This window comes from Poromitra crassiceps (assembly GCF_964638095.1).
Source record: "Poromitra crassiceps genome assembly, chromosome: 9".
In the NCBI taxonomy this organism is placed as follows: Eukaryota; Metazoa; Chordata; class Actinopteri; order Beryciformes; family Melamphaidae; genus Poromitra; species Poromitra crassiceps.
Genome location: NC_139630.1, coordinates 31,273,966 through 31,346,054, shown reverse-complemented (window position 1 = coordinate 31,346,054; position 72,089 = coordinate 31,273,966). Strand labels below are relative to the sequence as shown.

Genomic DNA, 72,089 nt, shown 5'->3' with positions numbered 1-72,089 from the left:
ATTTTTGTTGCCTTTTTACTATCAGTCAGTGTTAAAGGATTTGACAGCCAGTGATTTTACAGTCTGCCTCTTGTCAGGACCCGCATACAGTCAAATAAAAAACACTAAATGCAATAAAAACAATATTTGAATAGTGTCATTTTGTATGGGTGTTGGCAGAGGGTTTTATCAGCCTTTGTTGGGAATGATACATGAACCTAAAGGCTTTAGGCAGCCAGAGCATCATTAGACAGAGCTCCATCTGGCACACAGAGCTGCAGACCTCGACCGACTTTATTGGATTTAGCCAAATGTTGCTAATACACGGTCAAAGTAATGGAAAACAAAAATATGTTTTACAAGCTGCAGAATGCATGATACAGTCAGTAGAGTACAGGGACAGCGGAATATACATTTGGATGCTTTTTGCTTCAACATGAAGGCCAGGGAATTAAGATATTTCCATCACACGCCATCGATCGGTTCTTTTGCCTCTTGTCCATCTTTTAATGTTTCGTCTGTCTTCAAGGAGACAAATTAAGTCTTAAGTCATTTTTTCCAAGTCACGTCTCAAGTCTTTGAGCTAGAGTCCAAGTCAAGTCTCGAGTCTTTGGTCACGAGTCCAAGTCAAGTCTCTTATGAGCGTTCTGATGGATGATTAAGGCCCAATCCCAATTACTATCTTAACCCTCAATCTTAGGGGACTGCCCCCTAGTCCGACACCTCACGAGACCGAATTTGGGTTAGGGTCTGGGGGAGGTTAGGTTTAGGCGTGGGGGTGGGAGAGGTTAGGTTTTGGGTTAGGGTCTGGGGGAGGTTAGGTTTAGGGTTAGTGAAAAACAGGGAATATAGAACCCGGGGAACATAGAACCCGGGGAACATAGACATGATCCCCTGTCCAATGCCTCTTTTTTCGGACTCATGAGGTGTCGGACTCGTGAGGTATCGGACTCGTGCCATGGCACCCAATCTTAACCCTCAGACTCAAAAATGCGCACTCCCGCGAAGTGCTAGTGCTGTCCCGATTCTCACTTTGTTAAGTTAAGGGTCGAGTTTGAGCGTGATACGGCCCTCAGTTTTAAGATTTTCCAGTACCACCCTTGGCGGTGAGTGCGATCCCAGAATCCCTTGCGTGTCATCAGCTAGATCCATTCAGATGGAAGATGGCGGCGAACGGAGGAAAAAAGTAGCCCGACAAAGTTAAGTATTTCCTTGTTAATAGCGATGTAAAAATTACGATAACCATTGTATTAGCTTAGTTTAATGTCATTTTATGGATTTCCGTTTTGGAATCCTAACAACAATGTTGTTGCTAACGAGTGGGTGCTAGAATGACCGTGCTTTCCGACGTGAGGGCTGGCTTGACTGCAGTGTTTAACTGCAGTCAAGCCAGCCCTCGGTCATTCTAGCCCCACTTGTTTTGTGGTGCGTTGCATTACACGTAGGCTGTATCTTGATAAAAACAACTCAACAACGACATTACCACCGAGAATTATGGCATTTCGTAACAACGTTAACAATGTTATAATATAATAATAATAATATGGCTTGACCAGCACGGCTAGTCGGCTACTGACTATCGATAGTTAGCAACAACAATTGTTGTTAGAATTCCAAAACGGAAATCCATAAAATGACATTAAACTAAGCTAATACAATGGTTATCGTAATTTCTACATCTATATTATCAAGGAAATATTTGTATGGATGCTTTTTTCCTCTCCTTTTGAATTGACAGACTGGACGAAGCTTTGGCATACTGCTGCCCCCCACAGTCTGAAGACGTATCTGCCTTTAAGGGCTGTCCCATTTTAAAGTCGCAAGATAGCCCTTAACACTTAGTTTTGAGGGCTACTAAGATTGAGGGTTAAGAAAAGAATTGGGATTGGGCCTAAGTTACCCGGCCATTTTTTATTTTATTTTTTTTACCGTTTCCCCCCGTTTTTATTAAATGTAACTGAACTGGGCCAACACACTGGCAGTGGACATTTCAAATTACATTAAAGAAACATTTGCAACACAATCAAACGTGAGATAGCGTTTTAAAAGGCAAAATAAAACTCTTCCTTTTGTGTTTTAAATGTTGTGTTTTAAAACACAACATGAAAATGTAATGGGCCACTGCAGTGATATGAAACCCGGCCATTTTTAAGTCAGCTTTCATTACCAAGTGACTGAACTATCCTGTTCTACTATTTCAGGTGCCTGATCAAATTGGATCCAGCATCCTTTATTTTGACCGCAGACATTGCATTTAACAATTCTGTGGTGTGAAGTTATTATAGCCAAAGGTTATGACAAATGCCACAGCAGCGGCAGGTGTGCTGCCATGGTGTGTTGCTGCAGCTTACAGCCATCTGTAGCTGCGCGCACCATATGCATAAGGTTACGCATGATAATGAGGGAGAGAATGACATTTAGCGCCTCAGATATTTTCTTAATGTTAATGCGACAAAAAATAAAGTCCCAAATCTCGAGTCCAAGTCAAGTCTCAAGTCTTTTGAGGACGAGTCTCAAATCAAGTCTCAAGTAACTGTGTGTGCGACTTACGGCTCGATCCCACCTGGCACGTCACGTACGCGTTCCGCGTCGGGGCCGCTCGCGGGCATTTTAATCAACGCGTGTGATCCCACCAGGCACGCAACGGCGCGTATCAGAAGCGGCTCGACGCGGCAGTTGTATTTTTCACGGATGCCGCCTGGAAGCTGCGTCAAGCTGCACAGAGTAATGTAATCTCAGAAAGGAGCCATACGATCCGGGCTCCCTTCAAAGAGCCGTAATTCCCATCACTAACACACACAGTGTAGATGCGAGGATGGAAGCTCTTTGAGGATGTTGTGGGTGGCCCTTAAAAGGACCTTTGTGGTATGGCCCTTAGGAGGGCCGTTGGTTGGTAGGCTGGTGATCAGTGATCACAGCCTGAACCTAGAGATGAACCCAGGCTGCTGATCAGTGATCACAGCCTGAACCTAGAGATGAAGCCACACGAACAATTACCGTTTGCATCCCGACACTTCCAAACGGTATCGACCGGCAGCGGGTTCTCCAGAAGCTGCCGGCGCCGTTCCAGGACCATGGTCTTGATTTTGACCGCTTGAATCAGCAGGTCAATCTCCAGCGCAAAACGTTGTTTGGCGTGGAGATGACCACCGAATGCAAGCTGCCGCTTCAGGACCAGAGGAGAAGATTTGCTCCTCTGTTCGTCAATCTTGACGGATCTTTGACTTTCTTCTGCAGCTCCTGGAAGAGTCTCCAGCTGTCCTCCCTCTCCTTTGGCTCCTGCGACGTTGTTGCCGGCGCCCCGTTCTCCCTGGGACCCTGAGGGACCAGAGGACCCTGGGACTCCTGCACCGCCTGGTGGTCCGCTCGCACCCTTCAGCCCGGCCGGTCCTCGTCTTCCATCTGGACCCAGATTTCCAACAGGTCCACTCACACCCGCCAGCCCGTCCTCTCCTGGATCACCCGGTAAGCCTGGGTTCCCGACGTCTCCTTTGGCTCCTGCGACGTTGTTGCCGGCGCCCCGTTCTCCCATGGTGATACGCGACAGCATCTTGGCTGCTGCGGTTCTCTTCGCGAGCCTCTTGGATGATCCACTTCCGGTTTCTACAAGTGCTTGCGCAAGCTTGAGAAGAAACTGAAAGCGCAGATCGATGCCTGGGAGAGTGAGCAGGGACGGGAGTTTCTTGTCTTGGGCATGAACTTTCTGCAGTATGTGGAGAAGCAGTGGGGGCTGCATCGCATGGAGAAGGAAGAGGAGAAACGAGTTAGGCGCGTCAAGAAGAGGAAACAGCTGGAGGAGGACATGCTGCATGGGACAACGGTACAGAGGCCCACCAAACGCAGATTCCTCGGCGCTCCCACGGCCAAGGCTCTGTGTGGCCCGCGATGGAATTGCAATTTTTTTTTTTTTTTTTTTACAGTGCACCTGATGCATGCATGCAAGATACCCGCTGAATAAGTGTCCAAATGTTCATGTCATTCTTGCCAATACTCCTGCCCAATACTTATAGCATTTCAGTCTGGAATATGGAATATCTTAGCTGCTAAATTGTCAAATACCGCCGTCTGCTCGCTACCCAGGCACTTATGTATGTACTTAACCTAACTAACTATCCGGTGTGCACAACATTGTCAGACTAAACTCCCGCTGACACCCAAAAAACCTACAATCCGCTACAGAAAAATGTATATTGATTGTTTATTAACTGGCCCCTGGCCTTCTATCAAGTGGCCCCCAGGCAAAGCAAGTTGAGTATCCCTGGTCTAATCAAATCTGATCCAAATCATACCATATCATTATATTAGTGATTTCTCAGAGAAACAGTAGTGCGCACCCCATTAAAAAAAAAAAAGGAACGAGGAGCCGCTATTTTGAACGGCTCTCAGAAAGGAACGGAGCCATAAGATCCGGCTCCCTTCAAAGAGCCGTAATTCCCATCACTAGATAAATGGTCAAAATAACATGACAGAGTGAGTCAAAGTGAGCTGCTTGCTGAAACCCATATCGACCTCCTCCATTGGCAAAGCAATCCCTGGAAAAATGGCGGTTGCACACTGCTGCTGAAGATGGCACACCGAGGTCGGGGGATAGGCCTAGTGCAACCAGCCACCGTTGCCTAGTCTCCGAGTCCACAGGGAAACTGTGCAGTCCACTGGTGTTTGCACACCAAGTCTCTTATGAGCGTTCTGATGGATGATTAAGTTACCCGGCCATTTTTTTTTTTTTTTACTGTTTTCCCCCCAGCTTTTATTAAATGTAACTGAACTGGGCCAACACACTGGCAGTGGACATTTCAAATTACATTAAAGAAACATTTGCAACACAATCAAACGTGAGATAACGTTTTAAAAGGCAAAATAAAACTTTTCCTGGGTTTTAAAACACAACATGAAAATGTAATGGGCCAGAGACGAAACCCGGCCATTTTTAAGTCAGCTTTCATTACCAAATGACTGAACTATCCTGTTCTACTATTTCAGGTGCCTGATCAAATTGGATCCAGCATCCTTTATTTTGACCGCAGACATTGCATTTAACAATTCTGTGGTGTGAAGTTATTATAGCCAAAGGTTATGACAAATGCCACAGCAGCGGCAGGTGTGCTGCCATGGTGTGTTGCTGCAGCTTACAGCCATCTGTAGCTGCGTGCACCATATGCATAAGGTTACGCATGATAATGAGGGAGAGAATGACATTTAGCTCCTCAGATCTCTTAATGTTTCTTAATGTTAATGCGACAAAAAATAAAGTCCCAAATCTCGAGTCCAAGTCAAGTCTCAAGTCTTTTGAGGACGAGTGCAACCAGCCACCGTTGCCTAGTCTCCGGGTCCACAGGGAAACTGTGCAGTCCAGTGGTGTTTGCACACCCGAGGAAATAGCACCAACGAACCATTCTGCTCGGCTAAGCTAACTAACTAGCTAAAACTATCCCTACTGCTAACCTATGCTAACAAAGAGCTAACGCTACCTAACTTTTTTTTTTTTTTTACATGAAATAACATTACTTTTTATTTAAAAAGACAAACCCTCATATCAAACATTAAAACAAAAGAACACCCCCCACCCTGAAATAACAATAACAACTTTAAAGCATACTGATAGAAAAAAATAAGTGCAATTGTCCGACTACAGGCGTACGAGCCAGGTAAAAAATATCAAATAAACAAGTCATTGGAAAAGGTGTAGACTTTCAAATAGCTATAAGCAACAATGATCAGGAACACACAGGAAAACAGTATTAGAAATAAACAGAAAATGTGTGTATATAAAAACCCTTATACAGTAAGGCACACCCCTGATTGTAGTTACCTGGGTGGTCTGGTAGTCGGAGGTATTGAAGCCTTTGACGGTGACCTCTCTGAAGACATGGGGCTGCAGAGGCTCTTTGGTCAGGTCGCAGTGGTAAATGATGGCTGGATGAGAGAAGAGGGAGAATCATCATCTTAGCGTCTGCATTTTTCCATGTGTGGGAAAGGATGTTTTCCTGATCTTAACTCTATTCTTTTGTTCCCACATAGGACAGAAAGACGACATAATGATCTGGGTTCGAGACACAGAGACGGATGGGAAAACTGTTGTATCGAGTTAAAGGGATTGTCTGAGCCTGTCAATATGTCTGGATTCTGTTCAAGACGCATGCAAACCAGAGAGTATACAAAAACCAGAGAGTAGTGAGCACGGTTGCATGCAGAATGTGAAAAACATGCCATATGGAAATTCTAGCATACTACTTCCACAACATATTGAAGTCCAACGTTAGTGTCACACTGTTGCCATTTTCTGTGATTAATTTGACCATCGTATAATGTTACACTATAATTGTCAGTAGTTGTTTTTATACAGCTAAATTTCACATTTTCTTCCCTACACAATTTAGAGTTGATTCACATTTGAATCATTTTCGAGAGCAGAATGTTATGGTCAGGTTTCAATGTGAAGTATGCCGATAGTGGTATATAACTGTAGATGGTCTACTAGACAAAACATGTAGCACAGACAGCACCCTGGGATTTCAGTACACATTGGACAAAACATGTAATGCTTAATTAATGATTTCAAATTCAATACTCAAACGCCTCACAAGCGCTGCACCCAGTTCTAGCCGAGTGACCGGTACCTGGTGAGAGGAAGTAGGTGAAGAGGTAGAAGATTTCTGAGTCCCTCTTGCGGCTGGTTACGCTGACCACGGAGCCCACCTGCAGGTTGAAGGTCGTTAACAAGCTTGAAAATGGCGTTCGAGAGGTCACAGTGACCTTTGACCTTTGACCACCAAAATCTAATAAAATCATCCTTGAGTCTAAGTCGATGTTTGAGGCAAATTTGATGAAATTACATCCAGGCGTTCCTCAGATATCGCGTTAACAAACATCGTACGGCCGGACGGACGGACGGACAACCCGGATCCATAATGCCTCCGGCCTGGCTATCGCCGGCGGAGGCATAAAAATGTCCTAGAGGAAACACTGGTTCACATTCTCATAAATTAGCATAAATCTTCTGTAGAACTCTTGGACTCTCTCATTGCACTACCACAAATTAAAGGGGGCTGGAGATATATAAAGGGACAGCTCATGCTAAAATCCAAAATACATATTTGTCCTCTCACTTGTAGTAAAAACATACATTCGAAAAACTCAACAGCAATGTCTCTTAATCATGACCCACTATACACCCACTAGCTGCTAGCTAATTCCTACATGAAACTGCAGCTAGCTAGAAGCTGTGGGGGAGTATAGTTTAGTTGAGAAGTCCCACCTCTTCCGCTGGGTGACAGGCGTTGGAACATGGCTTTTTGTCCCCTTTCTAGCCTCCAGTTTGCTCCTCAAAGCCACCTTCTTCTTGGCCTTCTCCTCTGCCAGGCACTCGACCTGAAGCACAGCTTGTTTCACATTTTGCTTGTCAGTTGGTTGACAGTTATCAGACAGCTGCTGGCTCTCACACTGGAACCTGTGCAGCTCCTGCCTGCTGGTGTTCAGCGCCTCCTGCAGGCGGCTGTTGTCCTGCCTTAGAGCCTCAACTTCCTTCCCTCTGCGCTCCAGCTCGGCCAGCGTCTGGGCCACTGTCTCCTGCAGCTTGTCGTTCTCCTCCTGCTTGTCTGTGTTAATGGGACTGGGCTCTGGGGGGTCCTGTCCGTCAAGAGCAGGGGGTCCCTCCTCGCTGTCGTTGGGCTGGCTGTTCTGCTCTGTCCCCTGCACAATACGGTGTGAACCCTGCGCTGGAATGTACACTGCTGTGGTATGCAAAAGCGACTTGCAGCAGGAAAGCGTCCCACTCCCCCTCGCTTGACAGCAACGTCTTCGCCAACTGATCGATAAGTGTCCGATTAAACCTTTCCACCATTCCGTCAGATTTTGGATTGTACGGCGTAGTGTGTGTTTTCTTCACCCCTAGCATCGCACACAGATGCCTCACCACATCCGATTCGAACTGCCGGCCCATGTCGGTGTGCAGCGTTTCCATCACCCCATGCTCCAGGATGTCATCCTTGAAAAGACACTTTCTGATCGGGGATGGCATACAGATTAACGAATTTGGTGAAATAGTCCTCAACGACCAGAACATACCGGTTACCCTGAGACGTGACTGGCAACTCGGCCGCAACTCACTGGAAAGGCCTCTCCGCCTGTGACGTTCTCATAGGGGCATGGTGTCTGGGCACTGGAGATTTCCTCCTCTGGCAGGCATAACATCCGTTACACCATGCTCGAATGTCCCTTTCCATAAAAGGCCAAAAACACACGCTCCTTGCGCGCGCCACGACCCGTTCATAACCCAGATGAGCTGACAGCGGGCCCCCATGCAGGTGTCTCAGTACCTCCGGGACCAAAACAGCGGGTATGACAATTTGTGTATACTGCCTTCCTCCACTCTCTGGCCGATAAGTATGGCACAACAGTCCATTCACAACTCTGAGCCGGGGAAACACCCCCCCCCCCATAGCTGCATCAGACCCCGAAACTCAGGCTTCACTCTCTTCTTCCAAGGTCTTCTCCCTTTTTCCAGCCAGGACAGAACTTCACAAATCACTGCATCTTTCTGTTGGAGCTCTGCCACATTGGAGCCATCGTGAAACAGGGTGTGGATGAATCCCTGTTCCGTAGTGCTTTGAGGCTCCGGTGGGGAACAGGGACTGGAGGTGAGCTCCGCAGTAGGGCTCGCGGTGGGCGTGTCTACTGTGCAGACACTCCCGCGCTCAGTGTCCATGACCGTTTGGGTACCTGCATCCATGACAGAGAGAGTGGTATTAGGGATCTCACAGTCCGATCGCACTGCATGGGGGTCAGGCCTGCGTGAAAGAGCATCTGCATTAGTGTGTTGGGCCCCACTCTTGTGCACAATCACCCAGTCATACGGGTCCAGCTCCAGGGTCCAGCTCCAGGGCCCAGCGGCTGCGACGCCCTGTTTTGTCATTGTCAATAGAGAGCCTCCGCAGACCCACCAACGGCCGGTGATCAGTTACAATAGTGATCAGGAGGAGGCCCAAGTAATGTCTGAAATGGCCAACCGCCCACACTATCGCCCACAACTCCCTGTCGTATGTGGACCAACGTCGTTCTGCCAGCTTGAGGGAGTAACTCGCGTAGGCCACCACCTTCTCCAGGCCGTCCACTTCCTGTGCCAACACCGCCCCCACAGCAACTTGCGACGCGTCGGTGTACAGTGTAAACCTTTGGGTGAAGTCTGATGTAGGTTTTCCTACATTGGAGCAGGAACAGAAACATACGGGCTCATGTCAAATTTTACAAAAGTTGCTTGTTCCTCTAGTCTTTTGGACCGGCCAAGCTGGCGTCACTCTGGCTGAGGGCGGTGCGCGTCACTGTGGACATGCCATCCACAAACTTTGTTTTGAAAATAACGTTTGCGTTGGTGAACATGCCGTCCTTGAGGGAAACCACCACAAACTGGGAGTGTCTAAAATGTGTGCGCAGCATCTCCCCGATCTGCGTACTACAAGTCAACTGCCTGTCGGGTCATCCGCAGAGTTTCCCTGGCACTGCAAACGCTGCCTTGCTATTCACGTTCGCCTCCCTACTGAACCAGAGGCTGCGGTGATGAAACAGCGTTTCCTTAAGGCCTCCGGCGTCCCAGGCATCGTGGGGTGTATTCAATCCAATCCAATCCACTTTATTTATAAAGCACGTTTAAAAACAACAAGGTTGAAAACAAAGTGCTGTACAAGTCAAAAACGAATAGCATAGGCCTACCACAATCATACAGTACAAAAACAACAAACAAAGAACAAAGTGTCACATAAAATGATTAACACACTCAGGCTGAAAAAGCCAATGAATAAAAATGAGTTTTGAGGCGTGCTTTGAACACTAGCAGAGTGGGGGCTTCCCTGACGTGCAAAGGCAGGTCGTTCCAAAGTTTCGGGGCCGCCACTGCGAAGGCCCGGTCACCCCTGAGCTTCAGCCTGGATTTGGGGACTGCCAGGAGAAGCTGATCGGAGGACCTGAGGGACCTTGAAGGAGCATAGGGTTCCAGCAGGTTGGAGAGGTAAATGGGGGCCAAGCCATTAAGGCACTTAAAAGCAATCAGCAACATTTTAAAATCAATCCTAAAACGCACAGGGAGCCAGTGGAGGGAGGCCAGTACTGGGCTAATGTGCTCCTGCTTACGGGTACCAGTCAGCAGACGAGCAGCGGCGTTCTGAACTAACTGCAGCCGAGAGATGGAGGCCTGGCTAACACCAACATACAAGGCATTGCAGTAGTCGAGGCGGGAGGTCATAAAAGCATGTATGACTGTTTCAAAGACAGGACGAGATAAAAACGATTTGACTTTGGACAGCCTCCTGAGCTGGAAAAAACTCTTCCCGACTACAGCATTAATCTGTTTGTCCATCTTGAGGTCAGAGTCAATTGATGGGACCCATGTCAAGATCCAGGCACCGTCTGAACATGAATATTTATTTGTCAACCGCAAAGGCTCATTCCATCAACGTTCAGATTGCTTGCGATGCCACCTATAGAATCTTTAATTTACTGTAAATCCGTTGACAGCTCTTCATTAACTCATTGAATGCCAATGACGACAGCTGTCGTCAATTCAAATACTGACGTAGAGTGCCAATGACGACGGTTGTCGTCAATTGCGTTTTTTGACGGTGGGACGTGGATCAATCCCTGATACATCTCTGGTACAACTATTGTAGCTATTGGAGGTCTATAACCTATTTTACAGAACCCTTAGGTGGCGACAGTGCTCTCCACATAACAGAAAGGCAAGGAAAAAACAAAGAAGAAGTCGTTATGGAAACGGAAATCGCATCGCATCCGTATGCATCGATATGCTGAAGCACGTTACTGCAGCTGTGCCTGCAGCAGCCAATCTGCTCCCACAATTGAGCCGCTCTGTGTCGGTTGCGACAGCACATCCGCACATCCACACCGTGGAGTTATTATTCTCAACTGGAAGCATCGTTGCCGGTGACAAACACACGCGGAACGCTGTAAAAAAGCTGCACCCTTCACTGTGCGCACAGCAAACTCAGCAGAGAGCCACCACAGACAGGAGGAGGAGTGTGCAGTTGAGGCGAGGCGAGGCGGGGCGGGGCGGGGCTGGGGCGGGGGGGGGGGGGGGGGGGGGGCACGCAGAGCAGCACGCAACACCCAGACAGACCCAGGCAGCAGGACAGGATTGACAAACGCAAGCCAGAATATCCGATGCCCACCAGCAGCAAATCAAGACCAGCAAGAAGCTGCAACCAGCAGCGCACGCAGGGGCCAGCGCTGCTGGTTGTAGCTAAAAATATTATTCTGCCAAACAAAATTCCCTGGCCTAAACTGTTTTATTGAAGGAAATTATTTTTGAGGTGTGACTACATTAGAAAAGATTAGCTTCAGAGTCAGTGTGTGCTTGAAATGTTTAATTTCACAAAAGGCCAATTATCTCAGCTTCTAGAAAAAAATTGCTCTTTTTGGATGAATCAAGCTATCTTCTCCGGCTCATAACTAAAGAACGGAAAATGGGATCAATAAACTTTTTTTTGCAGATGATAGAATAGAGTCTCATCGTTCTTTGTGCGTGTTCAGTGTTTACATAGTAATATCACACAATATTCTGTGGGCCTCGAGAAATCACTGAAAACGCTCTGAAACTCTGGCACTGGGAGCGTCCGTTCTCCAAAAGTGGCTGGCACTCAATGAGTTAAGTTCAAAAAGATCTCTCGTACATAATCGAAACCTCTTAATCAGCTCTTTGTCATTTGACCATTTTCAATGTATTGCTTCTTTCCCAAATGCATAATTCCCGTCTAAATGTCTGCTCGTTGTCTTGAAAACATTTTTTTTTTTTTTTTACTTGTTTACAAGTCAAAAATAAAAAATAAATGGGCAGCTATAGAAGATTAAATAAATATTGTATTGTTAACAGTACACTGATGTGGTCGATTCTTTCATTCTTAATAGTAGCCTATACTTTTCACCCATGCAGGCACCTATGTTTTGCCACATATGTTTGTATTTTTTAAATTGTGATTGAAAGAACAGAAGCTCGCACACTGGTGCCTTTTCTGGCGGATTTATTTGGACATTGAAATAAGTTAAGTCAACAAAATGTACAGCCAGCATACAGCTAAACTGACTGCAAAGCAGTCAAATGTAATTACTGACAACAAAAAGCAGTCTGTATGGGCAGAAATAACGGAGGCTGTTAATGTGTGCTCTGGACTCTGAAACAATTCGCAAAGAGGGTGATCGCAAAGAGGGTGATCTGAGCAAGAAATGGAAGGATTTGTTGGTGATATATGCTAATAATAATTGGCGATAATATGATAGAACAATATATATATAGCCTATACAACATAACGAACATAGAAATAAATAGAAAAATATAAATATAACAATATAGGTTACAACTAGGCTACAGCGGGTTCAGAGTGATGCTCTGCCCGTCCTCGTCAATGAGGGACACTGTCACTGGCCTAGCAAGCTGTTGCTGGAGCAGCAGAATTTGCAGCTTGATTTTCTCCTTCTCCAACTCCAACTTCTCCTGTTCCGTCTGGAGTTTTTTGGTCTCCATCTCAACTCTCAGGATTTCCTTCTCCAGCAGCACCTGTTGAAGTTCCTCCCTCTTCCTTTTCTTTTGAGGGGGTGGATGACTGCTGCCTGAAGGCTGCTGCTGCTGCTGCTGAGGAGTGGCATCGGGTGTATCTGAAATAAAATAACGAATTAGGCCTACATAATACATTTTAGACTTATTTACCATGTATTTGTTTTAAAACAAATTTGGAGTTTTATGTAAAATCCACACACCTTTCCAAACACCGCTGTCCTCACACACATGCTCTGGCTTGGCCTGGCTCTCCTCCGCCACGTCTTCCTCCTGGGGCCCGCCGCTCTCAGCACCCTCCAACCCAGTGAATACAGGGGAATGCTCCCCAAACATATCAACAATAATGTCACTATATATTGACACTTTCGGGGGAGGACCGCCACCAGTAGGATGGATCTTTCTGGCTGATGCGTCCTTCTTCGCCTTGGTCATCAAATCCTTCCATTTCTTATTCAAATCCTCCTCTGTGCGAATTATGCCCGAGTCTGAACACACATTAATCATCTCCGCTATTTCTGCCCATATAGTCTTCTTCCTCTTATTCGTAACTACATTAGACTGCTTTGCTGTCAGTATCTCCCTATGCTGGCTGTACATTTCGATACGTTTCCTTAATTCAATGTCCGTGAAATTACCTTTCCGTGTTCTCTTTTGTTCGGCCATTATTGCAATAAAAGCAAATGAAACAAAGCAAGTTATTTTCGCGGGGGTCAGTGAAATAGCAGGGCGCGAGGCACATTTGTGGGCCAATCAGAGGGCATTCGCCGGCAATTCACATGAACGCGCATTGCTACGACCAGCGTAGTTAAGACCAGGCGTAAGCCGTGTTGGTGCAACAGGCGTAAGTCCATGGTCTTAACTAAGACCGACGTAGGAGTTACGACCAGGCATAGTTAAGACCAGTTGGTGCAACCGGCCCCAGATGGTGTGAGTGAATTAAATAGGCTCAACCTAAAAGTCAGTGGTCAACCTATAGACCAGGTATCCGAGGTAAAATACCTCGGATTGAGGTTAGACACTCGCAGGCTCGCAAGCATTTTGGACTTCCGTGGGCACCACTCTCTCTTTAAATATCTCTCTCTCTCTTTTTTTTTTTTTTTTTTTTTTAATACTTTGTTTTTATTCAGTTTTTCCATTTGCAAGTGCAAAAGAACAGACATACAAGCACAGTACACATAACAGAATCAGACATTAGTGGAAGGAGCTATTACAAATACAAATAAAATAAAATAATAGCAGGTCTTGAAGGAGCACATCCATCTTCTTCGTATCTAGTTTACAGAATTGCTGTGGGCTGCATATGAGTCAACAATCACATCCCTTGGGGATTATCACATGGAGAGAATGGGAGAGGAAAAATAAAACAAAAACAAATCAAAAACACAGTGTACAGAGTGATGTATCAACTGTAGGTTACCCCTCACAGAGGTCCTTTAATCTACCCAGATACAGAGACCATCTCATCCAGTGGTTGACAAATTTGTCCATGCATAATCTCAAAGAAAAGGTCAGACTTTCCATGTTGTAAATTTCCTTTACAAGCCCTATCCACTCTGATCTTGTTGGAGGTTCTACATTCAACCACTTCCTCGTTATAGCTTTTTTACTGGCTGCGAGCAGTATGTGGAGAAGGTATCTATCATGTGAATTGAGCTTGTGTGGTATATTGCATAAGTAAATTGTACTAAAATCATGGTTAAGCCTTAGGCCCATTATTGTGTTTATCTCAGTTACTACTCCCAGCCAGTATGGTTGAATTACAGCGCAGTCCCAAAAAGTATGAAAGTGGTCGGCCATGGTGTTGTTACATTTCCTCCAGCAGTGACCATGATCTGTGTTGCCAATCTGTCTCTGTTTTATCTTTGGGGTGATAAAAAACCTGATCAAATTTTTCCATACAAATTCTCTCCATTGACCCGAACTTGACGTGTGTAGCTGTGTTTTACATATATCAAGCCACTCCTCCTCTGTAAGAGATATATTCGCTTCTTTCTCCCATTTTGATTTAACATACATTGTGGAGTGAGTCTTGGAAGATTGTAAACACGAGTAGATTCTGGCAACCAGTTTTTTCTGAGGGTTGGACTTATAAGCCTCAATGAGTACCTCAATCAAGTTCATTTCAGTTTCCTGGGTAATTCTAATATTTCTGTCAAAGTGGTGCCTGACCTGAAAGTATCTGTAAAGATCCTGTTTTTCTAAACCATACTTGTCTGAGAGCTGTTGGAAGCTGTCCAGTCCACTGCTGGAGGAAATGGAACAGTATGCCGTAATACCCCTAGTGGTCCATTGCCCAAACCTCCCATCCAACTGAGCAGGTTTAAAATCCCTATCATGAAGCACCCATCTGAGCATTCGTGCATTCCTATCTAATTTTAGTTTCCGGCATTCTTTAAACCGAGTATCCAGGGGAGTTTTTGTCCAATCGTTCAGATTCATCGAGTGAGTTAAATAAAGAGTTCTATCTCCTATCAGTGCTTGAATCGGTATAGGTAACTGACTCTGATCCAAGTCTTTCCACTTTGCGCTATAAAGTGGGTTGCACCAATTAATCAAATATCTCAGTTGAGCCGCCTTATAATAGTCTTCCAGACATGGGAGAGATAATCCCCCTTTTTCTTTGGACAACTGTAAGGTGTTAAATTTAATCCTGGGCTTTTGACCTCTCCATATGAAAGCCGAGATCATTCTCCTCCAGTTGTTAAACTGGTGAGGGGGTATTTCTATTGGCAGTGATTGGAAAAGGAAGAGCAGTCGTGGTAGAATGTTCATTTTGACTGTATCTATTCGATTATGCATGTCCAGGGGTAATAGGGCCCATCTTTTTAAATCATTGCAGATCTCCTTTGTAATAGGGGGGAAGTTAACTTTGTAGATGGTGGACAGGTCTTTTGGTATTACAACCCCTAAGTATTTAATGGTGTTGTTTTCCCATTTAAAATGACATAGTCTCTGTATTTCTATGTGTGGAGAGTAATTATATGTGAATGTTTGTGTTTTTTGCATGTTCAATTTGTACCCTGAGTATCGACCAAAATCTTTTAGACGGGACATTAGTTTAGGTAGACTTAAGTCTGGGTTGGTGAGGGTCAACAGAACATCGTCTGCATATAAGCATATTTTGTATTCCTTTCCTCCAACCAATATCCCTGTTATTTCCACATCTTCTCTAATTGCTTGTGCGAGGGGTTCGATAAATAGTGCGAAGAGGGCGGGGCTTAAGGGACACCCCTGGCGACACCCCCTTTCAAGCATGACAGTTCTGGCAAGACTGCCGTTTATTTTAACCCTGGCGGAGGGGGAGTGATATAGACACTTCAGACATCCAATTACATCACTGTTGAAGCCAAAACGTTGCAATACTAAATACAGGTAATCCCATCTGACTGAGTCAAACGCCTTTTCGGCATCAAGGCTGAGAACAATAGATTTTTCAATACCATTGCTCATATGTTCAACCAGGTGTAAAGTGCGTCTCACATTATCTTGTGTCTGTCTGTTTTTAACAAATCCAGTCTGGTCTTCATCAATTAGATTTGGAATTATGTTCTCAAGCCTTTTCATTAGTATTGAGGCATATAATCTATAATCTATATTTAGTATTGATATCGGCCTATAGGAGCTACATTCTGTCTTGTCTTTGCCAGTTTTAGGAATTACCGATATCATTGCTTGTTTCCAAGAGATGGGTATCTCTCTCCCCCCTTAAGCGTGTAGTTGAAGCACGTCAAGAGTGTAGGTGTTATTAAGTCACTAAATGTCTTATACCACTCCGCCGGATATCCGTCCATTCCTGCCATTTTGCTTGTTTTGAGTCTTGCAATGGCATTTTCTATCTCCATTTGTGTTATCATGCGTGTCATTGTTTCATTTCCTTCGATCCCGATTGATGGTAAATCAAGTGAATCAAGAAATTTAGTAATGGATGAGGGATTAGCGCCTTCGGGTTGTGTGTATAGGTCTCTATAATATTTTTCAAAAGATTGTTGAATTTCTTCTAATTTATAACACATCGTGCCAGTATGGGGATCCTTAACTTTGTAAATGGATCTCTCGGCCTGTTGTCTACGTATCCGCCATGCTAATAATTTCTTTGCTCTTGGACCGTTCTCGTAATACCTTTGTTTAATAAATTTCACCTTAATTTCCACCTGTTTGTCATATATTTTGTTTATTTTTTGTTTTGTTATAATTATTTGCCTCAGCAAGAGGGGGTCATTGAGTTCCATATGTCTGGTTTCTAAATTTTTTAGTTCCTCCAGTAAGTCCTTTAAATGTTTTTGTTTTTCCTTTTTCTTTATCGATGACCACATTATAATTTTTCCTCTGATTACTGCTTTAGCAGCATCCCATAAAGTACTAGGAGAAATTCCCTCAGTAGTGTTCTGATCCAAGTAGTTTTTAAATTCCACCTTAATGAACTCCTTGAACAGAGGGTCGTTAATGAGGCTAGTATTGAGTCTCCATGTCGTTTCTTTAGCTTTGTTGTCCAAATGTAGGGTTAAATATACACCTGCATGGTCCGATATGTCCTTAACTCCTATATCACAGTCTATGATTCTATGTCTCTCTGTGTTGAACATGAAAAAATAGTCCAGTCTTGAGTGGACAGCATGGGGGTGGGAGAAAAAAGTGTACTGCTTTTCCATTGGATGGAGTTCCCTCCATATGTCAATCATCCCGGCCTCTCTGAGTAGTTTTTTAACTGTCAATGTCTCAGTGTTTATCTTTTTCATCAAGTTGGTCGAATCAAGGGTGGGTTGTAGTTGGACATTCCAGTCCCCTCCACAGATCAGGACACCGCCGGACTCTGCAGTTATTATGTCAAATATTTTTTTAATAAACATTTTGTCATTTCCGGGAGGTCTGTAGACATTAAGGAGTGTTACTTGTTTGTGATCGAGGAATCCTTTTACCAGTACATACCGTCCCTCCATGTCCACAACCTGCGATGAGAGCTGGAAAGTCACTTTATTTGAGATTAATATTGCTACACCTCTGGCATGTCCCTTTCTGTAAGAAGAATAAAATGTGTTTTTAAATCCCAAGTTTTTCAGTTTCTCATGCTCTTTAGAAGAGAGGTGAGTCTCTTGTCAGAAAATAATATGTTGTTGTTCCCTCTTCATTTTAGTTATTAATTTACTTCTCTTGATGGGATTATGCAACCCATTAACGTCTAGAGTGATCACTCTATATTCCTGATGTGACATTTGTTCTTAGGAACCTTTTGTAAAACCATAATGAGCTCCCTCATAGACCACAACACAATAACGTCTGTCTGTGCAACAAAACAAAACATTAAATTGACAAATATAACAAGTAGCGACTTCCAAAAAAAGAAACAAATAGCTTCTAAGTAGAGAGGGGGAGCCTTCAGCTAGTGGAGGGCCCCTCTGGGTGCAAACTGATATAATCCTCTAATGAGTATATTCAGCACACACCAAATCGTGGGTTCTAGCCTACTGTAGCCTATTTGGACTCTCAGACAAAATGGCCCAGTCATTGAGATGAGTTAAACAGTATGTGAACTAAGGTTACTGAAGCTGTATTTTTCCCCACATTAGGAACATTGTAAAACAGTAAAAGAAATAGCTACTTTTCTGATTTGAGCAGTATCTATATTGAGAAAATGATGCTGTAGCTGTATCTTACCCCATGTTAGGAACCATAAACATTGTAAAGAAATTAAAATAGCTTCATTATAAATTGAACAGTATCTGTAACAAAAAGGTGATGCTCTAGTTATTATTTCCCATTGTTAATAATGCTCGATATGCCGTACAGCGTATCGACGCGAGTTACACTTCTTACTTCTATAGCTAGCCTATCCTTTGGTTATTTTCTTATGGACATCTGCTAAGGTATAGAATGCCTAGCTCATCTAGAAACCCGCGGGGTAGAGGGATTCATCCAACTGTTCACCACCTTCATTCTCAAGTCTGACCTGCTGTGGTCACCCGTCGGGGGCAGTGGCTCCTCATCCCCTAGGGGTGATCACTCGAGTTAACGGTGGCTCCCTCTAGCACTTTCTGTTGTTGTGTTTGTTGGAAAATGAATTTTAACTATGTGTTAATCTGCACTGGTTAAGGTCATGTTAAAAGTTTTTCCCTTGAGATGACAATTCTTGCTTAATCCTGGTGATGTTTTAATACACCTTCTCTGTCAGGTAGTCGTTTTAAGCTTGTCATCACAAAGGCCTCCAGAGTAACCTTAAAAGACGTGATACTTCAGGCTAAACCAAATTCTCCTAGTATTTTCACATCACGAGAAGAAGCTGCTATTAACTATTAGATGGACCTTCATACAAATAAGAGAGATGACTCAGGTGTTGGCGCAAATAAATTGCTTTTTAATTAGAGCATAGCGTAGCACAGCACAAATACAATCTCAATACAATTATTAAACATTCACATGGCATACATTTAAACACAACATGATAACACAAATCATCTTTCTTAACCTTAAATTGAATAAACCCTTTTTATTCAAGCTCAAATACTCCTGGTGTGGTGCTCCACTTTAATATTAATTAACCTGGTTGGAATCATAGCTACTGTAATCAGCTACTGTAACTTGTATCAGTATAAGTTGAATGACTACCTGTGGCCTTCTGCACCCATTCTAATAATAGCTCAGTCAGGCCACTGCTAACCTGTTGCTTCATGCAGTGAAAAGAGGAAGTGTTTTCTCTCCCCTATTCAAGTCTAAAACTCCTTGTTCAAAGTAACGCTTCCACAAGATCTTATTATCCACGACTTGAAATGATCCAGCTGAGATCAAAGTAAATAACTAACATGTATTTCCCTTAAATATAGCCTGCTTCCTATAGGCTCTGTTCCGTTATGATCCCCTCTCGGTGTGAAATGAGTGTCACACACCAGCCTGTTGCGGGCCTCAAACCGTCGGTTTCTTACTCTTCTAAAAATAGATCTACTCCAACTTCCCTAAACGGGTCCAAAACACAGATATATGTTACTGTACACTTCAGCGTGATAAACCACTTTACATTTGTTCCCAGACTAAAATGCTGCCTTATCCAATTCCCAGCTAGGTGAGTTCCAGTACAAGTGTTCCCAGAATAAAATGCTGCCTTGTAGAACTTCCATATGGAATGTTAATAAAAATGCTATATAACCCATCATGCATGTATTTACTTCAAATGTGAACCCAATCAGCTCTGAGTGCCAACTGCCCAGTTCAGGTGTATCTTTAATGAAATAATTTATTTCCACCATATGGGGAATAATCATCTGTATTTCCCGAGGGTTCGAACTCGCCTCCCATGTGAAGTGTTCTATATTATGTAAAACACTACATAACTTATACTCAGTCTCCCAGGTCCTGGACAGATCGTCAATGGTAATATTATCGGTCTGCGCCTTCTAATACACGGGGCACCGGCCATCGCCAATCTCTCACCATGAGCCCCCCAAACTTTATTGAATATCATTGCTTCTTCATACTAGACTAACATTTCCATTCAGACTGAAACAGCATATATTTCACATTTGAATTACATAACACTTCGTATTCATCAGATCCCTATGGCCCACTAAAATGCATATCTCAGAATATATCTTACTCCACGCATTGCATTTCAAACCACTCTCCAAACGTTGAATCCTTACAGTTGGTCGATATGTTACTGTCATCTCATTCAGTTGCTTCACTGGGGCTTCCTGTCATTACATTACGTCATTTGGCAATAGCTATCAGCTAGTGAAGAACGGGGAAGATCGCTTCACTGGTGGTTCTCTATTAATACTCCATAACTATCAACGGGTATTTTTGTCCAGGACTGGAAACGATCCTGCTATGTGAATTTCAGTATCACTGTTCCCAGAATAAAATGCTGCCTTGTCACATTCTTAGTTAGAACAGACATCGCATGTCCCTTTGAAAATATCAATGCTCCATTCTATAACAAGGAGTGTGGGTATGAAACAGAATTATTTCTAACCTTTTAACCAATACCATCTATTCTCCTATAATTGTGTATTATTTAAATGCCTTTAATTTAAAAGAGGAAATTTATTTAAACCCTTTTCCATAGATGACAGTGCATGACACATTAATCGTGCGGTGTGCAGTTGTGACACAGACTTATTTCAAAACCTTTTACAACTACAATCTATTCCTTTATAAATGTACTCTATATTAATGCATTTATTTTAAATGAGGAAATTCATTTAAACCATTTTTCATGAACGACAGTGCATGACACATTAAAAGTGCAGTGCGCCGGTATGAAACTGAACTATTTCAAAACCTTTTACAACTACAATCTATTCCTCTATGAATGTATATTACATAAATGCCTTTACTTTAAAAGAGGAAATTTATTTAAACCCTTTTCCATAGATGACAGTGCATGACCCATTAACCGTGCGGTGTGCAGTTGTGACACAGACTTATTTCAAAACCTTTTACAACTACAATCTATTCCTTTATAAATGTACTCTATATAAATGCATTTATTTTAAATGAGGAAATTCATTTAAACCATTTTTCATGAACGACAGTGCATGACACATTAAAAGTGCAGTGCGCCGGTATGAAACTGAACTATTTCAAAACCTTTTACAACTACAATCTATTCCTCTATGAATGCATATTACATAAATGCACTTGTTTTAAAAGAGGAAATCTATTTAAATGGTTTTCTCTGAATAGAATAATTTTCCCTAGGTTTTTACTCATAGAAAACCCACTCCTATAAATGCAGATTATGATTCTAATTACATATCTAATAATAAACCACCTCACCTTAGGCGATTTATTATACAATATTTGTTACAAATTGTAGTTTCCTAAATTAAATTATCTTCTTTCCCTGATATTATATATTTCCTGTTTTATGACAAAACGGCTTCGCTTAACCATAGCGCGCTCAACACCGCTAAACCACATTAAACTTCCTCTCAGCCGCTAACCAACAGGCAGATAATATCATTTAACAGTTAAAAACCCACTTCCTTTCCTGCGGCAGAGAGAAACATCGGCCCGAAACCCATCTGTACTGTACATCTGTGCTAACCACAGATGATTTCCAAATACGGACTACATCCTACACCTGGGTTAGAATTGTTTCCTACCCGTCAAAGTCAAACTGTGTCTCGGTCAGGGATGGCTCTTGCTCCGTGGCTCGCTGAGGCTGGCTGTTGTGGTCCGTGGATTGGTTTGTAGTTCAATCGGCCGTAGCATCTGCTCGCAAAGGTACGATAGACCCCGACTGAAAATCTCCCCTGTCTTTTATATTAGATTTTCGCCGAATCATTTCCCTTAATCATTATCTTGACTCCCCAGCACTTCCTATTTCCCCCGACTTGCTTCCAAACAGGACACAGAACTTACTTAATATCCACTTATTGACCAACACCGTGTCATGTATTGATCATGCAGGATGAATGCCGGATAGCTGACAGGATACGTGATAGACGCATGCCTATTGCCACACACCGCGTGTCTATCCCTAACTCAGTGCGTGTGCCCATAATGCAATACCCCCTAACTTCTCCTTTTCTTCATGCAATTCGGCTACTGCTTCTTTAAGCAACCCCAGAGTGTCTCAGATGACCTCATTCCTCCGCTGACTGTGCACGTTGCTTGTAGGGTATATGACCCAAAATCACTTCTGGGGTTCGAGGGGATGTGGGCGTACCGTACACATTTTCACACCCTCTCCACGGATTCGACCACTCGCCTCGAACCCACCTACTGACTCCTTTGAACACTCAATTGCTAAACGTGCCTGGATAGAGTCTCTGAATACTCCATGTTAAATATCATTGATTTAAAACTTTGCACACTCAAATTACTCTAAATTACTAATAAACCTTACATAGTATAACACTTTTAAACTTAAAATTCTTAGCGCCCTTATGCCTAAAATTGCTCGCCTGCAATGCTTCGCCAATTATCCTGCCTTCGCCCCCAGTCTACAATGCTTCATCCTCTCCTGGCCCCCTAATCAGATATCCAACCAACATCTTATACTCCTCAACCGTAAAACCTTCAAACATCTCCAGACCCCGTACCGGGCACACCTGTGAGGCAGAGCCAGAGCCCTGGCTCACTTCCTGTGCCGCCGTCCCCTCTGATGATGTAGATGTATCACTTCGCGTCCCCACTGGTGATGGTCTTGACGGAGAAGTCGGCACCAGAAGATCAAGGATATCTTCTGTAACCTGCACCCTGTAACCTGGCAATGAATCAGAGTCAGGCGTCGCGGGTGAAGACTCCATAGGAGGAGATGTAGGGGTGTAACTCCTAGATTCCTCCCTAGGACTCGAACAACACCACATTGATGTACGGTGTAGGGTGTAGACATCCATGCCATCGAACCACCCCAGAACGTCACAGCAACCGGGCAGTAGGTGCCATCACCAGAAATCCCCCGCCGGACTCGATACCCGCTCCAGCAGTGCAGTGTAGACGGAGTTGTAGATCAAGTAGACTTCGGATTCCAGCTGCATCAACAGCCCCCCTGCCGGAGGAATCAGTTGCATCATGCCCGGGAGCGCCAGCTTACCCAGGATGGATCCTCCATACCCTGTCAAATAAAGGTTAAAACACACTCCACACCACCGCTCCCAGAACCGATGATCCACAGTGTCCTAACCTCCCCAAGGGGGAGGCGACACTTACCGCACCCTGGGTCTCCTATGGCACAATCACAAACAATATTAATGACATCCTACAGCACAAGTGTTAATGCGCTGTATCAAAAAATAAAAGGAAAAGAAAAACCTATTTTTGGAATTTGCCCAGTTCCCTAACTACCTTTCACCCGCGCTATCTTACTCATGGCTAAACTATCTTCAGAGGGTCGTCGAACACACCAGCATCCTCCAGTCACTCCAACGCTCACCTCCAAAAATAATAAACCATCGCGACCCTCCCCTAATATATCGTCCTTACCAAACTGAGCAAACTCATCATCTAAAACCCTTAGCGCCCTAACAACTATCCCATATGCCCCATAAATGTTGTAAGCGATCCACTATAAGTAATAAGAAATAAGCAATAAGCAATAAGCAAATAAGCAATAAGCAATAAGCAATAAGCAAAGCTGTTCATCATCATCAAGGGCTTTACTCGCCCAAAATTGCTCCTACCTCTCCTCGTGATAACCAGACCTTGGATATTAGCTACTTTTATCCAGGCTGGTAAGTCCAAAATGCGTGTAGCCATCGATATCTCCGTCTCTGGTTTATCCTCTGGCCGTTGGTTGAAGTCGCTCCTCCCTCTGTATACCTGTGTCTCTAAGCCGCACCTCACTATAGTCTATACTTCGACTATCTTGTCTTGCTTGTCGCACTTCTTGGTAGACTACTACCCTCCTGGTCTGGTCCGATCCTGGATCCAGACGTCTAATCCCACGGAGAAAGGATAGCCTGAGTCAGGATTGAATAATGATTCGTCCTCCTTCCTCCCTGCCCCCGTGGTCACATACGGTCTCCCGTAAAACTCCTGTGCGGGAGACGGCCTACCTCCCCTGTTTCTGTATTTCAGAACGGCCCCGACGTCACCGCCATGGTGCTCTACTGACACCACCGGTCAACAACGACAGTCTCACACTGACTCCCGCTGTCCGTCTGGAGCTCTCCAGGGACTCCAAGAGCGCTACAGGCTTCACTACAAGTACCCGGATCTTGAATCTGTCAACCTCCCCAAGTACTGCTCTATCCTCCTCTAGCCTGTAATCCCCAGAAGTCCACCCATGTCCATACAGACAGACTCCCAAGGTATCGCTCTCAAATCTCTATAGGCCTTCCGTCCTGCGTCTTTTATGATCCGGGATCCCACTCCCCGCACACCATACTACCCTGCAGGACCTGTCTCACACGCTGTCCCGATATAAAGAGTTCCGACTCCACCAACTCACTAGTGTAGGTGTCCCCCCTGCGTGCTCAATGTCTTCATGAACTGCACGCGTGACCTCATCTACACACTCTCCTGGAACAACTGTTTTTCAGTCCGTTCCTGCTCACCAGACCCCACGATTGTCACACTCCATGCCTGGACAAAGCGGTCGACCCCCGCTTTGCCCTCCCAGTGCACCCCCTCTGCGCCGTATGCGCCTTCTGATGTACCACTCCTAACTCCATAATTATAAATAATTCAGTGATTTTACTCCTGTTCCTTTGAAGTGCCACCTGTTTCTCTCTTTGCCCCTTTAAACCTATTCCCAAACCAATTCCTTATAAACCCATCTTATTTCAGGGTGTAGATTTTTATTTCATTTTTTTCCCTACCTCCTTCTCCTCCGTCGTGAGTGCTTGATACTCCTCCTTACTAACCCAGACTCCCAGAGCTTTGCTTACCTCCGGTGCCCTGCTCCTGTCTTTCCCTGATGCTTCCTTTCAACAAGTCAAAATCCATCACCCTCTGTTGGATCACTTCCGGGGTGTGGTCACCCTGATGTAACACCTGGAGAATTGAACCCCCTGGAAGTCCATTCGTCACCTCTTTGAGGAAAATGAGCTTTTGTTGGGCCGTCCGGGTGGTGCTGCGCACCAAACTCTCCCAAAGGGACATTAACTTGGCCCCTCTCTGCAACTTGTCTCTCCACCGCTGTACTCGTCTACCCTCATCCTCACCCATGCTGAGTGAAATACCCTTGACGTATTGCTCTGCTGTAGTCTGAGAGGGGATATCCACCTGCATCAATTTTTCCACCCACTCTCTCCTCACCTCGTCCGAGTCAGTTGCTCCCTGCACCAGATCCCAGGTGTCACAGAGGTAGTCTCTCAGACTCTCACAGGGCCTCTGGGGCCTGATGACCCCCTTTAACATCATGAACTTCCCATACTTGCCCTCACCTCTGGCCCTAGCTCTCATCCCTGAGGGCGACGCTGAGTTGCCTCTGCTTCTCACCCTGTCCGGAGACGGACCCTCCGGGTCTTCCTCCATGACCACTCTTAGCCTTGAACCTTTGGCGCACAGGATGGGCTTACCCCTTTCACTCATAGCTACTGCAGCTCTGAGGCTCGCTCCATCCAAATCCAGATCACCTGCATTGTGTTCCGCCAGTATTTTTACCACGTCAGGCTTGACCTTCTGCAGCAAAAAACTATAAGCCACTTCTAAATAGCTCCTGCGGAACCTGTCAGACAGATTCCGCGCATCCGCCAGTCGATGATATGGCGGCATGTTGGCGATAGAACACAGCTCTCCATACGTGTATGAAGGCTGATAGCCATCAGCGGCTTGACCCAACCATGGTCTCCAAGAGAGTGGGGTTTTCACCACCGGCTGGCCGCAATCCGGAACGTAGACGCCCCTCTTATCACTTGTCTTAAGAGGGCCCCAGTCTGTATTCCGCGCAAGGCGTATCGAAACCTTCAGAGGGTCATAACTCTCAGGGGGCTTTTTGGCTCCTCCCCAATAGGCTGTAATTTTTAATGCCTTAAACGGTGCTGCGCACCTGGGCCAAAAGTTCGGGTCCTGTCTCTGGGCCCGGCCAGCAGTCCATGGGGGCTCCCCCTCCTGGTCTGCTGCTCGCCCCTTCCCATCCGAACCCTCTAAGGGCAGCAGCCGACCACTACTCCGTTTTGGGTTCAATGTTTTCGGACCTGACCATGACCGACTTGGAGAAAAGCCCACACGTCGTCCCTCGTGCGGAGGTGGCTGTTGCTCCTCCTCCTTAACCTTGAGACCACCTTCCTCATGGCTCCCCTCGCTGCTGTCCCCCCAACTAACCTTACAATACTCTATTCCTGTTGTTGACGATACGGGACCGGCCAATGACGGCTGTTCAAACAGGTCAGGATGTACCGGCTGCCTCCTCCGCCCCCGCTGGCTGCGCCCTGGTAGCGTCGCTGTGACCTGATTGGTTGCCACACCTGGAGCAGAATTGTGCTCCTGCCCGAGAGGCTCACACTCGACTGGGGCTGTGGCATCCTTAGGACACCCTGCAGTTGGGGAACCACTCGGTTCCAGGGGTGAGGTGCTCTCCAGCACCTCTGAGGAAGGCAGCGATGGCGTAGACTCAGTCTCCGCCCCCTCCATCATGTCAACCTCTTTCCTGCCCACCTCGGTGCTCACGTTGTCATCCGACGGCAAGCGCCCTCTGGCTGAAAAGTCCACATTGTGGACTTGTCGGAACTGCCTGCCTGTCTCTTTTGCAGCTAGTTCGATGTAACTGTCATAATCCGCCCCTGGGCTTACCAACACCGCGACATTGCTGCCCCACTGTTCCTCCACACACGCTAGCCACCACCGCAGCCAGCTCTCGCGTCTCTCTTCCTCTTTCATCTCTTCCACCCCCATGTTAGGGCCTCCGATTAACATGACGTCATACTCACTCCCTTCTGGACTTATAATTACTATACTCCCTTCTTTGTGGCACTTCTGAACATCGCTCTCTATCTTCAATTCCTCAAGAAGCCGCAGTACATCCTCCTCAAAAATCGGGGGTGCTCCTGGCATCACAGGTACAACCGCGAAAGGTCTGACCGCCATAGCTAACCCGCTTCTATGAGCTCTCTAGAATTCGAATGACCTCGCTATGACTCTAAGCCACCTCTGCCGGAATTCCGACTCAAAAGGAGATCTGGCAGCTGCCCAGTCTGTGTTCCTTTTCCACCCCAAATGTACTCGGTAAGCGCGGCTTTTCTCTTTGGGGTTTTGTCAGGCTTTTTTGTTAGCCTGCTAGAAAGTCTATATGATCTCAAACTTCCTCTCCTGGCCCGAACTCTGCCGCCTGGCCACTCTGGCACTCCCGCTGGTGTCGTCTGTTGTCTTCCACAAATCCGTGACCCAACTCCGGTACCGCCCGGTGGTCCAGAAAATCTGAGAAAAACACGGCAATTTCACAGCGATGCGACGTACGAGCCCTTGTAGGTTCGAAACCTGTTATGTTGGGCGCCATGTTAATAATGCTCGATATGCCGTACAGCGTATCGACGCGAGTTACACTTCTTACTTCTATAGCTAGCCTATCCTTTGGTTATTTTCTTATGGACATCTGCTAAGGTATAGAATGCCTAGCTCATCTAGAAACCCGCGGGGTAGAGGGATTCATCCAACTGTTCACCACCTTCATTCTCAAGTCTGACCTGCTGTGGTCACCCGTCGGGGGCAGTGGCTCCTCATCCCCTAGGGGTGATCACTCGAGTTAACGGTGGCTCCCTCTAGCACTTTCTGTTGTTGTGTTTGTTGGAAAATGAATTTTAACTATGTGTTAATCTGCACTGGTTAAGGTCATGTTAAAAGTTTTTCCCTTGAGATGACAATTCTTGCTTAATCCTGGTGATGTTTTAATACACCTTCTCTGTCAGGTAGTCGTTTTAAGCTTGTCATCACAAAGGCCTCCAGAGTAACCTTAAAAGACGTGATACTTCAGGCTAAACCAAATTCTCCTAGTATTTTCACATCACGAGAAGAAGCTGCTATTAACTATTAGATGGACCTTCATACAAATAAGAGAGATGACTCAGGTGTTGGCGCAAATAAATTGCTTTTTAATTAGAGCATAGCGTAGCACAGCACAAATACAATCTCAATACAATTATTAAACATTCACATGGCATACATTTAAACACAACATGATAACACAAATCATCTTTCTTAACCTTAAATTGAATAAACCCTTTTTATTCAAGCTCAAATACTCCTGGTGTGGTGCTCCACTTTAATATTAATTAACCTGGTTGGAATCATAGCTACTGTAATCAGCTACTGTAACTTGTATCAGTATAAGTTGAATGACTACCTGTGGCCTTCTGCACCCATTCTAATAATAGCTCAGTCAGGCCACTGCTAACCTGTTGCTTCATGCAGTGAAAAGAGGAAGTGTTTTCTCTCCCCTATTCAAGTCTAAAACTCCTTGTTCAAAGTAACGCTTCCACAAGATCTTATTATCCACGACTTGAAATGATCCAGCTGAGATCAAAGTAAATAACTAACATGTATTTCCCTTAAATATAGCCTGCTTCCTATAGGCTCTGTTCCGTTATGATCCCCTCTCGGTGTGAAATGAGTGTCACACACCAGCCTGTTGCGGGCCTCAAACCGTCGGTTTCTTACTCTTCTAAAAATAGATCTACTCCAACTTCCCTAAACGGGTCCAAAACACAGATATATGTTACTGTACACTTCAGCGTGATAAACCACTTTACATTTGTTCCCAGACTAAAATGCTGCCTTATCCAATTCCCAGCTAGGTGAGTTCCAGTACAAGTGTTCCCAGAATAAAATGCTGCCTTGTAGAACTTCCATATGGAATGTTAATAAAAATGCTATATAACCCATCATGCATGTATTTACTTCAAATGTGAACCCAATCAGCTCTGAGTGCCAACTGCCCAGTTCAGGTGTATCTTTAATGAAATAATTTATTTCCACCATATGGGGAATAATCATCTGTATTTCCCGAGGGTTCGAACTCGCCTCCCATGTGAAGTGTTCTATATTATGTAAAACACTACATAACTTATACTCAGTCTCCCAGGTCCTGGACAGATCGTCAATGGTAATATTATCGGTCTGCGCCTTCTAATACACGGGGCACCGGCCATCGCCAATCTCTCACCATGAGCCCCCCAAACTTTATTGAATATCATTGCTTCTTCATACTAGACTAACATTTCCATTCAGACTGAAACAGCATATATTTCACATTTGAATTACATAACACTTCGTATTCATCAGATCCCTATGGCCCACTAAAATGCATATCTCAGAATATATCTTACTCCACGCATTGCATTTCAAACCACTCTCCAAACGTTGAATCCTTACAGTTGGTCGATATGTTACTGTCATCTCATTCAGTTGCTTCACTGGGGCTTCCTGTCATTACATTACGTCATTTGGCAATAGCTATCAGCTAGTGAAGAACGGGGAAGATCGCTTCACTGGTGGTTCTCTATTAATACTCCATAACTATCAACGGGTATTTTTGTCCAGGACTGGAAACGATCCTGCTATGTGAATTTCAGTATCACTGTTCCCAGAATAAAATGCTGCCTTGTCACATTCTTAGTTAGAACAGACATCGCATGTCCCTTTGAAAATATCAATGCTCCATTCTATAACAAGGAGTGTGGGTATGAAACAGAATTATTTCTAACCTTTTAACCAATACCATCTATTCTCCTATAATTGTGTATTATTTAAATGCCTTTAATTTAAAAGAGGAAATTTATTTAAACCCTTTTCCATAGATGACAGTGCATGACACATTAATCGTGCGGTGTGCAGTTGTGACACAGACTTATTTCAAAACCTTTTACAACTACAATCTATTCCTTTATAAATGTACTCTATATAAATGCATTTATTTTAAATGAGGAAATTCATTTAAACCATTTTTCATGAACGACAGTGCATGACACATTAAAAGTGCAGTGCGCCGGTATGAAACTGAACTATTTCAAAACCTTTTACAACTACAATCTATTCCTCTATGAATGTATATTACATAAATGCCTTTACTTTAAAAGAGGAAATTTATTTAAACCCTTTTCCATAGATGACAGTGCATGACCCATTAACCGTGCGGTGTGCAGTTGTGACACAGACTTATTTCAAAACCTTTTACAACTACAATCTATTCCTTTATAAATGTACTCTATATAAATGCATTTATTTTAAATGAGGAAATTCATTTAAACCATTTTTCATGAACGACAGTGCATGACACATTAAAAGTGCAGTGCGCCGGTATGAAACTGAACTATTTCAAAACCTTTTACAACTACAATCTATTCCTCTATGAATGCATATTACATAAATGCACTTGTTTTAAAAGAGGAAATCTATTTAAATGGTTTTCTCTGAATAGAATAATTTTCCCTAGGTTTTTACTCATAGAAAACCCACTCCTATAAATGCAGATTATGATTCTAATTACATATCTAATAATAAACCACCTCACCTTAGGCGATTTATTATACAATATTTGTTACAAATTGTAGTTTCCTAAATTAAATTACCGTAATTCTTCCAATAAGCGCCTCCACTCTAATTGCCGCCGGGTCTTCCATTTACCGCCGGGTCCAAATTGATTTAGCATAATAAGCGCCTGACTCATTTTCCCGCCGGGGCCGGAAATGGAATTTTATTTTGGTTACCGTTCGAGCTACCGGAAACACCCGAAGCATGAGAGAGCAAGAAAAAGTGGGAGGGGACAGTGAATGAATAGAAAGAGAGACGAAATGGCGGACAGAGCAGATGCACCAAAAACAGGGAAGCAACTAAAGAAATATGACATTACCTTCAAGTTGAGGGCGGTGAAGTATGCAGAGGACTATTCTGGTGAAGCAGCGGCTCGCCAATTTGGGGTCGACCCCAAACGAATCCGTGAGTGGCGAAAGCAGAAAAAAGAACTTGTCGCCCAGGGCACTACTGACGGCAAGCGAGCACGCCTGAGCGGGGCCGGGAGAAAGAAGAAGAGTGAAGAGCTTGAGGTCTGCCTCTGCCATTGGATCCAGTCGATGAGGGCTCGTGACCTGAGAGTTTCTCGTAACATGATCAAAGTGAGAGCCAGAGAGTTGTTCGCCTCGGTGACCGACAAAAAAGAGGGAGAAGTCTTCCTTGCCAGCAACGGTTGGCTAGACAAATTCTTGAGGAGGAATAACTATAGTGTGAGGAAACGCACCACCATTGCCCAGAAAGATGCAAGTGTGAGCACGGAGAAGCTAGTCAATTTTTTTGTGTTTACAAGTCGCATGATCGAGACGAAGAGGATTGTAACAAAGAATATCATCGCTATGGATGAGACGGCAGTGTGGTTTGACATGGTGGGATCCACCACCGTGAATGAGAGAGGGGCACGCACGGTGTCACTCAAATCCACCGGGCATGAGAAATGCCACATCACTGTTGTGCTCGCAGCAAAAGCGGACGGGACTAAACTGAAGCCCTTCATTGTTTTCAAAGCCGCCGTCAGGGACGTTAAAGCCATGCAAATCATCCCTGGCGTTGTGATCGTGTCGTCTAAAAATGGATGGCTCAATGATGACTTGACCAAGCAGTGGCTCCAGAAGGTGGTTGGAAAGTTCTGCTTCCAGCCCAGAATGCTCGTCTGGGACTCGTACAGGTGTCACCTGAGCGTGGCCACCAAGGCGGAGCTGAAGCGTGGATACAACCTCACGCCCGCTGTCATACCCGGTGGGTGTACGAAGTACGTCCAGGCGCCCGACGTAGTCTGGAACGGCCCGTTCAAGGCGCACCTGAGAGCGGCCTGGGATGATTGGATGGCGGGGGACCAAGACAAGGAATACACCAAGGCAGGAAACATGAGAGCCCCCTCACGCCGCCTCTTGGTCGGGTGGGTGAAGAAGGCGTGGGAGCAGCTGGACCCCGAGACCATCAGAAGGTCGTTCAAGGTAAGACACGTGTGTGTGTGTGTGTGTGTGTGTGTGTGTGTGTGTGTGTGTGTGTGTGTGTGTGTGTGTTTCTGTTTACGGTATGTGAAAACCCCCAGCCCCAATTTGCTGCTTGTTTCATCCTCAAGGTGTGTGGGCAGGGAGTTCCCAGCGACGGCAGTGAGGACCACATGATTCACTGCTTGAAGGCAGGGGAGCCGTGCGCGGCCGGGCGACTGGAGCTGGCCAGGGCTCGAGAAAAAGCAATTGTCCAGAATGTAGATGAGGAGGAGGTAGAGGGAGAGAGCGATGAAGATGAACAGTTTAACAATGAACTGGTGATTGAGGATGATGGTGATGAGGAGGAGGAGGAGGGGGAGGAGGAGGAGGAGGAGGAGGAGGAGGAGGAGGAGGAGGAGGGTAGTTGAGCAGTTTACTTTTGTGTGTTTGGTGTAGTTGTGCATTTGTTTTACCAGTACTTTTATTGTTGTGTGATTGTACGGTAGTTTTTATTGTACAGTATTTTTATTTGCAGATGGTAGGGTACTGTAGCTATTTTATTTTTATTTGTTGTTCTTTGTTGTTGTTACACTAAGTATGTTGCACTACTACCGCAGTATAGCCTAGCCTCACTGCCTACAGCATTTTGAATGTCTAAAAATGACACTTTATTCTGCTACCGCAGTTTTAACTGCGTGTATAGCATAGCCTCACTGTCAGAGCATTTTGAATGTCTAAAAATGACACTTTATTCTACTACTGCAGTTTTTACTGCGTGTATAGCATAGCCTCACTGTCAGAGCATTTTGAATGTCTAAAAATGACACTTTATTTTGTACTGTGAAAGCATTTATGTTCAAAAAATAATAAAGGCCTGGCTCAATTATGCCCAAATGGTAACAACCGCCTGACTCTAATTGCCGCCTGGTCTTCCTTTTACCGCCTGGTCCAAATTGATTTAGCATAATAAGCGCCCGGGCTCTTATTGGCAGTTTTACGGTATCTTCTTTCCCTGATATTATATATTTCCTGTTTTATGACAAAACGGCTTCGCTTAACCATAGCGCGCTCAACACCGCTAAACCACATTAAACTTCCTCTCAGCCGCTAACCAACAGGCAGATAATATCATTTAACAGTTAAAAACCCACTTCCTTTCCTGCGGCAGAGAGAAACATCGGCCCGAAACCCATCTGTACTGTACATCTGTGCTAACCACAGATGATTTCCAAATACGGACTACATCCTACACCTGGGTTAGAATTGTTTCCTACCCGTCAAAGTCAAACTGTGTCTCGGTCAGGGATGGCTCTTGCTCCGTGGCTCGCTGAGGCTGGCTGTTGTGGTCCGTGGATTGGTTTGTAGTTCAATCGGCCGTAGCATCTGCTCGCAAAGGTACGATAGACCCCGACTGAAAATCTCCCCTGTCTTTTATATTAGATTTTCGCCGAATCATTTCCCTTAATCATTATCTTGACTCCCCAGCACTTCCTATTTCCCCCGACTTGCTTCCAAACAGGACACAGAACTTACTTAATATCCACTTATTGACCAACACCGTGTCATGTATTGATCATGCAGGATGAATGCCGGATAGCTGACAGGATACGTGATAGACGCATGCCTATTGCCACACACCGCGTGTCTATCCCTAACTCAGTGCGTGTGCCCATAATGCAATACCCCCTAACTTCTCCTTTTCTTCATGCAATTCGGCTACTGCTTCTTTAAGCAACCCCAGAGTGTCTCAGATGACCTCATTCCTCCGCTGACTGTGCACGTTGCTTGTAGGGTATATGACCCAAAATCACTTCTGGGGTTCGAGGGGATGTGGGCGTACCGTACACATTTTCACACCATGTAAGTAACAAAAAACCAGTGTGAAGAACTTAAAATAGCGTCATTATCGTTTGAGCAGTATCTATAACGAAAACGTTATGCTCTATAGACATTATGCAACGTCAGCCCATTTTAAACAGATCCATTAGGTATACCTGTAGCGATAGTCTATGTCCGTCCGGACCCATCAAACACTCCCGTGGGAGGCCCGTACGTCATCAAAGATTATAGTCACTGGTAAACCCTTTACTCACGGAGCCTTCAATTATCGTTTCGGCGGAATCTCTGGAGTAAATCCGTAGCTCGCTCGGAATGGAGGCGTCGGTCCTGGTATTTTGTTTTTGGTCCCCTCTTCTCCCAGGAGCTTTTCTTCAGCGTCTGCAAAGGTGTGGGACCGGTAGTGTTGCCTCCGCTGCTGCTCTCGCCACCGTCTGTGATCAGTCCCCTCTTCTTCAGATCCTCCATTGCATCGCTTGCCGTGTTGTAGGTGATGGGACCCTCGTTAAAGAAGACTCGAAGCTTTGCGGGGGGTGGGGTTTGGAATCGCAGACCCTTCTCTTTTAGGACTTTTCTGATGGGATTATATTCCTTTCTTTTCTTTTGCGTTTCTGTAGGGTAGTCTTGGTCGAAGAAGACGCGTTTGCCATTGAAGTGGGTCTCCTTCTTCTTCCAGGCCGTGTGTAGTACAAGCTCTTTGATTCTATATTCAAGGAAGTATATGACCATGGATCTCGGGTTGGCGTCCTGTGGTGGTTTAGGTCCGAGTGATCTGTGGCAGCGTTGTATTCCAAGAGCTGTATCTGGGAGCGACAACTCCGTTTTTATAAAGTTCTCCAGAAACTCCTGTACGTTATTTCCCTCCGCTCCCTCGGGGATTGCGTGTATGCGTAAGTTGTTTCTACGCGAACGGGCCTCGATGTCTGTTAGTTTAGCCTGCATGTCTTCTTGGATTTGCAGCGTATGGCAGATCACTTCCTTAGCTGCGGCGCTCCAGTTTTCAGCCTCATCCACTCGGTGTTCAACTTCTTCCACCCTGCCCGTTGTGTCTTTCATCTCCGTTACGATGTCACTTAATTTCTGGTTCACTTGTTCTCTGAGGTTTCCCAACTCTTCCCTCATATCCTTTTTAATCGTGTCACGAAAATTGGCTAATTCCATCTTCACGTCAGTGCGAACAGCCTTAATTTCAGCGTGTATGGCAGCAAGCACTCTGTCTAGAGGTGGCTGTCCGCCATTTTCTCCGCTGTTTTCCGCTGGCTTTTCGTTCACGGGATCTTGCATCGAATCTCCATCATTCTCGTTTGTTTGAGGTATATTACTCCTTGTCACCATTTGCTTGTCCCCCTTGTTCGGCATATTTTCGAATAACTAATCACTTAATTGTCTTGAACTGGGGGAATTATCAGACCGTCTGAGAGCGCACGTTTATGCAGCTGGCTGCTTCGTCGCCATACCCGGAAGTCCAAATATCTCTCTCTTTAAATCGTTTCTCATCTCCTCCCGATCAGAAATGTGGGCTTTTCTTTTTGCATGCCAGAGATGATGGATTATATGATTATATCGCCTCTAGTGCTTTCTAGCACACATCAGATGACTGCAAACAGGCAACATATGCGTCGCAAACTGCAGTAAAAACCCTGATTGAGACGCATATTCCGAATGCGCTGTATACATGATCAAAGAATCCTCCTAAAACCCGAATAATACTGGAATAACCCACGTCTTAATCGGAAAATGCTAAATTCTGAAAAAGTCCAAATTCAGAAAATGCAACTGGAATATGCTATGACCCTTATCAAGTTTGGAGTATTGTGTGCATGTAAACGTAGTCAATGTTCCGACATCCCATTATTCCTCTTGACCACTTAATAGTCCGACAAATGCATCATTGGGTTAGGGTTAGGGGTTAGAGGTTGGGGTTAGGGTTGCGAGCCTGACAGAGAATGGGATGTCGGTTCAATGATGCATTTGTCGGAGTATTAAGTGGTCAGAATAATAGGATGTTGGAACATTGAGTGGTGGAACTGAGGGGAGGTCGGACCAGCAACATGTAACCCTGTGGATGTGCATATACAGACACTAAAAATAAACAATCTGTAGTTGGCACAGCTGCCCTGGAGCAGAACAGTTGTTAACTTCTGTGTCCACATACCTGTCAGCACTCCGGATTTACACGGGAGTCTCCCGATTTTTAACCCTTTCTCCCGCTGTGCTCTCGCTTGCCAATTTGTCCCGCTAAGCTCCCGATTTGTAGGTATGTGTCGTGGTACCTGGCAACCCAACCCAGAGGCACTGACGAGTGACGCACGGTGCGTAACTGCGTCACTGACTGCACTCGCTGCCACCTACTGCGATCACTCGCTCCAGCGCTCGAAAATGACGGTGGCTACGTCCATAATGCTTTTACGGCCTATAGGGTGAAGCGCTGGCCTGGACATGTCTTTATCTACTGTTTTCTGTCTGTTGTAAATTCAACAGTGAACTGCTCTCCTTTATATTAGAGCCGAGGAGACTCCTGCTGCAGCCTGGTGTGAAGACAGAGACATGGATCCGGCTTTTCAACTGCAGTTCCACAGAAACCAAGCCACTCTCCCTTTGCTCCTCCTGCTGCAGAACAACTTCAATAAAAAAAAAGTCAGCTTTCCGTTTCCATGGAGACCGAGCCTCCAAAACAACCTCCGAAACACACTACCTGTAGCAGAAACACACTACCTGTAGCAGAAACACACCTGTAGCAGAAACACACTACCTGTAGCAGAACACGGGGTCAGCTTGCCATTCCGAAGTGTCGGCATTCCGATCATTGACTTCTATGCTTTCGGAGAGGCGGCCATTTTTATCTCCAAAAAATGTTTCGCCGAGAGGTTAGGTTCTGGGGGAGGTTAGGTTTAGGCGTGGGGGGTGGGAGAGGTTAGGTTTAGGGTTAGGGTCTGGGGGAGGGTTCTTTTCGCAATGGCGAGACAGATCTCAATTTTGTCGGAATGCCGGTATTTCGGAGTGCCGACATTTCGGAATGCCGAGGTGTCCCTGCAGAACACACTACCTGTAGCAGAAACACACTACCTGTAGTAGCAGAAACACACTACCTGTAGCAGAACACACTACCTGTAGCAGAAACACACTACCTGTAGCAGGGCCGTGTGCTTTGACTGCTCTCCGGGTGACTCGTGGCGTAGTTGCGCGGGAAGGACATTGACCGCACGGGGACTGCCCCCTAGTCCGATACCTCACGAGTCCGATACCTCACGAGTCCGACACCTCATGGTTTTGGGTTAGGGTCTGGGGGAGGTTAGGTTTAGGCGTGGGGGTGGGAGAGGTTAGGTTTTGGGTTAGGGTCTGGGGGAGGTTAGGTTTAGGCGTGGGGGTGGGAGAGGTTAGGTTTTGGGTTAGGGTCTGGGGGAAGTTAGCCTCTTTTTTCGGACTCGTGAGGTATCGGACTCGTGCCATGGCACCGACCGCACAGCCCACAAATTGAATGACTATTTCAAAACGCGACACAAAGCTCAGTATGAACTCACAAATCCCTCTTTACTGGCAGGGAAACGTTTCTCGGTGTAGCAGGAATGCATGTAAACATTTCATGTGGTGAGATATTTCATACAGTGTATGGTGCATTTCACTTAATGTCTCCATTGTAATAGCCTAGTATTTGTGGTATGTCAATAAATTGATTGACTCAACAAGATATCCATTACGGCGTCTGGGTAATGTAGAGGTAAAACACCGCCATCTTGCTCTTTCCACCATGACCCATCCTTCATGCTCATAGGTGAGGGTCCATGTTTTATGGAAATATTGGAGTTTTTTTGTTTCTGGAATGCACAAAGTTGATTTGAACAGCGAAATCAACCTTTTGAGTGCCTATTTTTCCACATAATACTCCAGGATCAGATCAGAATCCGTTTTTTACTAACTAAGGCCTTGGCCACACTGATCCGTCAGAAAATGGACAGAATTATTGAACGGTCTGTCCGATGCATTGTTTTAACGGACTAACCTAGCATCAGCTAACATGTTAAAAATACATTAGCACTGTAGCAGCCTATAATACTGACCTGGTAATCCCACAATCATCCCGACATTATGCCAGGCTGTCTCCGTTTTTCTTTTTTTTAACATTTTGGAACATTTTATTTCAAGAACATTTTGAACATTTAATTAGGTCAGAAAAGCTTCCTTCCACTGTTACAGAACATAATTTAATGAACAGAACGTTTCATCCGATGACAGTTCACATCATACATGTTATTGGGATGTATTTACCGTTGACCTAATACATTTTTTCTCCTGACAGTATCTTTCTGTGTTTTGATTGACTAGATCTCATGTCAATATACAGTGTTTTTCAAAAACATTTGGTAAGCAATTCGTTATTAGTTATACATTACAATATAAAGAGAGAGAGAAAAAAAAAATCATATTTTTCCTAGACTTTTAATAACATACTTTAGCTGCCTTATAATGTTTGGGTTTTAAATCATGTTTAAAATCCAAAACGTAGGAAAATATCCATATTATTCAGCAGTTAAAAAACAGGATTAGACAAAAATGCTACGTTTACGGGATATGGACGGTAATTCGTTTCAAAATGGCGTAGAAATGGATATGAATGTGAGAAAAAATAACAACCCTTGGAACAGCTTCGTTACATCAAGTGCAAGCCCAAAACAAAACTATAAATGACATTTGTAATATAAAACTTGGTAAAAAATACTTATTTAAAACTGTACAAGTACACAGAATGAGCACATCTTCAACCATTATTCATTTGGCGTCTCCAGTGGCCTCAACCTTTGGCGCCTCAGCCTTGGCTTCCCCATTCTCAGCTGGATTGGCCTTCTTTCCCTTGGCTGCCTTTTTTGGTGCAGCAGCTTTTTTGGTCTTGGGTGCCGGCTTTGCAGGTTGAGGTTTCGCTGCCAGCCGTGGGGAACATCTGCTTGCCTTGACAGGTTCATCAGCAGCTGCCTTTCTTTTGGGCATCTTGGTGGCGGGAGGCGGGTAGAAAATGTAGAAAAATGTGGAGCGTAAATAGCGTTTTCCCCAAGAGGGTATAGAGGACCTGTATAGGTTATTTTTGTAATCTTTTGAAGTAATCTTTTTACATTATTACACGTTTACATGCTGTTCATGAGGATTAAGGGGCGATTTATGTTGTAAAATGTGGGTGCATGGGATTGTGGCTCCCACAGAGACTCCCGCCTCCACTTGAAATGACAGGTGTGGTCCAGATAGGCAGGTGTGGCCTCTGCTCACAGTTCTCACATCCGAGGCACTTGCACAGGGAAGAGCAAACTACGTTTGCCTTGAAGCATTCGCAGTACTGTTTGATACAATGTGACTGTTTGCAGGTGCATCCTCTGCGCAAGGTGGGCTGGGTCTGGGGTAGCGGAGTTGCAGGGAGGATCAACTGGATTTTGCGATGCTTTGCAGGGTGGTCAGTTGACGAGCTCTCAATGCATCTCTTCCTTGTGGCCTGCACCTCATGGAGGTCGTGAGGCAAAGCCTGTTGGGTCTCTGTAAGGTTGATGACCCTCCAGGTGGAGGTGTGCCGCTTCGTGGGGCTGTGTTCATTGGGGCAGATCTCCCTCAGCGGGCCTTGGTTCTGGCCTCTCTTGTGACATTATGCTGCTGCAGATTCTCCTTGTCCTCTAGGTAGCAATCGTTCTCACGACGCAGCTCTGAAATCTCTTTTTCTGTTTCTTTGGAGAGTTGAGTGAACGAGCTGATCTTCTTCTCGTTGGCCTTCAACTCAGAAGACAGGATCTTGTTCTGGTTGTTGGCCTCCTCCAGTTCTTTTATCAACTTTTCATTGGCCTTATTTGCCTGTATGAGCCCTTCCTGCAGGTCAGCCACCTGTGCCTTGTAGTGCTCGATCTGGTTGATCTGGTCGATCCAATCTTGGATCTCCTGAGCCAGTAGTGCTGACTGCTCAGAGCTTCTTTTTTTTTAACATTTTGGAACATTTTATTTCAAGAACATTTAGAACATTTAATTAGGTCAGAAAAGCTTCCTTCCACTGTTACAGAACATAATTTAATGAACAGAACGTTTCATCCGATGACAGTTCACATCATACATGTTATTGGGATGTATTTACCGTTGACCTAATACATTTTTTCTCCTGACAGTATCTTTCTGTGTTTTGATTGACTAGATCTCATGTCAATATACAGTGTTTTTCAAAAACATTTGGTAAGCAATTCGTTATTAGTTATACATTACAATATAAGGAGAGAGAGAGAGAGAAAAAAAAATCATATTTTTCCTAGACTTTTAATAACATACTTTAGCTGCCTTATAATGTTTGGCTTTTAAATCATGTTTAAAATCCAAAACGTAGGAAAATATCCATATTATTCAGCAGTTAAAAAACAGGATTAGACAAAAATGCTACGTTTACGGGATATGGACGGTAATTCGTTTCAAAATGGCGTAGAAATGGATATGAATGTGAGAAAAAATAAAAACACTTGGAACAGCTTCGTTACATCAAGTGCAAGCCCAAAACAAAACTATAAATGACATTTGTAATATAAAACTTGGTAAAAAATACTTATTTAAAACTGTACAATCACCAAGTACACAGAATAAGCACATCTTCAACCATTATTCATTTGGCGTCTCCAGTGGCCTCAACCTTTGGCGCCTCAGCCTTGGCTTCCCCATTCTCAGCTGGATTGGCCTTCTTTCCCTTGGCTGCCTTTTTTGGTGCAGCAGCTTTTTTGGTCTTGGGTGCCGGCTTTGCAGGTTGAGGTTTCGCTGCCAGCCGTGGGGAACATCTGCTTGCCTTGACAGGTTCATCAGCAGCTGCCTTTCTTTTGGGCATCTTGGTGGCGGGAGGCGGGTAGAAAATGTAGAAAAATGTGGAGCGTAAATAGCGTTTTCCCCAAGAGGGTATAGAGGACCTGTATAGGTTATTTTTGTAATCTTTTGAAGTCACGTTGTACAACAGCGGGATGGTGTACACACCATTAATTATAGCCTCCTTCACCGCCATCTTCTTTGAAAAGTTGAAACAAATCTCGGAACGCCTCCTCTCGAGACCTAGACTCTGATTGGCTAAACGGACAGTGACTATCCAACCATCCGATACGTCCATCCAGAAAAAGTTCATCCCTCTTCAACTTTCTGTCCATCAAAACGTATGCAAATTTTCTGGATATGTACACTTCTGAGTGCTCCACGGACAGTCGGACAGCTGTCATTGAAAATGAATGGAAGTGAACAGAAATGAAAGCACATGGACAGACACCACGGGTCAGTGTGGCCAAGGCCTAAGACCTCCTTTACATCAGGTATTAAAATGTGATGTATCTGGATAATAAACGATCCGATCTTGCCTTTGCATTTACACCTGGTATTTTAAATGTGTTCTCGTCATCCTCATTGAGAGATCTCATATACATAGGCTAGCTGTCAGACTTGAAAGAAAAGAGGAGGAGGTACGTGTCACTCGACCTGCAAATAAATAGCCTTTGTTAAATGTTATGTTAAAATGTTCAATAAAGAGAGAAAAAACGTGCACCGACATATGCCATTTACTGTTGATGGCGGAAGTAGCTAGTGATGTCTTCCTATCTCTGTACATTCATCTGTACATCCCCGGGTTCTATGTTCCCCGCTCCTGCTAAAAAGGGTTCTATGTTCCCCGGGTCCTATGTTCCCCGCTCGTATGCGTAAAGTCGGCGAGTGCAAACCGCAATATCTCCAGGTTGTGAGACTTCATTGACAGACTGCATGAGGGAAAGCTCGAGTCTATAGTATAGGCTCAGACATTCAGCAGCAGGAGCAGCATCATGCTATCCATAATATGACATTTTTCAGAGAGAGAGAGCTGTTTTTCCATTACCCTCAGAAATGCGCAAAATCTAAATATCGCAATAAAAATCGGGTAATGGAAACAAGTAAATTTCGAAAAACCTCCCAAATATCGCAAAAAGTTTTTGCGCTCTCATAAGGTGGTTTTTCAGACGTATTGATATACACTGTAGCAGTAGGCTATATCACAAAAGCTTAATGGAAACACATTTTCCGCATTTGTGACGTAGGGGAGGGGACTGTACTGTTGACCAACTTGCGTCTATCCATCCAGCCGCAAGGGGTCAGTTGAACCTGAAAAGGAAATCATATGGAAACCTATTTATACTAAGACTGGTGGGTCTGTGTCTGTAACATGGTGTCATTCATTCACCAAATAAAATAAAATAAAACAATTGCAAAAACTGTTTTACCGACTCATATATCCATTATTACACGTTTAAATGCTGTTCATGAGGATTAAGGGGCGATTTATGTTGTCAAATGTGGGTGCATGGGATTGTGGCTCCCACAGAGACTCCCGCCTCCACTTGAAATGACAGGTGTGGTCCAGATAGGCAGGTGTGGCCTCTGCTCACAGTTCTCACATCCGAGGCACTTGCACAGGGAAGAGCAAACTACGTTTGCCTTGAAGCATTCACAGTACTTTTTGATACAATGTGACTGTTTGCAGGTGCATCCTCTGCTCACAGTTCTCACATCCGAGGCACTTGCACAGGGAAGAGCAAACTACGTTTGCCTTGAAGCATTCGCAGTACTTTTTGATACAATGTGACTGTTTGCAGGTGCATCCTCTGCGCAAGGTGGGCTGGGTCTGGGGTAGCGGAGTTGCAGGGAGGATCAACTGGATTTTGCGATGCTTTGCAGGGTGGTCAGTTGACGAGCTCTCAATGCGTCTCTTCCTTGTGGCCTGCACCTCATGGAGGTCGTGAGGCAAAGCCTGTTGGGTCTCTGTAAGGTTGATGACCCTCCAGGTGGAGGTGTGCCGCTTCGTGGGGCTGTGTTCATTGGGGCAGATCTCCCTCAGCGGGACTTGGTTCTGGCCTCTCTTGTGACATTATGCTGCTGCAGATTCTCCTTGTCCTCTAGGTAGCGATCGTTCTCACGACGCAGCTCTGAAATCTCTTTTTCTGTTTCTTTGGAGAGTTGAGTGAACGAGCTGATCTTCTTCTCGTTGGCCTTCAACTCAGAAGACAGGATCTTGTTCTGGTTGTTGGCCTCCTCCAGTTCTTTTATCAACTTTTCATTGGCCTTATTTGCCTGTATGAGCCCTTCCTGCAGGTCAGCCACCTGTGCCTTGTAGTGCTCGATCTGGTTGATCTGGTCGATCCAATCTTGGATCTCCTGAGCCAGTAGTGCTGACTGCTCAGAGCTTTGCTTACAATCTTCTCCTGTGTTGTCGGACCACAAAGAGCACCAGTTTTGTGGATTGTCATCCAGCCCGTCCAGGAGTCTGTCGTCCTCGTCATTGTTCAGAGAGCAGGAAATCTTCATCGGATTGGGAAACGAGGCGAGCGCAGTTTTGTCACTTGGTGTTGGTCAGCACTTGGTCGGCATAACAGGGTGATAATACCGGCGTGCATCGTCTGCCGGATACGCCAGGAGTCTCCTGATCCTCGTGGAAACTATGTTGGGTTCCGGCTGCCTCTTGATTGAAGCGCGACACACGCCTGGCAATGACCTCCTCTGTTGAGGGTCTCTCAAACCGGGCACTCAGGTCTTCTGGGATGGGGATTTGCTGTGCATTCTCCCTTCTTGAACTTGGGGAACCTTAGCTTGTAGACAGGTTTTCCCTTTGAAGTTGTTGCTTGGGGTCGCTCTGCATTCTCGTTGAAATGCATGCATGCCAGCCAGGTACAGCCTGCACAGCATTCCAATGAAAGAGAAAACGACATTCTTCGGGGCGAAGCGTAGAATGACGAAGGCCTCCAATGAGGACGTTTGGTAGTGATGGCTCAGTTTTCCCACATCACCGAGAACTCGTTTGTTCATTAGGATTTTCTCCACTTTGTACAGGGCCACAGGGCCAGTGAACCTGGTTTGAACCACTTGCTGGGGTATTTGGATACTCTATCAGGATGAGAACACTTGGGGAAGAGCGGATCATCATGAGTGTGGACATTTTGAAGGTGGTTAAACTTAAAATATCTTCTTCTGCTTCCTTTAACTTATTATCTTAAACTTAGCAGAGCTACTTTCTTCTGACCACATGGCTGATGGCTGCCGGATGCTTCTAGATGAGTGTCACAGTCAAAAGTGTCCCCCTAACAACACGGAACATAAACTCCTTCCTATCTAACATTACAAACAAATCAATATTCATGAAAATAAATTACATACATACATGTAACATATCAAGTAATGACATAAATAACAAAATAATATGTATGGCAGTTAAACCTACATTGCAGAAAAAACACACCTTGATTTAAAAATGAGAATTTGTTTGTCATGGTTTTATTAGGCTACATAATTCCCGACTATAGGCTACAGGTTTGTGGTGTGAGGTAACAATAGATTGCTTTTGAGAAAGTTGTGACGGTGTTGTGCCAAGCTCTCCCCACCCTGGCCGGCCCAAAACACCCAGGGCACTGACCCACACCCACCCCATCACCAAGCCTGCATACCCGTCCAGCTCCCACCTTCTCGGGGGAGACCCCCCTCCAGTCCAGCACCTGGCGCACACAGACTCCCGCCCCGCCAGACCCTCGCTCCCCTAATCCAATTCAAAGTGCATCATTTTTTCGCACAACACCTGTGTCCGGCCAGTACAGTAACCTCTTTCCCTGCATTTGCACGCATGTAAGGCTGACCAGCTTCTCCACAGCGCGGATGGCAGCTGAAGTCCCTCTCGCCATCAAGCAGACAGTGACGGAAGCATGTGTCTTTATGTGCGCCAAGGGGAACATGACAATGAAATTGGTGGGATTCGATGTATATATATTAATAGAAACGAATAGAAAATAGCTGATTAATAAAATGTGTGCTGGTGGAACGAAATTCAACTTCTTCAAATAGAGCAGCATCACTCATCTCTGTAAAATGTCATACGAAATAATTATAAATTCCAATAGGATAAGCTTGCCTGATTAACTGAAAACAATTAAACAATAACGAAAAAAATAATATCCTAACGAAAATAGAAGTCTAATCAAGTAAATAGCCTTCAGAAAGCATCAGTAAAAGCCCAGTTCTAATAGGCTACTGCTGCGCTGCTGAGACGCACAGTGTGTGACTGAAATGTCTGCACTTTTGTGCCATATTCCACAATATCCAAACTTCGGAATGGCAGATCCTTTAGAAAAAAGAGGAAGGGCCGACATTTCTAATAATGATGCTATAAATGCAGCAACATGAGCGACACTTTATTTATTGTCGGCGGCCATGTGTTGAGCGACACTTTCTAATAAGTATAAATTAGGCTTAAAGGAACACTCTGCCCATTTTCAAACAGCTTTGTATCATTAGAACATCAGTAGTATATCAGAAAACTGTAAACGGTTTTGAAGTATGTCATTTAATTTGACAGTTATTGAGTGTTAAAGTGTGGACCAGTGACATCACTGGTCCACACTAACTCAAATTAATAACTCATTAACTCAAATCAACTCTCAATAACTGTCAAACTAGATGAATGATGAATAGTTTTGACAGTTATTGAGAGTTGATTTGAGTTAATGAGTTATTAATTTGAGTTAGTGTGGACCAGTGATGTCACTGGTCCACACTTTAACACTCAATAACTGTCAAATTAAACGACAGACTTCAAAACAGTTTACAGTTTTCTGATATACTACTGATGTTCTAATGATACAAAGCTGGTTGAAAATGGGCGGAGTGTTCCTTTAAAGTCGAACTGAACCTGTTCGTCATGTGCATAATGAGTCGTTTCAGACTGAAAACATAGTTTGTCTAAGATGACAGGTTGAGAGGCGGGTCATAGTATCATGTCGATGATTTTATTTGACAATTCTGGGGACTGGATTGGGCTTTGGCCAATCCTGGCGTGTTCTGCCTCCAAATCGAGTGGGATTCACTGTGTTGCAGCGCTCCCCTCGGGAAGAGCCTTTTGACGAGAGGAGCGGAGCTCAGCGAGCCGCAGGCAGCCAGCTGCCTTCGTGTTGCCGAGCGGAGAGTGCAGCACGTCGGCCTGGAATCTCCGAAGTGCGACCCCTGACAACCAAGCTCTCAGATGCGCGCGCCATTATCGCTGCTGTAACGATACGATATCCCTGGAATGCGCGTTTTAACGAGCCAGTTACATTTCTTTGCATTCTTAGAGATTATACTTTTTGTTTTTCGTTCATGTTTCTAACAATTGGCCAAGTTAGTAGTTAGTTTATGGGATAGGACTCATCGGCTGATATCGCGGTAATAGACTTTGGACCGGAAACGACTATGAGCAACACGAGCACAGTGCAAGAGAGCACCACAGGAATCGCAGCGGCGGGCCACAAGCTTCGGTGTTTGAGGGAGAATGGTGTCATGGAGGAGTCTGACTCGGGCACGGAGGCTGTTGTCCACAGGCTTCCGTGTTGGAGGGAGGAGGGACAGAGGCCTCGCGTTGACTATACCCTTCTGACTGTCATACATCTGCGAAGGCAAGGTCAAATCAGTCGAGTGAAGCACAGCAACGGGATGTAAACCAAAGTTTGCAGTGCATCAATACCACTGTCATGGAGGAGTTGGAGTTGGCACGGAAGCTGTTGCCCGGTGCTGCTGATAAACTGTGGGAGACGACACAGAGGGGAGGGTTGAAAGCAGAGGAGGGCACACCTGGGACGCCAGGTGTTGCCGACGAGCCCTCTAGAGGTGTAGTGGTTTTGTCGTCGAAACGCCGGTGAAGGGGGGTTACCACCTGATGACTCCAATGACTCTTTTAACCCTCGCCCCTCTGTGTCAAATTCCATCATTAGCCACTTCAGTGTTGCAGATACCATCAAAAGACTCTCTAGTAAGTGCTTGCACAAGGGATATTTACATCTTATTATCCTGTGTTTTTTTAATCTGGCAGATGACAGGCACTATAGGCGCCATTTTCGACTTCATTTGGAAGAGAAAATTATCCTGAAATGAAGATTTGATTGACAGCTGCATTTCGTGATAGGATTGGTTGAAATGGGGTAGAAATTTGATAGTACAAGGTGACGTCAGCAAACTGTACATTACTGTTATCAATGAAATCTTGAAAAACAAACTTTTGATGTGAAAAAGTGTGAAAAACTAAAGAAATTAGATTGTTGTGATTTGTTTTGCATACATTATTAAATAGGTGCACTGCATACCCAGGTATTTGAACTAAAAGAAAAGAAAAGTCATTCTTGGGTTCAGCTCGACTTTAAAGGAATACTCCGCCCATTTTCAACCAGCTTTGTATCATTAGAACATCAGTAGTATATCAGAAAACTGTAAACTGTTTTGAAGTCTGTCATTTAATTTGACAGTTATTGAGTGTTAAAGTGTGGACCAGTGACATCACTGGTCCACACTAACTCAAATTAATAACTCATTAACTCAAATCAACTCTCAATAACTGTCAAACTATTCATCATTCATCTAGTTTGACAGTTATTGAGAGTTGATTTGAGTTAATGAGTTATTAATTTGAGTTAGTGTGGACCAGTGATGTCACTGGTCCACACTTTAACACTCAATAACTGTCAAATTAAATGACAGACTTCAAAACCGTTTACAGTTTTCTGATATACTACTGATGTTCTAATGATACAAAGCTGGTTGAAAATGGGCGGAGTGTTCCTTTAAGGGTTAGAATGGGACAGACTTTGCAAAGGCAACTAAATTGCAGTGACGCGCCACCCGGTGCGAATGTGTGGAAGTGAACGAAAGAGGGAGGCTTCATAAACAACATGATGAAACTGCTTTAACCATTCTAATCCTAAATTAAATCTCCGCCACTTGAAGAAAAAAAACGACACTCATACAAAACAATATGCTGGCATGAAAGAAAAGCACATTGTGTATGACAGCTGAGTCATCTGAAGACTTTTTAATCTGTTTTGGGGGAAATATTGACTTGATGAATTCCCCCCCTGCCCCAGAATGGATATGTAAAGCCTGTCGTGTGTGTGTGTGTGTGTGTGTGTGTGTGTGTGTGTGTGTGTGTGTGCGTGTGCGTGTGTGTGTGTGTGTGGGGGAATACAAATGACCATCGTAAAGCCTGTCATCGGTGTGTGTGTGTGTGTGTGTGTGTGTGTGTGTTTCCAGCTCGCTAATTTTGACCACATGTGGCGCGGGGACGGCCCCTGGAAAAGACAGGTTCAACAATAACGCATGGGATCACGTATCGCTCGCGCCGGACCAGCCGTGGATCTGATTACGCAGAAAGTAACGTTTTCACAACAACACAATGTGTTTGTGCTTTAGAAAATGAAACAAAAACTCCCTGTTTTTTTTAACGGTATGTTGTCTTTTTCAGTGACGGGATCGAGATGAAAGGCTGAGCTGGTGTTTCTTATTGTGACGCCCTGTGTGTCCTGTGACTGCAGCCTGGGAGCAACGGTTCACCAGATGCCACACTCATGTCCAACCTCATGTTGTCTCGTATGACAAGTGTTAACACTGTGTTCAACATCTGTACTGTCAAGTCAACATCTGTACACCGCTACAGTGCAGACAGTTAAGATGGATTGCTCTGGTCTACGTTTTAAGCAGAGGGACATCGGTGAATAACATTATTCTACTATTTTATGCAAAAGAAATGCATTTTCAAATGATCAACAAAGCATAATTTTTTCCTTGTCTGTATCTCTCTCTCTTCATTATCAAACACAACAAACTCCTTCAACAACCCATCAAGTTGTCACATGTTTATAGCAAAAGATTCAAGCCGTGATACACTTCAAATTAGAATTTCAACAATTTAATTGTACAGTGGAATCCACTTATAGTGATCACGGTTATAGTGATCAAAAAGCTTGGTCCCGAATCATTCCTATAATACATGCTGTTTGAATCATTTGTTTGTAGTGTGTTCATATACTCTGCTTACAGTGATCATTTCTGGGCCTTGTCACACCTGAGAACAATGTTTTTTTTTTTACTAATTACAAACTGCCAAAAATGAGCCGAGATACAGCAGCAGTACTTGGTCCATGTCTGTCTGTTTATGGAGAGATCACGGCATCGCTGTCTGTCTAAGGTCTGAGAGATGGCGGCTTCTCTGTGAGTCCACTGTGTTTGAAACAGCTGGAGGCCTAGGCAAACTAACTGTATGCATTAATTTTGAAAGTCAATATGAGTAAATAGCGAAGCTGTCCATTTCATCTATCTACAGCAGTGGTTCTCAAATGGGGGTCCGGGGACCCCCAGGGGTCCGTGGCACTTTGCCAGGGGGTCCGCAAAAGGTTTTCAGTATTTTTTTGTTATTTTGTGTGCAAAAGCTTCATAGTTCAACAAAAATATTGTATGATTTAAATCTAAAATGGTTCATGGATTACATTCTAATCTAACAAACCTATCAATTTAAAAGTCAAGCGTGGAAACTGTTACCGTGGAAACAATTAAGCTTAGCCCAAAATCACAAATCAGAATGAGGGGGTCCCCAGAATATTTTCTATCTTGTAAGGGGTCCTTGGCTGAAGAACATTTGAGAACCTCTGATCTACAGTATATATAAATTTGGCAATGTGGACTCTTTTTCAAGAATTTTGTCCGGCCACAGCTATGCCGTTTTACGCGCGATCGCGTTGAAACTTTCAGGGGGTGTAAAGAGCACCCGTGCGGGTGACCTGGCGGAGCCGGATTTTTTAATTAGGCGATTGCCCTAATTACCGATGTTATTTATACAGGGGGAGTCTCACTGAGAGCAATGCTCTCTTTTTCAGGAAGTAGCATGTTGGAGCTTACGGGGAAAAGTCTATGGGGACTGCCCCCTAGTCCGACACCTCCCGAGACCGACACCTCATGGTTTTGGGTTAGGGTCTGGGGGAGGTTAGGTTTAGGCGTGGGGGTGGGAGAGGTTAGGTTTTGGGTTTGTGGGGGTGGGAGAGGAAATCATCGTTATATTTGTTAATACTTCACTATAATAAATAACCAATATAATATATTTGTATTATGATTTATAATTATATTTAGTGTAGTGCTAACAAATATAATTGAATCATTTCCTTCCACATAAAAATCATATTTGCCATGCCCATCTGTCTCATTGCCTGCTAGTCGTCATCACATTCATTGTCATTTCCCCCCTGGTGTGGTTAATAAGTACAGTAGTCTGACTCTGGAACAATGTTTATGATGGAAAACAGAAGGATTTGAGATACATATGTAATTATTACTGTAGGTTATTACATTTAAAAAGGTAATGAAATATATTCTGAGGTTGTATGTGATTTTTTGACATTTTCAATAGTACTGTCAATGGGTGGTTGAAGACATCTGGCTTACATCCAAAGGTTAATGCTATTTGGGGGGCCTCGGCATGGAAACGTTTGGGAACCCCTGAACTAGACTATGCCTTGGAGGTGTGACTGACAGGTCTGTCCAGGCAGGCGCAGGAACAATATTAGTTGTGGCTCCATGGCTCTGTGGGGCTAAAAACACACACACACAAAAACAAGATGGCGATGGTCAAAATGGCAAAGTCAAGGCTTCAAGAGAGGACTCCACAAACCACATCACGGTGGCTACGTCCATATTTTGACACAGTCTATGATTCTCCCACTGATACTTGCCAAGCACTTCTGCTGATCTGGGGTTTGATGCTGTTTTATCTCTTGCAAAATCCTGCTGGCCGTGCAAAAGAGCAGAACATCAGAATGCATTTCCCCCCATGCATGCATTTTCCTGGTTCCCATTCACACTATTACCCATCTAGGGATTGAAACTGATGAGCTGATCTTCCACTCATAAGAGAACTTCAATAAGAGCCAGAGCCAGACGCTGTGTGTTCGTGTGTGATCGTAATAGAATCGGCTGCACAAAACACCCTTAAATCTTCTCCATAAGGTTAAACATTTTAAGGAAAACATAAGCACAAGATGTAAGGCTGTTTTGTGCAGCTGATTCTATTTTATGGACACCTTAACTCTGACTCTAAGGGAAATCTTAACCTAAGGTGCTTTGGCAACTGGGCCCTGGCCCATATTCGTTTTGAGGCGGCTGGTGTGATCCCATCGCAAGATGGTCTCTAGTTTGTATGTGTGAGACTATTTGTTTTATTTTGTTAATTGTTTCTTTTTTTGCATGTTTTTTAGCGGGGGGTTCCTATCTGGAGGAAACCCCAGAGGAGAACATCTCCCCAAAACCGCTAATTTAGCGTTTGCGCTCATTTAACGCCGTGCGCAATGCAAATTGGGGGCGGACACAAGCGCATGCCTGTGATAATTGTACTGGGCATTGGCTGCCACATGCCAAAACAGGCGTTTCAGCGCTAAAATGTGGGATAGATGGCGTTACCCTATCATCAGCAGCGCGCAATGACTTTGCGCTAAGAGCTTTGAAAAGGACCTCTTACGCTCAAATACCTCCCTGCGCTGGGAGCGCACCCGTTATCTCCGTGCAGCGCAGCGCAGTGGAAAGTAGAATTCCTTTTGGAGATGTCACAGCCTAGATATCAAATTATGCTGCTAAAATTGGGTATTAGCAGATAATTCAGTGAGGCAATCAACTATAACTCACTGAGAAACTTTTATCACATCGCAAAGAGGGAAATTAATTGAGAAAACGTGTTGGACAATGGACATAGGCTATTTCAACACGTTCTCATTCCGAGCACGTAGCATATTGGCGCTTTGTCCCGTCCCTTGTGCGTCGCTTGTTACTAACATGGTACCCTTGAGCGACCCATGAAACGACTTGGGCTTTCCGACTAAACTCAATGTAAACCCATGGAAATCATCTTTGACGCTTATGGCAACTGCTCCCCCATTAGGGTCTGGGGGGAGGTTAGGGTCTGGGAGAGGTTGGCTCCTCCCCCCAGACTTTAATGGGGGAGGAGTTGACTAATACAGCAGCACATTAGCATAGATTCTACATCACATCTCCATAATGGGTCTGTGGAAGAAGCCACCTGGTGGTCTTATGAGTAACTGCACAGTCAAATATAGGCATAGGTATGTACTTACGGCATCATATTCATTATTGTACATGAAAATGGGGCTACCCCGGATCATGTAGGCCATGACACAACCCAGGGCCCACATGTCCATGGCCTCAGTAGGCTGGAGGCCCAAGATTACCTCTGGAGCTCTGAAGGTGGAAGACCAGAGACAAAACATAAGACAAACAAATAAACAAATGTGTGACAGTGACACCAACTGTGAATTAGAAATCCTAGAAGCTAGAGGAATGATAGAAGAACGCCAACTATTCATGAACAGTAGTGCTACAAAACTCTCAATAGAACATACCTGTAAATCAGAGCAGAGAATGTGTCTCCAGGGCTGACTGAGGCAACAGGAGCGGCCAGGCCAAAGTCGATGAGCTTGACTTTGTAGGGCTGATCCACGGCTTTCACCAGCATGATGTTGTCTGGTTTGATGTCCCCGTGGACCAGTCCTACTGACTTCAGGCCTGCCAGAGCCTGGACCAGCTGCTTTATGATCGGCCTGATCTCAGTGAGAGTGAGGGGCTGGAACTCTCTCTCTCTGACCAGGTCGCACAGGGTCTGCTCCAGCAATTCAAACACGAGACAGGGGTGTCCCTGGTGAACAAAGCAGTCATGCCATTTCACCAGGTGACACATGTCTGTGTTCAAGACACTGATGGTCTCCAGCATCGCCCGCTGGGGAGAGAAGATAGCCAGGTTCATTGCATTGCATAACTGAAATAAACAACAATATTTGTCTTTTCTTTTTTACAGCAGATGACACAGTGAGCCATTTCAACCAATGAAATGCAGATTTTTTTTTTATGTATACATTTATATGTCAAAGTCAGCATTGATGTGTTTCATCATAGCCAGCCATATAATTTAGTTTACAGGTCAAAAAGCATGATTAACTAAACTAAAAATAAACAATTTTAAACAACAACTAACTCTGCTCACTGACAGCTGGGTATAAACAACTGATTTTAAACAATTTAACAGTCATCATGCGAAAAATTATCATCACAATAATAAAATACCTACCTCTCTGTTATAGTCCTCTAAGGCCTGAGCCCCCCTCCCCAGGACCTTCACAGCCACGTCGGTCTGTGTGTCGCTCTTGCGGTACCGGGCAACTTTACCAAAGGAGCCCTCGCCCATGACGACCTGCAGCCAGTAGTCAGTGGAGGCGCTGGAGAGCACGTCCGGTACGCTCCAACGGCGCATAGCACTGCTGTTGCCTAGAGCCATCTGGTTGGAACCCAGAGTCGACCGGGGCATGGGGATGTGTTGGGCTGCTGCTCCAGACAACCTCATAGTCATCAGTGGTGGTGGTGACATTCATCGTTTGAAAGTCCAGCTTTGCAACAGGTACTTGAGAGACAACTAAAATGCTTGTTGTTCGAGAGAGAACTGGCGACGGACTGATCTCTCAAACGCAGTGTCGCCGTTTTAAACTTGTCCCAAATCCCCGCCTCTCTGTCAGAACCAATCAACGTTCGACAAGGAATGCGCTGTACAAGTCGGCCAATCAAATGCGACATCAATATTTCATCAATAAGGCAACTGAGGAGGTAAATTTCAGGTAACACGTTTGTACATGTTCGTTGTCATGCTAATCTGCTGGAATTGAATTAACGTTAACATTGAACTGAACCGAGGTTTTGGCTATCTGCATTTTTATCGTTGATAAAAATTGCGCGCATTTTTCCCTCACAGTCTTTGACGTGACGTTAAATGTAGATAGCTCTGTCGATCGCTAGCTAACGATTAAAGTTGGCTGTTTCTTTCAGATCATGGCGTCTGGGTAGTAACGTAACGCTAATGCTAATGCTAGGCTAGTAAGAAAACACACAAGCTAATGTTGATGATGACTCTTCGCCTGCGGCCATTTGCACACACTAGCGTCTGTTTATTACTGTAACTGTAATACTTCAGATTACATGATCATTATTTCAGATCATGGCGTCTAGTAGTAAGAAAACGCACAAGGCATGTGCATGTGTTTGGGCCATCTGTCACAAAAAAAGATGGCATGACATGACCTCTATCTTAAGGTAAAATCCAACCCGTTCTCACTCCGAGCACGTAGCATATTGACGCTTTGTCCCGTCCCTTGTGCGTCGCTTGTTACTAACATGGTACCCTTGAGCGACACATGAAACGACTTGGGCTTTCCGACTAAACTCAATGCAAACCCATGGAAGTAATCTTTGACACTTATGGCAACTGCTCCCCCATTAGCCTAACTGCTCCCCCATTAGCCTAACTGCTCCCCCATTAGTCAACTGCTCCCCCATTAGGGTCTGGAGGAGCTAACCTCTCCCAGACCCTAACCCTAACCTCTATCACCCCCCATGCCTAAACCTAAGCTCCCCCAGACCCTAACCCTAACCTCTCCCACCCCCATGCCTAAACCTAACCCCCCCCAGACCCTAAACCTAACCTCTCCCACCCCCCACGCCTAAACCTAACCTCCCCCCAGACGCTAATGGGGGAGCAGTTGACTAATGGGGGAGCAGTTAGGCTAATGGGGGAGCAGTTGCCATAAGCGTCAAAGATGACTTCTATGGGTTTGCATTGAGTTTAGTCGGAAAGCCCAAGTCGTTTCATGGGTCGCTCAAGGGTACCATGTTAGTAACAAGTGGCGCATAAGGGACGGGACAAAGCGTCAATATGCTACGTGCTCGGAGTGAGAACGTGTTGGCCAAGTATGAGGTCTCTCTCTCTCACTCTCTGTCCCTCTCACAGGTGACCCCAGGCCAAAGATCAAAAGGTGATTGTTAGAAACTGTTTGAAAGCAGATCTTTATAGAGTTAATGTATACAGTGTTGATTCCTCTTTCTTTATGCTGTTTATGTTCTGCTTTTAATGGTGTCATAAAATGTAGTAGGTACGATACGCTGTTATGTCTCACCGGCTTTACTACAAAGCACTATGTCACTTTGCTTTAAAAAGGCAGAATACAAATATAGGAAGCGTGTGCGTGTGTATTTGCAATTGTTTGAGTATTTATTTAGTGTAGTGCAGCTTTATGATGCATGTTGCTGCTAAGGACCACATGTTTTGACGTAACTATTTTCTTGTAGTTTTGTGAGGCACATTTGCCTCTTGTATGACATGTGCTAATATACTTTGCCTTTATGCAATGCTTAGTCACTAGATCTGACCTGCACGACTGGGGCTGAGCTCTTACTGTTTTCAGTGTGAAATAATTCAGGTTGTTCTCATTCACTGTTCGTACTAAAACCTAGGAAAAGTAACGCACTAGAATTTGTATACTGTCACCCACATAATGTCAACGGCTTTCTCAGCGTCTGAAGTCGACACCACGGGACGCCGCTTAAGGTGCGTTCACACCGACCTATTAAAGTTTTTCGCTGGCATCGAGTTTACATACAAAGTCAATGCAAACGAGCGATTGAGCGTATATTCGATATATTCGATATCCATCTAACGTTTCATAACAATACATTGAATAATTGATCTATCACACTTTTCCCAGAACACCTAAGGGGGGGGGGGGGTCACCTGATTGCTGGAGCCCCCAGGCTCCAGCAGACAGACTGTTACAAGCCTCAGCAGCTTGTAAAGATACGACCGCAGCAATCTGATACTTTAAGTCAAACACAGCTTTTGGCCCAAAGCGGTTGAATCCTTAAGTGTCTAAAGACAAACTATAAACTTGAAAGGAATTACAGTAGTGAAGTTGAGCCTACGAGACGAGGAGTGAGAGGGAGGAGAGGATCAGTGACTGCTCAGCAAACCTTCAGACGGCGGAGAGATGTTGATACACAGTTGAACCAACACGCCCTCTAAACACTTTCTTCCTTTTGGGCAGGTTTGTGCAGCGCTTCCTCTTCCTCCCCGCCCGGCAAACAGAGAGAGTCTGAGGCCGGAACATGTAAAGGAGGTAAATCCACATCAAACTTCAAAGGCTCATGTAAAGCAACTCCAAGAGTCATAAAATAAATGAAAGGGGACAAGAGAAATAAAGTTGGGTCTAAGATGTTATGTTTTAATTTTTAGGTACCTTCTGTTTAACGATTTCCTCCTGAGAGGCAGTTTAGTGAGGGGCTATGGTTACCACCCACAGCTGTACTGTAACATCAGCGATAGTAACACATTTGTAGCGTCAGCAGCATCACATACACATTGATGCTACAGTATATAACAATATACTGAAATAATGAGATTCTAAAGTCAGTTTATAACAACAATCCCAAAGAAATGTGAATAAATCATCTATTCTACTATAATATGACTATCGTACTATCTATTACTATTGATCTAATTTATTATCTAACCCTACAGTGTTTGCTAATGAATAGTGAATTAGCATGATTTAACCTTTGATTAATTGCAGCTTAATATATATATTTTTTGGGATAGTCAAGTGTTACTATCCACGTCAAAAACAAATAAATAATAATAACCACTTAGGTCCAAATGATTTACACATGATTTGCAAATATAAACGCTGCTATTAAAAAGTGTAAAGTAGGAAACAGATTTCCAATTGGATTTCCAGCAGATGTTAAGTACCGGCTCCAAAAAGTATCCAGGTAGGGCATCCAGGTAGTGTAGCGGTATATTCCCTGCCTACCAACACGAGGGTCGAAGGTTCGAGCCCCCGTGTTCCGTCTGGCTTGGTCGGGTGTCCATACAGGCACAGTATTGCCATGACTATGACCATGACATGCTATCGGCCCCTGCTGGTCGGCCTACTCTACTGCAACAATACACACATGGTGTAAGACTCTGTGTACAGGACCTAGCAAGCGCTGTGATGGCTGGAAGGAAATCGATAATTGAGGAGCTTTCAAAAACCACCGTATAAGATCACAAGACCGTTCTGCAATGGTAAGTACCTTGAAATCTCTCTGCGCACTTGTAAGATGAGTTTGTTTTTACCTGGACCGCTGCTTAATTGAGACTTAAGTTACGATTGTAGGGACTGTGTTGGAGCGTCTAGCGAAGCTAGTAGTGACAACACAGTCCTGAAGGGGGGGCTACAGTCCTTGCTCTTAGCGTAAGTATCGGGGGCTATGCTGTGTGTGGAAAGCGAGTAGAGAAAACCAGCATCAGCCGTCCCCATTTATTGCCATGCAAATGCTTTGCGATTCAACAAATTTACACTGTTCTCCGTCGTCAAAGAAAGGCGATAGATTTCTCGCTATGAGAAATAAAGTCACCAGGGGTCTGAAACGTCACTAGATCTGGTGACAAAGTCCATAAATTGGCATGGTGAGATTGTATAACTAGCCTAGTTCAAACTAGCCTAGAGCTACTGTATCTAGGTATTATCTAGATAGCTAGCTGCTGACTTTGTAACATTATGAAAGCCATCCAACACCACAAATGAAGATTTACATTTATATTTTTATTGACATTGATATGTTTGTCAGGTCACATAGTCCTTGAGCCAGGAACCCATATTTGGGCTACTGGTACTGTAGCATCTGGGGGTAATAATTCTCATCGTGATTTTTGGCAAGTTATACATCTCTAGTTAGAGAATATGTAGTCTCAACGCCAGACCCATGAGAGTTCTTAGGCTGATACACTATGTTACTGCATGCTGCAGCGCTCTCTCTGGGTCTGGGACACTTTTCCTCAGAGGGCTGGTTATGGGAGGGAACCGTTCACTTGGCCAGTCATATGCCAGTGATGGCTTCAGTCCTCTCCAATCAGTAACGACTTTGCGATCAGACAACACGGGAGGCGCAGCCCATTTGCTCTCTCATCGGTGCTACGACCTGTCACTCATTCAATTTCAACCCGCCTTCAAAACCAGCAGTGGCTGTGAACTAGCACAGACTCACTTATGTAGTATGCGGAGCGCAGCGATTCAACGTAATATTTGAGTCTGGGGAGAGACTAGAAAATATGTAATAGCATTGCACCTGTGGTAGCTTTTCAAACCTATTAGTCGAGGAACTTAAGGAGATATGTGTTACGTTTGTGCAAATCAGTCTAAAAGGCCAAATGTGGCCCAGATGTAGCCCAGGGCATGCTCTAATGATTTACCAAGAGTGCCGGAGCCGGTGACCCCGACCCCCGGGGTGACCCCGGAGGCCAAATCCAATATTGCCACCACCGAAAAAGGTATCGGCTATAACTTTTGAACCAGATGACCTGGAAATGCAAACGTGGTGTCTCTAGAGATGTATGTATACCGTGCCAAAAATCACTATGAGCAATGAGCATGATTCCCCTGGTACCGAGTCGATGCACTGGCTCACGGACTAACAACCACGAGTCTGATTTGGACAAAACTTGGGATGAAGCCTCACGTCGGTAAAGGTACTGCACACACAAGTCATAAACAAACACACCTGATGTTGAACGAATCTTTATCTTGCTGCCATTCATACAATGATGGTTTAAACATCATGCTAAAAGTGTCCGGCAGCTTGGAGCGATGCTGGATCTTGTTTTGTACTGACTGGCCCAAGGTGAACCTGCATCCTTCATGAGTGACGGCATCTTTACTTGTTTGTTTATGTTTGGAACAGAGTTCCTTGTTTACCGCAGTTTTCGCACTTAATTAACCCACCTCCGTGTGTTCCAAAAACATTTCTTCGAATAAGTTTGTTGGACGGATCATTAATTTGTCTTGAGCTCCACCAGTTTCTGTGTCAGTTTCTCATTTGTCTGCTCTTAATCATCACATTATGTGCATTTAGGAAACCACTTTAACGGCTTTTGCAATTAAGCTGGCACCATTGTGGCTGCCATGAAGTATCCTTTCCTCACTCCCTTCACTTTTATTTGCTTAGTTTGATTCATTATCTCTTTATTAGGTCCATTAAAAGTATGAACTGGACTGATTGAACCAGAATACGCTGGATTTAGGCTAATTGCGTCCAATCCTTTAAGTTAAAACCCATGACAGGTAACCGTTTGGAAGGCAGCCGTATTTCACACTGGGGGTAAGTTCAGCGATATGATGACATCATGGCAGGAAATGAGGAGTAACTGCTTCAGAAATGTGCGTATCTTAGATTTATGACGATGAAATGAATCCAGAGACCACCTGGTACCAATGGCCGCCCCGAGCCGCTGCTGAAGGTAGGCTGCAGGTGTAGGAACAAAGGCTGAGCCGACAGACGCGACACAGGCTATACATCATCACTGTCTGAGGGGACCTGTTAAAGCCTTTCTATTCTTTTCATTATGAAGCATATCGCGTTTCTGCGAAGTTGTGATCTACAGCTGTTCGTTTTGTTGAAGGATGGTAAGGAAAGGCAGGACCTTTGGCAAAATTTGCAGAGTTCCTACTGACACGCCTGAAAAATGAAATTATATTGGTCCTATTCTACGCAAGCTGTGGTGTGGTTGGCTAGAACTGAGGAGGATGCTAATGTACCAACTACAGGAAACAACCAGACGGCAAGCTCGGAGTTGGACAGATGAGGCTGGAAAAGTGATACTAAAAGCTGTAGTTCCTCAAATGGCCACTTGAGGCTGGCTCCAAAGGCGAGTTAATCCCCATAGACCCCCATAATAAAATGCTCGTCTTTATAACAGATTTGGTCTATACAGCTAATTTTCTATACAGCTAACTTTTCATGACAGTTTTGTGGGGGGAATTTTTATATAACTCATGCGTTTAGAGGAAAATAGGCGATTAAAAGGACTAGCCTATGTTTTGGGCATGATTGACAGGTGACCTGTCCAGTGATCATGCAGCTCGCCGATCGCAGGCGGAGCTGCGGTTCTGTGGGAAACCCCCGGTCTCGTGCCATCTCGCACGAGCTGTGTGAAAACCCAAGATGGCAGCGGCCACGCTTGGGCTTCAAAAACGTCACGGTGACTCCGTCCATCTTTTTTAACGGTCTATGGAAACAACACCAAGACAGTTTTATGGGTAGAAGGAGACAGATGTTGACATCTGATGGCCAGCAGTTCCTCATGCTTGGAAAGCCTACCAGAGAGTGCAGAAAGTCCATCGGAAATCTCTGACCTGCCGTCGTGATGACAGGTTATCAAAACTCTGTCCAATACTCCAATGCCCTGGTGGGCTAATGTGACACTGTGAACCTTCTGTAATGGAAGCAAATACACGAATTCAACAAAGTACACTTTTCACGCTATGGTTCACCCTGACGCTGCCAGATGCTTTGTTTTCACAAAACTATCTGGGAATGAGTCGCTCAGGAAAGTATTTCAAAGGCACTTTCACGTTGGCTGCAATCCACGGATATGTAGAACGTGAGCATTTCTGAACGTTGCACATTTTTGTTCCACACGTCATCGAGTCTGCTATTGAAAGAGCGTGGTGGCGAGTAGGGTGAGACGTCATGAAAATGGCCATGACAGTGTTTCCCCTCGCCCAAATTTTGCCTAACTTTGGAGCGTTATTTAGTCCCCTTCCCGACAAGCTAGCATGACATGCTTTGTACCAATGGCTGCCTTGGCTTCAAACTGAGCCTGCTGCAGCCATTTGACTGATATTGGGACATTTTATTATTGGGAGGAATTACCAAATTGGGAGCACAGCATGAGAAAGGGATCAAATCAGGAACGTTGGCAGGTATGGTGTTGTGGCCCCGGGAGTGCCGTGTTCGATCCCCAGTCATGGTCACCGTGTGGGACCAAAGAGAACACACTGTGAAATGTCTTGCTCAACAACACTTGAGTGTCGCTGTCGAAAGAGAGGACATGCATTACTCTCCTCCCTGACAGCAGAAACGTTTTGAGTTACTTACAGTATCTGCTTCGACAACTTTTAGTCATCCGCCGGCCCTCTGTCTCTGCACAGCTGTGTCCTGCAGCTATTCTTTGTTTTTCTATTCAAGGCTGCACCATTGTGGTATTGTCTCATCCTTCTGGAAAACCGAGGCAAAGATAGTTGTGGTTGTGGACTTGACAGAGCAGTTAATCAGTCTAATCAGCAGCAGAGAGAACTGGGATCTATTTGTTTTCGGTGTCGACTGCCAGATGACTGAGAAGAGGGGAGAAAGTGATTTATTAGACGCCTGAAGTGCGTTGTTTGTGAAACTGCTCTTATGTCAACACAACATGGTGCTGTACTGTATGTCACAGGGTGGGATGTTACCACCAGCTACCAGTTGAATTGTGGTGAATTTTGTGGTTGGAGAGTTTTTCGACTCTACCACATTGGCAGTTAAGCAACGTGGCTGTCAGTTGGATCCGTCAAGGTGTGGCACTCAACACACAGGTGAGTCAAAACTTGATCCTAGACTTTATCATTATAATGGAGAGCAATGATCAAGCAAATAATTGACAGAAATCTATTTCAATCAGGAGAGACTCATTTATAGATGAACAATGATTTATTAACAATACTTAATTATATGAGCATTAAGATTAAGAATGTGAAATGTCTTTGATGATTAGATGATAGATTAGACTCCCATCTTCAGACTGATAGACTCTGGGTTCCCAGATTGTCAGTGATGTGACTTGAGCAATGAGTGTTCACCACAATGTGAAGTGATGTCAACTGATGATCACGTCACTTATTTATGGATTTTCTTCTTCTTCTAATGGCTTTCCGGCAGACTGGATGCCTTGTGGCACATTGCTGCCTCTCACAGAATATGACACAAATTCCAGACTCGGGGTTCCGCCCCCTCCTCAATGCCAGCACACCGGCCTCCCTCAATGCCCGACGGCTCGGACTCCGGCGGATCCTCTCTAATAGGCAATGTCCACCAGCTCAAGAATAGATGCGGTACGGCTCTGGTACGGCTGCGAACAGACCCACACTCAATCTAATCTGTCAGACGTATGCGGGAGCCGACAAAAATAGAAAAGGTGCGTACATTTTTCCATACCGAATTGGACACTGGGTGGGCAGACAAGACAATCAAATGCCATCTTGAAAACATTCCTGAATGAACGATGAAGGACCTTTACGCATCGGAGGCGCCATGAAACCATGCGTAAAAACTCTCTCTCTCTCTCTGCTTCCTTCTGCTGTCCTCTTCCCCCGTTACGTCTAGCTTGACACAACACAGCCCGTCCAATGTACCCCTCTGTAAACGGTGCAGCTGAGCTGATAAATGCCGACTTGTTCAACGAGCAACAGGTTAGCGGATGTGATAGATAACATCATTAGGCTACATTCCCAAAACGAGTGTTATTTTGTGACGAGCAAACTTTTAACGTCGGAGTTCGACAAGGAAATGCGATGCGAGGAGGCACCATGGATGTATTAAAAGAAGGGGATGCACGCGCTGCGCTGCAGTCATGGGCTGCAGTGCAGAGTACTATGCAGCGTCAAGCCAGCGTAAACACAGCTGCTCACGTTCTAGTCCTGATATTGCTCCCAGAATTATTTTACAGCGGGAGCCTCACAAAAATAAGGTGGATAGACAGCACGATTAAAACCACTGACAGGTCTAAAACACTGCATTGGAACAATTTAGAAGCAATTTATGAGACAGACTACTGTTGTTTATGCGACATAACGTCAGCCATGAGTTTCCTTGGAAATTATGTGAGCATGATTGCTTCTGCACTCTGCAGCAATCGGCTTTTGATTGACAGGCAGTTGCATGTCTTCCCCCAACAGCGTTCAGGCACAGAAAGTCTTAAAGGAACTGCTGAGAGCTGTGCGTAAATACGCACAGTAATATCCGCGGCGCACTGAATAAGGCCTGGTTTTGAAAAGCGCTAAATTAACGCCAGGGGGGAAGATATCGTTAGGCCGGTATTTAAGGTTGAAACGCCCATTCTGGCCTATTCTGGCACTTCGCCACGCCTCTTTGGCATAAAGCGCATTTCGGGGCCTAAAACCATGTTGCTATATTCCCGAGGCAGGCACAAAGCGCGTTCTTTTGCGTTTAATGCCAGTTTTTGCGCCTAAGGCCAGTGGGAAGATAGGGCCCCATGTCTGTTCTCTTTCAAGATAAGTCTTTTAGCGACAATCATCCCCTGTGTCAGGGACTGTTGCACAGCCATGGGGAGAAGTAGGGAGGATTCCGAGCAACCAAAAATGGCAAGTTCTGCATCCGGCTCAAGAGTTACTCTATAGGCATTAGAATACCAGTCGAAAACTTTGGCCCAGAATCCGGATATTAGAGGGCAAACCCAAAAAGTGTGTGACAGTCTACCCTCTGACACCTGGCACCTATCGCATAGTGGTGAGACAGATGGGCAAATCTTGTGCAGTTTCGATTTGGAATAGTGAAGACGGTGAGAAACTTTGAATTGGATCAGCTGGTGTCTGCTGTTAACTGCGCAAGATTGGACCATAGACAAACTATATACCGTATATATATATATAATCTGCGACAGATCAACCCCAAGTTCGTGGCTCGATGCTAAATTAGGATTCCTTGCTGTAAAAAGGTTGAGAATCACTGGTTTAGTGAACTGACCCTCCTGCAATTTTGCTATTCTTAACACGGTCAGTAAAGCTGTTAAAGTGGCAGTTAAATTCTGGAATTTGTGCGTGTGGCTTCCTCACCTATTGTTTCCTATACATTTTATTTTAAATGTTATTATATAATAGCAACTTTAAAAACAACAACATACTACTACTGTACATAACACTTCACACTACATAAGAACAGCAGGTTTCCCACATGGCATGCTCGCTCATAGTGAAGCCTGATGCCACATAGTCTGAACGCAGGGAACAAATGAATAGAATCAGTGGAAAACAGCAGCCTGGGGTTTTATTTTCCTCGATATGAAAAGAAACTACTTTCAAAGGAATCCTTAATGAGGTTGTAAATAAACGCATCTGGTATCAAAATGGCCTATTCTTCTCAACTCTTGAGACAAAGGCCGTAACCTGGATCCTACTGAGAGCACGGCGTGACTGTGCTGCACATAATAGCTGTTTTAACTTCCAACAGCCTCCAGTAAAAACATGTGAAAACAAAACAGAGATTCTGATATTAGATACCAGTGCAACAAAGTGTTTATAGATCGACATGTAAATCAAAACAGTTTACGCTCTTCATCAACAGGGTTGCAATCATCTTCGTTTTATTGGAATGCCAAATGGCACAGTATTCGTTTCCGTATGTCATGTCAGTCTGCTTTCAAGTTTATAGTAATTAAACTATGAAGAAAACGACAAAATAGCCCGTGTTGACTGATACGTATCGAATGTGGCAGTAACATTTGATTAATCAAGGGTGAGTAAACGTAAGCTTTTCTTTTGTCAAACAAAGCATGTTGGATATTGGAGGAAGCTACGTGGTGATGGTGATATCTGACTTTATTTGGCAACTTGACTTACGGACCTTATTCCCACAGTGGCCATTTTAAATGTATGTCTCACTCTGGGTGGGAAACTACAAAGAGCAACTCCAGTTCGGCTCTGTCCCGCTGATGTGTGCCAAGATGGACATCATACAAACGCCAGGAAACAAGTTTTCAAGATTTCCCCACTGAAAAACATATTACTATTAAAAACAAATGGATCTCTGGGAGGAATATTGGTTCACATTGTGAGGTAATATATCTGGCCAACTATAGCTAGCCAGTGGAAGCTAGCCTATAAAGACAGTCGGCATGTGTGGGAACGGCCACAAAATGTTGTGCGGCTGGCGCGCGAGTGGGGTAAAACCACCCATATATCTCAATGGGCTGACACATCAAAGGAAGGTGCTGCAGCTCTACACTACAGGTTTGGGAATTCTAGAGCAGAACACAAGATGTCTGTTCAGATGTGCGTTTACTACGGTGGTCAAATCCCCGATCATGTCTGCCTAGGCTGGTCTAGAAGCTAAATTCTAACTTTGCTGAATGGATAGAATGGGAGATTTACCCCACCCTGACCACGCCCCCAGCCAGGCTGAGCCAGCTATCCCAGCGTCTATGACAAGACATCGCCTCAACCTATGACTATTGCTTCAAGTATGGATGTATTAAAGAGCTGGATAAGAGATTGAAGATGGCCGCCCATTCATTCAAACGTAATTGCTCACCATCGCATGAAGCATTTTGAAGGGGTTTTTCTTCCTGGTTTTACTTCCCGCGGTCATGAGCGCATGTCTGCCATGATGTCTGCTGACGTATTCTTGCCCACATGAACTGAGCTATAATGGCCAGAGCTGTAAAGAGAGAGGGAGCTCCAGAAAACGGCTCTTGGTGGCTTCTGAAGAAACAAGCGCAAATTCACAATAGCTGAAACCAGAATGTGCAAATCTTTGTGGACCAACCAACCAACCGACAGAGCGAGCTATAGAGCTGCTGGTCGCAGCTAAAAATACTCTGTTGTTAGAGCATTTCTCGAGATCTCGAAGAGTGAGGTTTACTCACTGCACAGCACTACCTGCTGGCCAACGTTACACAAGGACACGGTGCACTGACTCGAAATGGAGATTGAACCTGAGACATGATTCCTGGGACACGTTCTCTGACCACAAGGCAACTTTGCTTCACATCGTTTAACTTCCCACCATGGGCTGAAGAATCTTGAATATTTTGGAAAAACTCAAGCTTCCCTGAAAGCAGACCTGTGATTCCCAGCACCATGGGAAGAGGGGCGTGGCCTGTGATTCCCAGCACCATGGGAAGAGGGGAGTGGCCTGTGATTCCCAGCACCATGGGAAGACAACATCATCTAATTGCAGCGCTGGAAGACCCAGGCTACGCCTCTTGACACGGTCTGGCTACGCCTCTTGACACAAAGCCCTGCACATAATTGGATGCACATTTTAATCTTAATGGTCAAGATGTGTCGTTACAGTTGAATTAAATACTTGTCTTGAGTAATTCAAGCATGATTTGATAACAAGATTAAAGTGTATTGTTAATATTTATGACACAATACATGTGTTTTTTAATCTCTGGATCAAAGTTGCATGCAAATAATCAGTGATTAATTGTTTCTTCATCTCCAAGGAAAATATTCTTTCATTCTTCGCTCATGATGAGTGTAAGGCCAAGAATTTTTAGTAGCCCTACCATTTAAAGCCCCCCTCCAGTGTATTGACATTTTTAAGGCATTTCATATTTTTCTGAGTCATTTTCTGACAATGTTGATTAGCCACACTGTTCACCAAATATGTTTTAACAAATAACATTTTGTGCTCAAAGTAAAAAAAAAAAAAAATCAAGCTGTTGCTAAAAAGGGATGATGACGTATCACTATAGTAATGCAGTCCACGCTAATAGTCCTCAGTCAGAATCAGAATTGTCATATACGCCAATTCTGACTCTGACTGAGGACGAGCTAGCATGTTAATTAGCTAGCTGTTACCTATGTTAGGTAAGCCCGTTGCCTGCTGTACTAATACGCCAGACTCAATAGGCCTACGCCACTGAGTAAATGAAACACTAGCTAGCTGGCAAGTACAAGTCAACATTGATTTCAATGGTAAAATCCATTTAAAAATCTGTAGCTTGGTTTTAGAGAAAATAGTTTTTCCACGTTAGCAATGCGGAGGAACTTCCGTGAATACCGTTTCAATATACGACCACTGCTCCTGGCCTGCCCCTCGGAGGAAAGGACATGCCTGGATGGGTTAAATGCAGAGGACACTTTTCACCGGCCACCGTCAGCATGAGTGTGTTGTGGCCGCATGCATGTATTGTAGTGTTCGTGTGACAATAAAAGACGGGCTTGTCCGTTACGAGAGTTTTTACGAGAGTTTTTTTTATATACACCGGCCGGCTTAGCTTATGCAAATAGTGTAGCACATATTACGTCCAACTATTAACAGGCACACATAGAGGGCCCTATTCTCCCACAGGCCTTCGGCACTAAAACGGGCCTTAACCGCAAAAAAACGTGCCTTGCGCCTGTTTTGGGACGATATCAATATGGCTTTACGCTGCCAAATGCGCTTTAGGCCGAATGGGCGTGGCGCAGTCCCAGAATGGGCCAAAGTGGGCGTGTCGGCCTTAAATCTCGGCGTACTGATATCTTGGCACCTGCCTTAAATTTAGCGCTTTGCGCCTTTGAAAACCAGGCCTATTCACTGCGCCAGTGCACTTGTGCCTCTCCCCTGTCACCCTTCTCTGTCTCTCTCTGAAACCAGGCCTATTCAGTGCGCCAGTGCTCTTCTGCCTCTGAGTCACCCTTCTCTCTCTCTCTCTGACTCCCTCGCTCAAACAGACACAACACATAGCAGCACCCAGCTTCCCATAGGAAATAGCAGTTGTAAGTTTACTGCCTGTGAATGTCCACTCCCAGCATGCAATTGGGTCCTCCATTTCGCTACTAAATAGAGCCGAAATAGATATAAAAGGTAGATCTAAAATAATGTGTAATGGTAAGACAACCTGCAATTGTCGAACATTTCAATATTGGACCAAATAAAACATGAAATGAAACACCACCCTATGTGAAACATATATGTCCTCTTGAGCCTATATATACCCTGTGTGGATTTAACGTGATTTAGGTAAGTGACAGCGGAACGCGCTTCGGAAGCTTCTACTGTCATCTGCTATACTGTGATGTGCGCTCCAATAACTTCGCCCTACTCCACATTTAGTTTTACAATAAAAACACATTTATGCAATGACTTTACATAATGTAGGGTATATTTATGTGCATCATTCTACCTGCAGCAGGGGAGAGAAAACGATATCTTTCTGGACAAACTTTCACCAATCTAATAGGCTATATTTTTCTAGCTGATGCGTTTAGTACATTATTTTCACTTTGATCTTGCTATAGTGTAGCGTATTTACATGCTTGCAGTATTGAAACTGCAGTTAGATTGGTTTGAGAAGCATAATAATATGGAATAATAGCCTATAATGCAGACAGACAGGCTGGATGAAGGGAGGGGGGGGGGGGGGCAGAGCGTTTGGCTTTCGTCTGGTTTTGCGGGATCACTGGAATTGGAGCTAAAAAGGCAAGCGTGCGATTCGTTTATTGCACTTATCCAATGAGCATGACGGTGCATAATTTTACGCCTAAAAGGCGTGGTTGTAATGCTTTGGGCTGCATCTAGCGCCAGCACGACGATATCAAGTGCGCCTTTCCACGCCCACTGCTTTGATCTGCGCCTGCCGCTCGGCCTAGAAACTGCGCTGATGCAACGATAGGGGCCAGAATGTTTGAAAAAGAACATTATGGAAAGGGTGTCTTTTAGGAGGGGCTGATCACTGAAACAAGGGCAAATTATGAGGTAAATGACTGATTTAGTATTGCATGAAATAATTCCTTTGATAGGGATCTTTTTGCCTGTGTGAGGGGGGGTCCTCTCGCCATTCCGAAGTGTCGGCATCCCGATCATTGACTAGGTCCGCCATTCCGACATAGCATCTTGAGTTATTTAGCCTACAGGGGTCGGAGAGGTTAGGTTTAGGGTTAGGTTTGGAGGTTAGGTTTAGGCGTGGGTGTTGGGAGAGGTTATGATAGAGAAAGTTTACATCACATTAGCCTTTATTTGGACAATCACTAGTTATTAGAGCCTGTCAATAATTGATAGGGTCTGAAAGAACCCCACAATGGTGGAACTGTTGTAGAAAAAAACAACCAATCAATAAGCTGTCACTCAATCATTTTACTCTGACAGAACTTTTTTTTTTTCATACTCCAATCTGCAAAGCATGAAGATAGGGGGAGATTATACCATTTGCAGAGAAGAGGGGAGTGTTATGCAAGAAAGGTGTCCAATTATTCAGCACGCCACACATACAAGTATTTTGAAGAAGTCCCAGCCGTAGTTTATAAATCAGTCACATTGCTTTGGAAGGCCATGATTCTAGATAACTATAATTGTATTTAAATTTTCAATGTTGTTGTTACAATTGAAACAGTAACAATAGGAGGGACTGATAGAGAAAATTTACATCACATTAGCCTTTATTTGGACAATCACTAGTTATTAATATATTCATATACATTTCCATTTTAGTTACATATAGTTATGACACAGACATACTTCATATTTAGATGACCTGTGTACATACACAGATAGACATCATATTTAGATAACCTGTGTACATACACAGACAGACGTATTTAGATAACTTGTACCTTACATTTGCAGCTCCTCTCTATCGCACACTGTGCCCTGTCACCGTGCCACGGTGCCCTCTACAGGGCCAGAATAACAGATAGGTTGAGTCTACAGAGTGGCCTTCAAGTGTGCGTCAAGACATGTAATCTGATGTGTGTCCTATAAGTATCTTTGACTTTCTGTTCAATGTATGTAAGCCTGTGTATCCATCCGTGAATATACAAGAGTGCATCTCTTGGCCAAGATCTATGTTCAATACATCATATCAGACGACTTCTTCTGACTCCTGGCTCCATCATTTCATTTCAACTGGTTTCCTTCAAGTGGTTCACTGTTTACCTTTTGGCTGTGGAATTTCATTCTCTATCAATTGGCGACACGAAGAACGGATATCTACAAACAGTTCGGTAAGTTGAATTAAATTTAATAATTCCTTACCTAACTGTTTGTCTGATATAAAAGAACCTAAGTTAGTATCTTGTGGGTTTCTTGAGACAAGGGGGGGACGCCCCAATGTAAATAATAAAGATGACCTCAGGACCATTAGAAACTCTCTTGACAGGCTGTATTTTGCAGTGACCAGGATGGTCCAGTGTTAAGCTGCAGGGCAAGAGAGCCTGAGAAGCGTTATCACATATTGCCTCAAAAGCCAGAAGGCTGCATAAAGCAGCGACTAGCATAGTCCAGTTGGAAAACTGCAGCAAGATGAGCTCTCTTTCAAAGCCAGAAGGCTGCATAATGCAGCGACTAGCATAGTCCAGTTGGGAAACTGTGGCAAACACGTGAGAGAGCCTAGGCAATAATTGATACGGTCTGAAAGAACCCCACAACCATACTAATGATTTTTATTTTTTATTTTTTTCAATTCATATTTACAGATTTATTACATTATAAAGAGACATATTACAAAGATACATACAACATAAAAAAATGGTGGAACTGTTGTAGAAAAAAACAACCAATCAATAAGCTGTCACTCAATCATTTTACTCTGACAGAACTTTTTTTTTTTTTTCATACTCCAATCTGCAAAGCATGAAGATAGGGGGAGATTATACCATTTGCAGAGAAGAGGGGAGTGTTATGCAAGAAAGGTGTCCGATTATTCAGCACGCCAGACATACAAGTCTTTTGAAGAAGTCCCTAGCCGTAGTTTATAAATCAGTCACATTGCTTTGGAAGGCCATGATTCTAGATAACTATAATTGTATTTAAATTGTCAATGTTGTTGTTACAATTGAAACAGTAACAATAGGAGGGACTGATAGAGAAAATTTACATCACATTAGCCTTTATTTGGACAATCACTAGTTATTAATATATTCATATACATTTCCATTTTAGTTACATATAGTTATGACACAGACATACTTCATATTTAGATGACCTGTGTACATACACAGATAGACATCATATTTGGATAACCTGTGTACATACACAGACAGACGTATTTAGATAACTTGTGCCTTACATTTGCAGCTCCTCTCTATCGCACACTGTGCCCTGTCACCGTGCAACGGTGCTCTCTACAGGGCCAGAATAACAGATAGGTTGAGTCTACAGAGTGGCCTTCAAGTGTGCGTCAAGACATGTCATCTGATGTGTGTCCTACAAGTATCTTTGACTTTCTGTTCAATGTATGTAAGCCTGTGTATCCATCCGTGAATATACAAGAGTGCATCTCTTGGCCAAGATCTATGTCAAATACATCATATCAGACGACTTCTTCTGACTCCTGGCTCCATCATTTCATTTCAACTGGTTTCCTTCAAGTGGTTCACTGTTTACCTTTTGGCTGTGGAATTTCATTCTCTATCAGGTTAGGTTTAGGGTTAGGGTCTGCAGGAGGTTAGGTTTAGGCATGGGGGGTGGGCGAGGTTAGGTTTAGGGTTAGGGTTAGGGTTCTTTCGCAATGGCGAGACAGATCTCCATTCCGACAATTTTGTCGGAATGCCGGTATTTCGGAGTGCCAACATTTCGGAATGTGTCCCCGTGTGAGGGTGTTTGAAGCTGTTACAACGTTCTGTATATTTGCATTGGTAACAGCACCCACAGCGGCGGTTCCCATGTGGAATGGGTGCTAACACAGTTTGGGCTGGCCTTATTTGAGAGGGAGGTAAATAAGAATGTACAAGGCGGTCTCTCAGGTTTCTGCCCCTTTTGAAAACTGTGAGGGGTCGCTCCTTGAACACTCCTCCCGAGCTGAGGATCTGACTTAAGAATATGCCAGTGTTTAGTTATGATTCCCTTCAACTGTTCTGCACTCTTAGAAGATTCAGTTGAAAAGACCACACGTTGATTGGAGTTTACCTTGGGCTTACTTTTCAAGAGATCTGACCTAGGTCTATCATGAATCTTGTTAGTAATATTTTATTGGATATTTGGAATGTTTTATGATGACTCTTCCCAGAGCTGATGTTCTAACATCTCTAAATATCTATGAGTACTTTATATTATTGTTTTTTACTTGTATTATTTGGCTGATTATTTTCACTTGCATATATTGTGACTTCACAGTTGGGTGTGCTTGGCAACAATTTGCCTCATTGATATGGGATGATTGTTACCACCATCAGGTGTGCCTAATCAGACCCAGGCCTATATGAACACCACATGTCATAGGGCCTGTAAAATCTGAAGAAGGATACGGCCAAAACGTCATTTCATATTAAAGACTCTGCATATGGAGCCAAGAGTGTGCAACACATATTTATTGTTTTTCTGAAAAGGAACATTAACCATTAAACAGTAGTAATCCTAACTGGAGAGTGGCATCAAGGAAAAATGCTAATAATTCTCTAATAATTCTTCTAATATGTTACAACTGACATAAAGTTAACCATTATAGTTCCCTATATCCCCTGTTACCATTGTTAAGCTGATTATAGCTGAAATACGAAGGTAAAATGTAAGGCTAGCGACATCCACTGTTAGCATTAGCCATGCTACCACAGATTCCCTCCATCTTAGAACCAGTAGCTTATAAGCAGGCAAAAAATAAAATAAATAAATACAATCTTCTACATTAAAGAAACTCAAAGGATCCGATTCATTAACAATGAATTGCTTGTTGTAAAAAAAACATTATCATCATAAATTAGAATGAAAGAGTCCAGGAGAATTATACCGTATGTTTGTCCAACTACCTACAGACCGGGCGTCCATACTTACTCTAGGTGTCCATGGGGTAAATGAACACATTCCTTCTTGATGAAATAATGCTTTCTTTCTTTCTATAACAAGTGTTTACAGATGCCCTGTCAGGTTTCTTTATATTTTCATTTGAAAATGATCATGGAAATGACAGTTCCAATCCAATACCTCTATATCGCTGGTGTGATGATACCCCGATGATAGCACACCTGCTGCAAGTTCAGGCAAACATTATACAGCAACTATTAGACAATCCATCTTTCAGATTCAGCCAGTCCTCAGCTCAGTTTTTGATTATAAAGACCATTTTGCAAGGGGTAAATCATATTGCATATGTTTCTGCTGTAGACACACGCATTCATTGTTTCCAGATGTGAATGCTGGGAATGTGCCGTCTCAGATGTGTGTTGGTAACCTGGGGAAATCTGTTTGCACTGGCAGAGAACCAAGGACGGAATACAACA

The 72,089-nt window shown here is 44.3% G+C and overlaps 1 protein-coding gene across 1 annotated transcript; it reads right to left on the bottom strand.

Annotated features, from left to right (window-relative positions):
• Positions 1-39,643: 39,643 nt before the first annotated feature.
• Positions 39,644-40,603, bottom strand: LOC310782755 (uncharacterized protein). Its single transcript, XM_083643491.1, has one exon. It carries the CDS (start codon positions 40,517-40,519, stop codon positions 40,304-40,306), a length of 216 nt encoding a protein of 71 aa, XP_083499617.1. The 5' UTR covers positions 40,520-40,603; the 3' UTR covers positions 39,644-40,303.
• Positions 40,604-72,089: the final 31,486 nt, after the last annotated feature.

What these genes read in the sequence shown, in the direction of transcription:
- LOC310782755 (XM_083643491.1), bottom strand. Translation starts at nt 40,519, where the DNA reads ATGCCCAAAAGAAAGGCAGCTGCTGATGAACCTGTCAAGGCAAGCAGA.